The 50,533-nt window shown below is 39.7% G+C and overlaps 3 protein-coding genes across 8 annotated transcripts; 2 read left to right on the top strand and 1 right to left on the bottom strand.

Moving 5' to 3' along the window:
• The first annotated feature begins 2,154 nt into the window (after window positions 1–2,154).
• Window positions 2,155–23,089, top strand: LOC140948645 (uncharacterized). Of its 5 annotated transcripts, XM_073397909.1 has the most exons (5): window positions 6,729–6,953; window positions 9,882–10,064; window positions 14,340–14,590; window positions 15,430–15,940; window positions 16,200–23,089. In XM_073397909.1, exons 3-5 carry the CDS (start codon window positions 14,393–14,395, stop codon window positions 20,867–20,869), a joined length of 5,379 nt encoding a protein of 1,792 aa, XP_073254010.1. In that variant the 5' UTR covers window positions 6,729–6,953; window positions 9,882–10,064; window positions 14,340–14,392; the 3' UTR covers window positions 20,870–23,089. The 5 variants fall into 5 exon arrangements, with proteins under 5 accessions (XP_073254013.1, XP_073254012.1, XP_073254010.1 ...); XM_073397912.1 differs by lacking the exons at window positions 6,729–6,953; window positions 9,882–10,064 and adding an exon at window positions 2,155–2,274; XM_073397911.1 differs by lacking the exons at window positions 6,729–6,953; window positions 9,882–10,064 and adding an exon at window positions 5,655–5,749.
• Window positions 23,090–31,932: 8,843 nt separating this feature from the next.
• On the top strand, window positions 31,933–41,265 carry LOC140948648 (dystroglycan 1-like). Of its 2 annotated transcripts, none has more exons than XM_073397916.1 (4): window positions 31,933–32,062; window positions 32,483–32,805; window positions 35,478–35,991; window positions 37,287–41,265. In XM_073397916.1, the coding sequence occupies exons 2-4, from the start codon at window positions 32,629–32,631 to the stop codon at window positions 39,137–39,139; spliced, it is 2,544 nt and encodes an 847-aa protein (XP_073254017.1). In that variant the 5' UTR covers window positions 31,933–32,062; window positions 32,483–32,628; the 3' UTR covers window positions 39,140–41,265. The 2 variants fall into 2 exon arrangements, with proteins under 2 accessions (XP_073254017.1, XP_073254016.1); XM_073397915.1 differs by lacking the exon at window positions 31,933–32,062 and adding an exon at window positions 32,107–32,381.
• Window positions 41,266–45,634: 4,369 nt separating this feature from the next.
• On the bottom strand, window positions 45,635–48,340 carry LOC140948705 (uncharacterized). The gene has a single exon (XM_073397969.1). It carries the CDS (start codon window positions 48,327–48,329, stop codon window positions 45,678–45,680), a length of 2,652 nt encoding a protein of 883 aa, XP_073254070.1. The 5' UTR covers window positions 48,330–48,340; the 3' UTR covers window positions 45,635–45,677.
• Window positions 48,341–50,533: the final 2,193 nt, after the last annotated feature.

The raw sequence follows: 50,533 nt of genomic DNA, 5'->3' as shown, positions 1-50,533 counted from the left end.
CGATTAAAAGCAAGAATTTATGTTCCCTGTTGTCTACATTAGTCACAATGTGACCATAACACAGCGATCTTGGGATTAAAAGCCTATTATAAGAGCAAGTTTATTTCAACTTTAAAAGGCTTCCCTTTAGGTTACGTAAAGAAAACCATACAGTCGCGCGAAAGCTGAACCGAGGTCAAACGAGCAAACGATTGGGGAAGGGGTGCAGGAAAGAAGACAGAAAGATAAACCGCGGTTTTTATCTCTTCCCTCTTTGTTGATCTCGCTCCCTCGATCCCCCATCCTTGTCGGTTCACTGTTTACGCAGCTATATCTCCAATTTTACGAAACACATAAAGAAAAACACACCGAAAAAAGGCCTGTTATTCAGGCTATTAAAAAAGTGAAAATTTACAAAATGCTCTACCCGTAAACAGCAGGGCTTTTAGACGGGTAAGAGCAAAAACACTGTAATAAAAAGGCATCGTTGAAACACCTGCATTTATCTCTTGGCACCCAGATGGCTGCATAAATTTAACAATTTATGCCCATGATTAGGACAAGACTGAAAAATAAAGCAATTCTATATTAACACTAAATAGGTTTCTTGGGCGTATGTTCGAGCAACTCGCTCGGTGCACGATGAGGTACCAGGAAACTGATTTACATCTTGGTCTTTATTCTTCTTGGACTTCTGCTAACTATCTTTATCTTTTTACTCTTCTAACTCTTTCACTCAATCCAAGCCCCTCCAACTCTCCTCTCCAACTACAATCTTGGACAAAATAAATGGAAAACCTAGACCCCCCCCCCTCCCCCCCAAATCAAGGATGGGAAAATGGCGCGTTTTTGCCCTTCCCGCCGCTTCATCCTTGATTTGGGGGGATGGGGGTTTGCTGTTCCATTTCATTTTGTCCAAGATTGTAGTCAAATAGCCGCCGCTTTTATAATCAAACGGTCGGTCATGTTTGAGTTAACTGACCGTAGGATTAAAATCAAGGTGGACTAATGTTTTGGTATAACAGAACCTACATGGTTGTGATGGCGGCAAGAGGGTACAAACCAACGAAAAACTAAAACTCTGGTTAACAAACCCAAACAGGAACTTCAAGGAGACTAATGTACCAAGGTCAGTTCTAACATCACAAACACGACCACATAAGAAAAACCTACATCTGATAACGGCAAGCGAATAATATTCCTAAAATAGCAAAAACTCATAAATTCAAGTACAAGTAAAAACAAGGATCAAAACGGGAAAACACTTTGTTGGACAAATCACTGAAGACTAACCTTAACTCCCTTAATGAAACAAAAACGAAACTTAAAACACTGTTAAAAGATGCGACAAATCCGCCTTAAAAATAACTTTCAAAATACTTCACAACATTTTCCCCCTTAGAAAAAGCATCGTCCTCGATGCAAAAGGACGTAATACATACAGGGAGCGAACGCCATTAGTCAAGTAAGTACTAAGTTAAAATTAAAGAAGGTGTTAAATATCACAACAAGAGTATCACTCTACACAATATTAATTAAAACAATGTCAATAGTTTTCAAAATGTACAATGTGTAATCACAGTGCTTCTTGAATCTTGTGACTTGGAAACTGAAGGTAATTAAATTGTTGATAGTATTCTTGTGAAGGACTTGATTAGCGAATCGAGCCACTAGTAAAAGTTGAGAAATGACAGCATAAATCATCTTGCGGTAGCTAGCGTACAGGACGATTGCTAGTAATGCAGATTCAACTTGAAGATAGCAAAGAATTCGTACTTGGAATACAAGACTATCTTGCTTGTAAACCATTCATAATTCTTGTTATGAAACACAGCTCCAAAGGAAGCGAACTTGTCCGATGAAGACAGAATGTATTGACCAGAGACAAGTACTCAAGAGGTACAGTTCTACTTAACCGTAGCAAGGTTGGGTCAATCTCGACCAAACAGAATAGCCAATGTATGCAGAGTGTTCTAAGTGTGTTTAGACTTCTTGGAGATAAACAATCCAGTAATGCTCAGATCCATTTCAGGAGTACAAATGTGACTAAAAACCACTGACAAGCCATCAAAGAACAATTGAAGAATCTTTGACAGAGTAATTTTATATCCACCGGTCATATTTGAGTTAGCTGACTGTAGGATTAAAATCAAGGTGAACTCGGTGTGGGTAATGTTTTGATATAACAGAACCTACATGGTTGTGATGGCGGCAAGAGGGTACAAACCACTGAAAAACTAAAACTCTGGTTAACAAACGCAAACAGGAACTTCAAGGAGACTAATGTATACCAAGGTCAGTTCTAGCATCACAAACACGACTACGTATATCTAGCCGGATTTTTGATAACGTTATCGTCAAAAAGACCTTTTGCATCAAACGGTTTTTTATCGGCCAAAAACTATCTCCAAAGTAGCTATTATAAAAACTAAGAGTGCAACCATTGCTTTTTTTTCTTATCTTCCTTTCCTTCTCCTCGCTCTTTCTTTTTCTCCTTTCCTTTTCCTTCGTTACTATGACTGCAAATTTCGTAAGGTTGGTTTTCAAAAACTCGGCTAGATATAGGTATGAAATTTTCTTCATTTTTAAACTCAGGCGCCGACTCTTCTTCTTTTTCAACTTCTTTTATACTGACTTCTTGAGGTAAATTTTCACTTGAGCACTTCTCATAAATGACTTCACTTCTAAGAGAAGACATAGGTACATTTGGCGAATGAATATTTTCGTTTTCATTTGGCGATGACCCGGTGATTACACTATCAAATTTGGTCACGACCTGTGAAAGACAATAACTCAAACAAAATATTTTCATTAGGGACATTTCGAGGCTGGCTAATTTGAGAACACCCATGTTGACATGTGACGGAAACTAGAGGCTTAAGCCGCATTTTAGACTCTGGTCATGAGATAACAGGCTCACAGAGGTTAGATAAAACATGACTAAACTCTTGAACACTCTTTTCAGTAACGTCCTTGGCCGAATTTCTAGAGTTACTGAAAGCACATTTACCAGAACTAGATCCGACGGAAGAATGATTATTACTCGTAGAATTGCCAAGGGCCCGATCAACGGCAGGGCCGACAGCAAGTTTGACTGCTTGAGCGCCCATTCCCTGGTGAAAAGCATTCTGCATAATGTTCTCCGATACAGGAGTCTAAAGTTGGGTTTCGAACTTCTATAACTGCCCAATTTAGGCTTTTTACTGAAAACGCTGCCCCCATTACGGAGACGATTAAGTTTTACCCGATTGAAATTTCCGATTAACACGACGATTTCCATCATTTTGGGAAGTTTTAGTCCACACATTAAATTCGTCCCTGACAGCTTGTTGCTTTTCCACTTCTGAGGGCTTAGACACTAATTTTTCAAAATTCTCGACTTCTTGACCACTATTTGATTTACAGCTACAAGAATTTGCTACTAACTCTTTCAGTTTTGCAATGTTTAATGCAGACTCCAAATCAGGTGATGGATGCAAAATAACACGGTCACGTATCTCTGGTCTTAAACCACGTAGAAAACAATACAGCCATTCACTTTTGGGCGACTTTAAACGAGAGCAGTATGAAAGAATATCAAAAGAGTTATCCGAAACAATCTCCCCTAATTACTGACGACGCACTTATAGCTTTTGTCTCAACTGCCATTGGTTAGCTCTTGAGAAATAAGTTTTTTCAGACAATACTTCAAAAGCCAAATTTTCTGAACCTGGCAAAGTCTTAAGCCATAAGCTTGAGTGTTTTTTTAGAAAAAGGGGAAGACCAAGCGCGAGCTTTCCCAACCATTTAATAAACCGGCACGTTCACAATTGCCAAGAAATTCACGAACATCTTCTTTCTCATCGCCACAAAATAGTGGAAACTCAACAGCAGGCCTATGCATTACTTAAACTGAACGAGACTCTGCCATTATTATTTTGTTTACATATGAAACTTATTCTTCATACGGTTAAACTTAAAAAAGAGTTCTCAGTTGCTTGCACTGGCAAAGTTCCTAGCACTTACAGACTTCCAGGGGCTGATCTTGTACTCTTCGCTTGTTCTCACCACTAAACCATGCTCAGAAATATAAGAAAGTTCTCCACCAAACTAGACTCAGAACTCTCCACCAAAATAACGGGTTTTCCACCAAGATATGTCGGGGTGTGTTCGAGCAACTCGCTCGCTACACGATGAGGTACCAGGAATCTGATTTACATCTTGGTCTTTATTCTTCTTTGACTTCTGCAAACACCCTTAATCAATTTACTCCTCTAACTCTTTCCCTCAATCCAAGCTCTTCTAACTCTCCTCTCAAACTAGTCAAACAGCCGCGGCCGTTTTTTATAACCAAAGGGCCGGTCATGTTTGAGTTAGCTGACCGTAGGATTAAAATCACGGTGAACTCGGTGTGGGTAATGGTTTGGTATAACAGAACCTACACAGTTCTTATCGGCAAGAGGGTACAACTAACCACTGAAAACCTAAAACTCTGGTTAAGAAACCCAAACAGGAACTTCAAGGAGACTAATGTACCAAGGTCAGCTCTAACTTCACAAACACGACCACCTATGAAAAACTAACATCGGACAAACGCAAGCGAAGAATATTCCTAAAATGGAAATAAGTAAATAACTTTCAAACTGCTTCACAACAGTATGATGACATCTGCAAATGGTGAGCCAAAGTCAAAGCAGATGCGTGCTGTATTTAGTTGTTCAATGAACCAGCGTCGTCAGTCAAACAAACATGAACCTTTAAGTGTCTCAAAAGTGTCTCAGTTTCTAATTACACTCTGATATTTGATGCTCTTCTTTGGCATATCCTGCATTTAATCTTATCTTTTGCCTTTAGTGGTCGTGGATGTTTTCTTAATTGACCAAAACATTAAATGAATGACAGATGGCACACTGAACTGAATGCCATCTAATTTGCATTGGAACTAAAGGTGATGTTACAAGAAACGATTCGCAACGATCATCTTTAGCGCAACACAGCTTTGCAACATTGTTGCGACATTGTTTCGAATAGTTACAACATTGTTCCAACATTGCAACGCTGTGTCGCGCTAAAAATCGTCGTTGCAAATCGTCCCGTGTAACATCACCGTCAAGTAGCAAACAACCTTTATCCGCCGACCTAGCGATCCTCAACTATGCGGCTTCGTTGCCCACTCGCGCGGTGTTCTCTCGTTGTTCGCTTCGCCGTTATATGAATTGAAAAATCTCATTGAAACGTACATCTACCAAAATATGTATTCCGAATTTAAAGGTTTTATACTTTTTCAGCTTTGTAATTGTTTTCTTGTCACTTTTGCATAATGTAAGTTTTATTACGTAATTCAGGAGCCGTGGCGACAATCGATTATGACTCCTGTTTAACATGATGTAGTTTTGCTTAAACGAATAATAAATTTTCTACGTGTCTTGGATGTTGCTGATATGTTTCAATATGTCCGTCGAACGTGAGTTGTCTGTAACTTTGAAGTGTCAGTTAGTAAGCGCTGTTAGTGTTATAAAAACAGAAGTATGAACAGTAGTGAGTTAATCCCCACATATCCCATCCCGTTTCCCACCCGAATAAATCAATAATTCTTACGTCCTGCTTTGAATGCTTTGAACTAGAAAAACTTTCCGCTTTCCGCCTACCTCAAACCATCCCGCACCGGATCATTTGAGTCCGCATTCCGCAGGCAAAAAAAAAAAAGACCCAAAAAGGCTCACTCCGCATCCCGCCAACCCTAACTTCTGCTAACTTAAAATCCGAGGAAACTGACGAAAATATCCCACAAGTAAAGCACTTCAACGTTCATATTAGTATTGACTAAATATCATGCCTATTTCTTTCGCGATGTGTCGCTTTATTCTGTGAAATTCTCAGTCAACGCAATACGAGCTACAACCTGAGGGTTTGTCTGTGTAAATGGCAACGGACAAACCGGTCAAAGTCGGTCCACGGTTTGGACAAATGTTAGTCAAAATTCAGGACTGGTAAAGTTTATTCCCAAATCGTGTTTACCAGTTGCACAATTTTACCGAAAAACGGCCGCGAAAGCCTGGAACTGGTATCAAAGATGGGTTTTATTAAATCCATGGAACACAAATTTCCATTTGGAACATTTCGTCCGGAAAAACAGGGGCGCTTTCCATTTAGGAAAAAAACCCGGAAATTTCGATGGGAGCAAAAGTGGAATTTCCGATTGATAAAAAGTTGTTCCATTTGGTCGTAAGGGGCCCCGGTACGTCGCGGTGCCCGACTGTGGCCCTGGAACTGGTACAAACTACGAGAAACGTAAATGGAACACGACATTCCGTTCGGAAATTCCAACCGGGAAAACGGGCCCACCTTTTTAGATTTACCACTTTTTCTGGGAATTTTCCAGTGGGATGAACCGACCAAACGTGTTCCATTTACCGACGAACCGGAAATTCCGGAAATTTTGACTAAATGGAAAGCGCCCAGGACTACCTTTTCAGAAGTTTCGTTGCTCATGGATATTTTCCACTGGGACGACACATAAAGCTATGTGCAAATGGAAGCAACAACTCCCAACATTGTTGGGAGTTGTTGCGTCCATACCGCGTTGTGCACATAGCTTAGCGTCTGACCGGATTAAAACTTTGTTGAGTCCTTTTGCACGGGGCTATCAGCTGTGTCAGTAGTATTTCATTTACTTTTCAACCGCATTTTCCTACAACTTTTTGCAACTGGTAAACAAGCGTTCATCCATGAGCCCATCTAAAAAAAAGGCACCCAGGTGGTTAATTAGACGTTACCAATAGGAAGTTTAAAATAGCGTTGATGCAAAGTTTGCTAGTATAATCTACGTCCACAAAACGGGCGAGACCTACGACCCGAAACCGTAGCTGATTAAGAAATGCGACCCTCATATGCCATTTCGTGCCGACACAACGCGGTTACTTGACTACGTGCCAACCGGCACAGAGCGTTGTTTCACTTTTTTGATGGTCACTGAGTCACTGGCCACAAACGCGGTGAGTATCAAACCCTAACAAATGATACCTTAATCAAAGACAGGCCTAAATAATCTTGAAAACGATGGACCGTTTCTGTAAATTGTATCTCCTGACTTTATTTATAACCGGTTTAGATCGAAAACGCCAAGGTTTAAGTTGTTGACTTAACAGATCCTCGCGGTCAGGTATGGTGGCGCTTGTCATTAGAGACCTTACGTAACTATACATACATACATACTTTATTGACTTTCCCAAGGGGCTTTTCAAAGACAATACATAACTAATACATAACTAAGACGAAGACGCCAACTGGAACGTCTAAAAGACAACAGGAACTTTACTTGAAGATCCAAAGATGCGACGGCAACACGAGAACGTAGTTTAAAAAGTGAATCTACGTTCTTTCAGTCTTTACCGCGATTATTCCTACCCACTTAGCAAAAACGGCAAAGAGTTGTACAGTGTGAGATGCACGTGCAAAGTTGTTGTTTTGCTCATGTAACCTACAGTTTTCTTTTGTTCTTTTGTTCTTTTAGTTTTTCACGTTCTCGTTGTGGTCGCGTCGTTGCATCTTAAAGTCCCTAATGTTCAGTGAGCAAACAACAGCTCCGTATGTGCATTGCGCTTTTTGGTAAATTTTCCACAACTACGACGCCGCGGAAATGAGCAAATTTTACGTTGACTTGAGAACGGGGACGACAAGGCGATAAATATTACTATGACCCGACTATCTATCTCTATAGTTCCAACGTACATTCCCTACTTTTAACCAACTGGGTGACTTGGTATACGGGCGAAAGAGTGCGAAAGGAAGTAAAGTCTACTTTTTTTCTATATATATTTTTTTCAACGGCGTCGCCGTTGTCAGATCGTATGAAGGTCCCTATTCTTGTGCCACCGTAGCCTGCGAAAACATTCGTTTCTCCTAACCGTGGGTTACTGAGCGGCAAGTGGTCAACCAACGAGCTTAAGGTAGCATGCCCAGCGGCGAAGAGCGAGGAGACAGGGACGTTTTCGCAGGCTGGTGTCACGGCCGTTCACTGTAAACGAGCTGAATGTTGCCGGTTTTTTCTAAGCTGACTTCAGCTGTTACTGAGATTGATTGAGTTATCAAATCAGCTCATGTTTGAACACAAAACCGCTACGCATCCGTAAACGCCTCTGCCTACACCACCAAGAGTCCTTTATCCTTGCTCACTGAAGCGGCTTACACGCCCAACGTTTGAAGCTGCACCTTCTCAAGCTCTTCCACCCACACCAGTCACTCGACTTCTGAAATTAAACAGAAGAGGAAAATATTCGTTTCAGTTTTTGCAAGAGGTTTGTTTCCACATGCCTTGACTCCCTGACCTCCTCATATTGTTCACTTTACGACACAGAAAAACACGCTACAGAATTCTGGGACGACGCTTGGCTTTTACTTTTGAAACATTACTAGACGTAAACAACTTAATCTACACTGACAAAGCATTTCATATGAGCACTACAGAAAGTAATCATAAATTGTTCCACGACCTCTCATCTTCCCTTATTAAACTCTAAGATGAGCAACTCAGCGGATTAATTTCAAGAAAAATGTCTTTAATATACACTTTTTTATTCTCAACAAATAGCCGATACTTTACTTAGGAAGCTACATTTGAATTTATTCATGATTATTTCGTTATTAATGTTATGGCTCAGAAGCGATGTTGTGCTTTCGCTGTTCCTAACTTCCTTCCCCTTTATAACGGTGCTCAGTTTGCGTGCCAATGATTGAGGGATTAATTCTACTGTAAAAGCATTCATATTGATACATGAGCTAATCCTGTCCGAATTTAACACCACTGAATGTAGAAGAGACGCGAATCTTAACCCTTAGGTACTTGTGTTCAACCTCGGAATTTTATATTTGGAACAAATCATCAGTTTTTTTTTCTGGAGGTTGATGTGTAATCTCATTCAAGATCTGCCATTCAGCACCCTTTTAAAAAGATACAATAAAATAGGATTTTGGATTTCAAATCATGATAGCACGAAGGTCAACGAAGTCAGCTTCGAAACGTCGATTTGTTAGATAGATTTAGCCACTAACCACAATAACAGGGAGATGGACGTGACAGTTTGCTAACAATAAATTATCTGAACTTTGCCAAACTTTGGTGGAACTGAGTAAATTCTCCAAAATGACATCCCCCCTTAAATAAAAACTCGACATTTGGACCTTTGTAATATAAGAGAATACTAAGGGAGGGATAAAACAAAATGGCCCTTACTTAACTAACTCATTAGATGATTCGCGAAAAATATTGAATACAGACATGATTAAATTGTTCTTAAACAAAGGGACCATGCCAAAGCACAGGTCCTCGGATAGAGCTTCGTAAAAATTTTAAATTTTCTTGTGTTGGCCTGGTTAATTTCATTGTCTCAAAGTAGGATTTTCTTCTGGATACGACCTTGAAACACATTTTGACATCATTTCAATCAAGCCTTATTTATTATTCCCTCACTATGAATACCATTATAAATTTCTTTAATAAAAGAATTACGATAGGTTTGCAAACAGACCTTTATCTTTCTAATGTCATTTTGCGGTAATAGGGGTTATACCGCCCAATGTATTTTGCCGTTAGAACTCTACAGTTAATTGTCTTGCCTTGGGGCTATAGGAAAGTTTACACATAAGAAAGCGTCGTTTTGGCAAGAAAAATTTTATAGACAATCCAACGTTAAAAAAAGGGTAGTTGATAATACTTTTGTTTATAATAGTTGCCCAGCTGTTTCATTAATATTGTGCGTGATCATTGGAGCTGAAGACCGCAAAGTTTTTATTCGAAATCGTGCGCTATGATTGGTGGACGCTGTATCGCGATCTGAAGAATGTGTCAATCACAGTCAGTCAGTCATCAGTGAAGTACGGAAACGCGTCGCTTCTTGACAAATATACTTTTAAAGTTCTTACAGGTACATTGCATTTCTGTAAAGCTATGAAATAAGGCACCAGAGAATTTTTTCCTGGAAAGGCGACAAACGAGAAGCACTTCTATCCTCGACAGTCAGAAAGCTGTGTTGGACTTGCTGCCACTGACGAGGCGAAGTGAACAAAAAGTCAACCTTAGCTGTGTGGTCATCTCAGTCAAGCAAAGAGTGAGTGACTTTGATTTGAATATGCCAGTTCCCGCTTAAATTTGTTAAGTTGTTATTATAGAAGGACAAGGCTTTAAACTGGTAAAAACTAATTGTTAAAGTAAAACAACTTCAAAGTCTGGAATCGGCAAAAGTCAATTTTCGCAGCGAGAAGAAATCATGAAAGTATAAACACTGCACGTTGTAGCTTTCGCGGCATTTTTCCTCCGTGCGGCATATTGCTGTTTCTAAGTACAACCTGAAATACAGCAGAGTAGTTAAGCTGAACGTTTGATGTTTGAGCGCAACGCGCAAATAGCCAAAATATCAACCTTTTCGTCATTTACATCAAGCCCACTGAACTGATGAAAGCATGTCTTGTTCATGCTGCAAAGAAAACAGCACATTAATGATTTACATTTCAATGACGCGAGGTTTTCGTGACGGGAAAATTAAATATATTGAAATTCTTCTTAAAGATCCACGGTTATATTCTGGTACGGTGATATTATTCGTTGTTTTGTTTTTGAATTAGGCTAAGATTTAGGTTTTGTCTACCGAACTTAGAGATTCTTACCCGCATCACATTTTAAATTGGTCCAGTTGCCCTGTTTGCGGTAGTGATTGAAATGCAAGAAGTTGGGTTTTGATGGCTTTTGAGAATGTAAATTAACTTTCTCTACTCGAAGTTGTCCTTGTATATTGCTGGTGTTTACAATTCTACTTAATTTGATTTGCGTCGGATACGCAGATATCAAGAAAAGCTACTGAACAACACGGACCTTTACACTTTGAGCTCGATAACGAAAAAATGCGCGAAGGATTATAGAGTAAAGCTTCTTCAACGTTTGACGAATGTGTTAATAAGAAAAGTAAACCTTGCGTTTTTACAAATCGCTCTGTTTTAGTTGACATATCATCACAGATCATGACAGCCTTAAAGAATGGGCGTGATGCATAGCGACAGAACAGCTGATTTTGAAAACAGCGCATCAACCTAAAAAATTTATCAATTGAATCCGGTTGGTAAAATTTCGAGGCAAAACACGACATGATTGACTTAAGAAACAACAAAATCTCGTATTGTTATTACTATTTTGATGTGCCATTTTTTTTTTTTATCATTTGATAAGAGGATAAACAAGTTCGATGGCTAAACCCTCAATTTTTGAAACCCAATTCTCACGTTTCATGCTGAGAACACTTTCATGAAATTGACAAGATAGCGCCTGTCACGCTATCATCTTTTGGACGATTTGTCGAAGAAACGTTTTTTAATCACAGTTTCGACAGAAGTCTTCACTGTCTTGATTGAATCACCTAACTCTCATGCCGGTTTCAGGTGAACTTTTAATGATTAATAAGTGACCAGGGGCAATAAACTGTACATGCAGTAACTTCGGTGTTGACAGCACACAGTTGATTCAAGATGGCGATAATTGGTTTCTAAAGATCTCAGCACAAATGCTTGAGACGGAAGAAGTATTTTGATCAGCAAATGACACAAATTTGGTAGTAGAGAAGAGAAGAGAAGTCTTTTGTGTATCGCATCATTACCGAAACGTTCCAAACTGTAGCACGGATTTATCTTGAGATGATTAAATTACGATAGATAGCAAACGTCGCAACTTTATTTTACTTCGGCAATCATTTCCTTTGATCAGAGATTTTAAATTTGATTTAACAGGGCGAGATTTTAGGCAAGAGATCAACACACTTCAATTAGCTGAAATATTTCATTTTCAACAAGAAAGAAACTTTCGAAAGATCAATATATGGACATTTACGTTAAATATGTTGACGATGCATTAAAAATAATCTTTAAAGCGGCAATACCCTTCAAAGCTAAACTTGATCAAAACCAAGATAGAATGAGATACACCACTCTCTCTTGTCAAAACCTAACCATTTACTGACGTGTTTTATTTCGAACCTTATCAGATAAACCATTTTTGTACCAGGAAATATGACGTTTGACTTTTAAGGCATAATATATCCGCGAGATCGCTTTGCCACCCAGGTCGTCTGGTGTGATCAGTTCTGTCCGACGATGCAATACTTAAAAACGTTTTTAAAACAATCCAATTAGTGAATGGAAGAACTTATCTATTCACGGAACATTTACACTAATTTAATTACAGTCAGAAGACGTGTCCTTAAAAGTGAAATATAAATGAGAAAAAAGTTTTCCGATGTCAGAGAAGATAAAGTATGCTTCTCTCGTTGTCAATTTTATCGTGTTCGAACTGATATGAATACAGAATTCTAAAAATAATAAGTGGCGTAGCTGATTAGCCATTCAGAGTGCTGTAACACCCACTTCCTCTTTTATTTAACATGGATTGTTTGAAAGGACGCTTCTAGAACTTTCAACTGCACTATGGACATTTTTCAGACAATCCCAAGACCTGACTCTTAAGTGTTATTAATTACACGCTCAATAAAAATTGCTAAAAACATTTATACAGCCAGAAAATGTAGAAATACAATTTGTTGCATTATTTCTATGCTAGAAATGTGAATGACTTCACTGCACTGTTGTCATCGAGTTCACCGCAAATTCATTGATAAATCTAACTTTCAAAACGAATTTCTTGCTATACTCTGATGAATTTCAATGGTCACTGGTATAAAAGTGAAATTAGATTGCATAAGCATTTAAAAGAGTTGTTCAATGTTGTGTATTGTAAGCAAGGGATTACTGTCAGAACAATTAATCCATTATAATGGTCCCTCCAATGAAATGATTCAAGGATAATATTGTGTTCTAAAATAATTAGCATTGTTTCATTAAGCCCTAAGGTAATTGTCTGAAAAGGCATTGCAGTTTTTTCTTATGGGAGAAAACATGGTCAGCCAGAACACAACACAACTTACTTAAAAAAAAATGAAAAAAGCTTAATGTACATTTATCATCGCTGGCCAGAAGACTGGTAAAAAGGTCTGGTTGGACAGGGATTTTTAAAGGAGCTATGTCATGCTATTTGCTATCATTTTGAAAAGCTAAAATATGTCTTCGCATCAATAATTGAATTCTAAAAATAACGTTCCAGTTTTGTTTTTTTTAAGACTACATTTAGGTACTGAAAGTGTTTCCTGTAGTCTGTTGCTACAGATGAGAAGGATGGACTTGGACAAGGATTGAACCCTGAAAAATTTGGCCAGCTATTTCAAGTTTTTTTTAAATGCCATGCCTGCAAAAATCACCAAAAAATACTATGATCAGTGCTCCCTGATGAAATTTGCTTGCTATCTTTTTCAAAACCCTACAGGAGCATTTTGTGTGTTGGTAAAGAGGCTCTTTTGGCGGGGTTACATGTGGCCCACGTCTGAACTTGAAAACCTGGGCCCGGTTCCTCGAAAGATGGTTAAGTTTAACCCAGGATTAAGCCAAAATTTAAGCAAGGTTTTCTAGTCCAAGAACATGAAACTCGAGCTAACAAAATACTGTTGTGCCTTTACATTGAAAAGAGGGGGTATGGTTATTTTCTGGAACAACACACTATTAACTCACATATTCTCTACATTTTTCTTCACACATTTCTAGTGGTGTTTATTGAGGAGAATTTGACTTTTTAAGACTTAAATTTTATTATTTTCGAATTTTCTTTACTTTTATGACCTCATATTTGATCATCTAATACGGGTCAAGAAGACTGTAGACTTTTAACTTTTTTTAAACTCCCATGCTTGATGAAAAGTCAACAAAACAACATACTGTTTCAACTCACTACTACTGACTAAAATTAGGAGGACTGTGTTAACTGTAAGTATCATTCGTCATTTCCGGTCTCTTAAACCAAAAATGAGGTTCTACATTACTTTTTGAAAATGTAAATGTTCTCTGTTCTTGATATTAAGTGCACTCTGTGCTTATTGAGGATGTAAACTTAATCCTATAACCAGGGAGACCAGCATCTAAATTCTCAATACATTGGCACTAATTTATTTCACATAGACATTAGGATAAAGGAAACAATCATTAAAAGTATTTTTTAAAACTTAAATTTCTCAGTAATTGATTGAATGAGATATGTATGGAGAAAAGCAAGTTGTGATAAGGGCTCAACAGGGGAGCACTTATAACTATATTTAGAATCTTTTGTTTTAACTGGTGAAGCTTCCATTAATTTGGAAGCTCTGATGTATATTGTTCAAGCAATTGGTGGGCCAAAACAAAGCAGACATACACTGTAATAAAAGGGTGTACCTAGCAAGTTCAGCACTGTTTATAAAAGAGTGTAATCAGCACTCTATTTAGGGTTTAATTATATTGATCAAAGTTTTGTTTAATAGGTTCATCAATGGTTTGCCAATGATCCGTTAACTTAGTGTGAAATTTCCTGTTTATGGGAGGCAAAGAAAACTGCAAGAGTTTTGGCCACAAAATGAGCTGCAGGATGTACATTTTCCTGCTCCTGTTGACAGTAACATGCGGCAAAGAACATGACAACCATTACAGTAGACTACCAAATGCCATAGCAGTTATTGGGAGACCATTTAAATACTATTTACCATATCAGAATGGAAATGAAGGAGAATATGAGGTAACTGTACAAGCATCATCCATACAATATAATATAATATAGTCAATAATGTGCAATTTAAGAAATAAAAATATGTAGGGCGAAAAAAAAAAGAAAACTCCTGTCCAGTTGTCCAGAACAAGTAGAATTTCTTGCTAAGCGGGTAACTTTTTAAGCGTGCTTGCCCACTGGGCAAGGTCCAGGCAAAACAACTGATATCAAATAAAATCATTAATTAAGACAGGCAGGCAGGCAGGCATGGTCTCAGGCAAACAAATGTGAGAGCTGCTTGTACAATGACCAAGCTGGAATTCAAGTTTTTTTGAGCCCTGAATATTTGAGTAATGAAATACATGTAGATAACACCACATGACAATTTGGGAAAATTATAAATGATATGTGCTTGCTAAATCTCCTTAGAAATCATATTTTGTCAGTTAAATGAGCATCTGTCGAATGCATTAACCCTTCCCCAAAGGGTTATTGAAGGTATCTTGTATAATGCTTCTAGCTTTTGCGTTTGTGGACGAAACCCTGCAGTGTGACATCTCAAAGGAAACCTTATTGCTGGTACTTCACTTAGTGCGCTATATGTTTTCCACTGAATTTTGTCTTTTTTTTTTGGGTGTAAAAGTGTACTTGCATTAGCAGATAACCATGATATGCTAGAAACAATATTATTTCAAGGCATCCACTCAACAAGCTAGACTTTGGACATAATTTAGCGACATATTTTTGTTGATGGACCTACATACTAAATTATGCACACAAGGATCTTAAATAGTTATAGAAAAAATAAAGTCACTTTCTTTGAATGTAAGGCATGTAGACTTGACCTTTTTTTCCTTTTTTGCTTTCAGGCTGTAGAAAAAGGAAGATCAACTCTACCCAAATGGCTGTCCTTTGACGCTTCCAATAACCAACTAAACGGGGTACCCCTGTGGCGTGACAAAGGCAAGGTTGAAATTGAAATCCAAACAAGCAAGAAGGAAAAGTCTGTATTTTCAATTGATGTTCAAGATTTACACAGTGTGCTAAACAACCAGTCACCGTACTCAAATGAGACCAAGGTACCCTCATTCAGAGAGCCCCAGTGTTCCCATGGCATGCCAGTAGCAGTAGCGACAGTCCTGTTTGACCTTCAGATGGGGAACCTTTGTGGAAACGAGAGAATGAAACTAATGAGAAAACTGTCAGACTTTGTTGATGTTGACATGGCAGATCTACACATGTCTGTGGGCAAAGGACACAACACAGCATTTGGTCTTAAGGATGTGACAATGGTGACAGCTGGTCCTGGAGATGTGGCTGATTCAAAGCACCCTGGCATTGCAGTTTCCTGGCAGATTGGCTGTGGTACTTATGTCACAGGTGTGCATAGTGCTTCCAGTAATCAAATACACCTTTGTGCAAGGGGAATTTGATCGGTATATGGCAAGATCAAAGTTGAAACAAGATCCTACTGAGGGGCCAGCCAAAATTTAGTTAATGATCAGCACTTTCTTTTAAAAAAAAGGCAAAACTAGATTCTTGCTCTTTGAAACTTGCAGTGGCCATGAATCAACTACTGTTCTTTAAATAAAAAAGCCAAGCTGCTATATTTTAATCTTTATCTCCTTTTTTAATTAAGGATTACAAGTGGCATCTGTATTGAAGTCTAGCTCTGAGAGAGGAACATTCAAGCAGGCTCTGGAGGCACAAGTCAGTGGCTGGCACATTACCACTGGTCAACCAAAAACTCATCGTCAGAGAGAGCGCAGACAAATAAACAATCTGAATCCAACTCCAGTCATAACACAACAGTTTGGAACTATTGTAGCTACCAGAAGAATTTATGCAACCATTACTCCAACCGTCTCAGCAGCACCTCCAAGTTTAATTCCTGGTGGCGTTACAGTGACCTTGTCTTCCAGTGTGACTCCAACTGTGGCTGTCAGTAACAATAAGAAACCAACAATCTTAATTCAAATGCCCCAACTGAGTGTTTTTCTTGGTTCAAGCTTCCAATATCGCATACCACCAGACATGCTGTATGATCCAGAAGATGGTTTTACCAGAAATTTAAAACTGGAGGTTAAAACAGCTAATGGTGAGGACCTTCCAGCAACTTCCTGGATATTGTTCAGTACTTCAAAACAAGAGTTGTATGGCATGGCTCACGGCAAAGATATCATTGGATTGCATACCTTCTATCTTGTTGCTACTGACAGTCAAGGGGACACTGTAGATTTCAAATTCAATGTGCAGGTTTCAGAAGATGGCATTGCATATAATCACCAGTTTACAATTTGTTTGAAGTATGATTACAAAATGTTTATGAACAACATTGAAAATCGCCTGAAGTTAACCAAGAGTATCTCTTATTATTATGGTGTAGCTGAGACAAGCTTGCATGTGGCCTCGTACTTCTACCGCCATGGATATATTTTCTTTACATTCCAATTTCAATCTTCAGGCTCAAATGATGACTGCAACAGCACTTTCTTGAGAAATCTTAAAGATGGCTTTGGTAATAGCAAAGACCTTAATGCAGAATTCAAAGGATCCCTAGGTCGTGCCGGGTTCAATGTGATGTACGGCTTCTACAAAGGACTTGGTCCTTGCTTGACAACTACAAATGTGAATACTCCACCGCAACTCAACAGACCCATAGGCACCCTTCACATGTATTTGGGACAAGGATTCCGCTTCACCATCCCCTACAACACATTCTATGACAGTCAAGACTACTATAGTCCTGGCCTAAAGCTTCAAATGAGAACAAACAATAATGAGGCTCTACCCGCCAACTCTTGGATTCTATTTGATTCCACTCGGCACCAAATCTATGGCCAAACAAATAATATGGCTTTGGTTGGACCCCATGGGTATCGCATAGTTGCCATTAACAGTGCTGGACTAGAAACTTTTGAAAGTGTTAGATTTGAGGTACGGAGCAGTACAGTTCGTTACAATCATGAGTTTGCCATACGTCTGCGTCGAAGAGGTTCATCCCAAGCTCCTGGCGTGCTTGGTTATACTTATGAAGACTTGGCAGACAATGCTGCAATAAGAATATCTCTACTGAAGTCGATTGCTAATTATTATCAACTGGACTTAAGTCATGTGCGCATTATCAATTATGTCCAAGGTCCTTCTGTAAACTTTATGTTTGACTACATTCCATATGAGGACTCTGATAACTCAAACCTGACAAAGCTAATAAATGGCTTCTGGGACAGCAAGGAAGATGAAATGAATAGAGCCTTTGTTGCAGCCCTTAAAGAGGACAACTTTACTGTAATAACAGGGTACTACTGGGGTATGGGTCCATATCAGAGTCTCACTCCCCTAAAAGATAGTCCACCAAGTGAAAGTGATCGCATCTCTAAGAAAGTAACACGTCTGGGACAGGCACTAAAATTCCACATCCCTTTCAACACTTTCTATGATGAACAGGAATTTTATACACCTAACTTGAGGCTAAGTTTGAGAACAAAAGATGGAAGTGAACTGCCAGGTATATACTGGATCACTTTGGACTCACAGCAGTACATTTATGCTTTGCCACTACGTATGAACATTGCTGGAAATCACAGATTTAAATTGATTGCAAGAGACAGGTTGAACCAAACAGGAGAAAGCACCTTGAAAGTAACTGTTGAGAGTGATAAAAAGTCCTATAATCATGAGTTTGGAATTCACCTGGACAACTATGCTTTGCTGAAAAATAATGTTGACACGATGGTGAAATTGGTAGTAAAGATTGCTGCATATTATGACCTGGATTACACAAATGTGAGGGTACTCAGTCAGGATCAAAACATGTTTAGGTTTCAGTTTGATCACATAAGGTCATGTAATGATTCAAACCTTATTAAACTGATTAATGGATTCTGGAATGACACACAACAACAGCTGAATCAAGCATTCGTGGCAGCACTTTCACCAGATTTCCAAGTTACTAATGTGGATGGCTATTACAATCTTCTTAAACCATGCAGTGGAAACAATCGGCCACAGTTGCGTACAGATGTTCCTACCCTTACTGTAGTACAGGGAATTATGTTCAATTATCAAATTCCTGTCAACACATTTTATGACAAGGAAGATGGCTATACTCCTAACCTTAAACTTGAAATGACAACAATGGATCACCAAAAGAATCTGCCATCTTGGATTTTCCTTGACTCTAAAAAACAAAACATAATTTGTTTTGTAACTGACAGCAATGTGGTTGGTCGCCACTCGTTTTATCTCGTTGCCATAGATAAAGATGGGTTAAAAGCAAAAGATGAAATTGACATACAGGTGACCGAACACACTGTGAAATACAACCACAAGTTTTCAATCGATGTTATTGATGGAACAGCTGGTGGCGATGTGAAAGGAAAAGTAGCTTTGGTAAACAAGCTTGCAGCATATTTTGTTGTGAGTGTCAAGGACATCCACATTGGCAGCTATGGTCCAGTTTGTACATTTAGGTTGGCCTCACTCCAAGACCTTAAATGTGACGATCCCAAGCGCAAGAAGATCATCAGCAGTTTTGAAGTCAACAAAAAGTTACATGAAAATTTCATTACAGCACTTAAACCAGAATTTGAAGTGACATCTGGTAAGTACGAAGGACAAGGAGTCTGTGGGGTACCAACCCCAGCAGGAAACACTCCACCTAAAGTATACAACCATGTAGACCGGTTAAACGTTTTCCAGGGACAAGGATTACGATTTATCATTCCAAGTGATTCATTTTATGACAAAGAAGACCTTGACACTCCAAATCTTTCACTGGACTTGAGGACGACTGATGATAAAGAACTTCTAAACACATCCTGGATCCTTCTGAATTCATCACGCCAAGAGATTTATGGCCTCCCCACTGATATCAACAGAGTTGGACTGTATGAGTTTTTCTTGATCGCTTCAGATAAGCAAGGATTAAGGGCTTTTGACGGCTTTGAAGTAAGCGTTTCAGAAGACAGCAAGCCATTTAACCATAAGTTTAATATTGTCCTGGACTATGATAATGCCACCTTCATGGATAATGTGGGAATCAGAGTCATGCTGTTGGACAAGATTGCCAATTTCTTTGGTGTGAACTTTACCAGTGTGCGTGTTGTCAGTTATGCCCCAGGTGTTTTATTTTCATTCTATTTTGATTTCATTCCATATGATGACTGCCTTCATCCTTCCCTAAAAAACCTCCTTGCAAAGTTTTGGCTTGATAAGGCATTGCATAAAGCTTTCATGGCTGCACTTCTGCCACAGTTTAGAGTCCTTTCAGGATCTTATGAAAAGCTTGGACCATGTGCGGCAGTTCTTGTTGATGATCCTGGTGCCTTAATTGGAGACCGCCCTGGAGGAATATGGTGGACGTATGCAATTATACCTGCTATTGTGCTTGCTATTATCCTCCTCATCATTGGCTGTTGTTTGTTGATTATGATGGGATGTCGTCGAAAGCAGAAATTGTCAGGAGCACAGAAGACAACCTTTATTTACAAGAAGAAACCCATTGTTCTCCAGGAAGAATATGAGATCAAAGAACAACTATTGAAGCAACCAATTGTGCTGCCAAATGAGAAACCACCCATACCACCAATGTATTCACGAAGTGCTGTCCCCGGAGGTGACAAAACACCATTATTGATTGAGGAAACAAAATCGGTGCCTTATCAAGCACCAACTTTTGTGTCAAGTAGACAAATGTCAAATGGTTTTGGTGGTGGTGGTGGCGGCGTTGGTGGTGGTGGCGGTGGTGGTGGTGGCAGTGGCAGTGGCGGTGTCGGTGGCGGTGGAAATGCAGGTTTTGTGGCCAATGGAGTTGGTGGTGGTGGAGGTGTTGGTGCTAGTGGGGGTAGTGGTGCTGGTGGTGGGGGTAGCGGAGGTGCTGGTTTGAGTGCGGCTGGAGGTGGAGGTGGTGGTACTTTTGTTTTCAGCAGTGGTACTGCCAGTGGAGGTGGCAGTGGTGGAGGGAGCAGTGGCTTTGTTGGAGGTGCAGGAGCTGGTGGTGCTGGAGGTGGAGCTGCTGCAGGTGGTGGTATGGGAGCTGGCAGTGGGCTAGCTGTGGGTGGTAGGAGCAGTGATTTTGCGGGAGGAGCAGCAGGGGGTGCTGGAGCTGGTGGAGGTGGAGCAGGTGGAGGTGGTGCTGGTAGAGCTGTTGCTGGTGGTGGTGCTATTAGTTACAGTATGGCATCAGGTGGTGGCAGCTTCAAACAATCCTCCTACAGTTACAGTTACAGCAGTAGCGGTGCTTCAAGTACAAGTCGCAAGATAGCTTATTCAGGTTACCGTCTACCACCAGCCTATGTCCCACCTTAAAGAAAAATCTGATGCTTGTTTGTAGAGGCGGAAGTACAAAAGTTACCTGCTGACCAGGGGATGCTTTTAGAAACAGTGACTTGTTATGCAGCGTCTTGTTAAAGATGGAATGATCAATGTTTAAGTTGCCATAATTAACAGGCACGTACAAAAAAGTGTTAGCAGTGTGGATATCATCATCAAGAAATTACATTTCTAACTTAGGAACATGTTAAATGGACAGTTCCCTTAATTTGCTAATGAACAAAACCTACCCATCAGCTCAGGGATGAGTAAGTAGCTTTAAAATAATGGTTCAAACAACACCTGGCCACAGTAGTTAAAAAGGTGGACAGTGCTATCTGCTGGATAAATTTCTATCCAGTGGATAAGTATTAGGAAAACCAATTGCACTATCCACTGGATAGAGATTAATCAGGGCCGAGTTGTTCAAAGCTGGGTTAAGATAACCCAGGGTGAGTGTGAGATTTGAATTCAGATTTGAAAGCTTAAAAAGCATTTCAGTTTTAATTCTTTTTGTCTGCAAGTTGATGATTGGAAGCTCTAAAAACAACAGAGAAAATTATCCAAGAAAAAGCTTTTGAACATAAGAAAAAGAAACCTGGGTTAAATTTAACCCCGGGTTAAGCGCTAATTGGCCTTCAAACAACTGAGCCCTGGTGGATAGTGTTATTCACCTTTTGATCAACTAGGGCCTGATATTTTACTGGTTAGGTGGATATTTTTCAATTGCTGCTCAAATTTCTGTTGGCAAAAGTTAAGTTCAGAATGGATCTGAAGATTTATGCTGTTAAAGCAGATGTACAATAATTTATGAATTAGTTATGTTTGTGTGTGGATATTGGGACTTAAAGAGGCAATGAACAGCTGGTAAAATGAACACTATTATTTTTTCCCTCATAAAGTAAAATTTATAGGAAGCAACACAACCATAATGTGCCCTTGTCGTAAAAAATGCATTTCTTTAGCTCCTTGGCACTTTTTATTTACCAGGGTTCCAATGCCTTCAACGTGCTGAAAAAGGAGTATACCATTGTACTGCTGCTGTTGTACTCGTATTTAATATTGATGTAAAAAATCAAATGTTAGATTGTTAAAATTCGTTTGCCTTTTCAATAATTGCAAGCTATAAGAATGAATGCTCTTTCATTGGCTACTGCGTATAGGTAAGATGTATTTAAGTGTCAAATTTAGTCTTTTGAATTACATAACATTATTACCAAAACACCAATCATTAAAGGGGCAAAGTACCTTTGGAGCAGTTGTACAGTATTTAAATTTGACTTTCTCTAGAAATTAAACAGATTTTGCATAATTTCCAAAGACAAAGACAAAACAAGCGTCTTTTTTATAGACACCCAAACAGAGCTTTAGAATGCATTTCTAGAGAACAAAAAGTACTTTGGATAGCCTAAAAAGTGTTTCCAATGTATTTAGGAGGAAACCTTAGTTGGGTGCTCCTGAATTGGGTTCAAAACAGTAAAAGATAAATAAATAGAAAGCTAAATTTGTAGAAATTAATGCTGAAATTTGATGTAGTATTATGAATGTCAGCCCTCCCTGTACCGTATCATGTTATACTCTTTGACTGCTGTATTCAATGTTCAGGGGCATCCAACGTCAATTTTTGGAAAATATCTGTTCCGAAGACGATTTGAGATCTAGAATTTTCGGAACTTTTGTTATAGAATTTCTTGCTTGCCTGCTCCTCCTAGAATTTTCGAACATGTAAAAAATGGTATAATTGCCCATTTTTAATGGATTTTTCCCTAAAAAGGTCACCTAGAATTTTCAAGAGCCTTTTTTCTGGCTGAAATTTTCGAAAATGTAAGTTTTGATCCTGACCATATAATTTTTGGATCACTAGACTTTCAGCTAGGAAATCCAAACAGATGAAAACTTTTTAAGGGATAAAAATTTGACTATATCTACCGTTTAAATACTAAAGTACATTCAACAATGCTATGTTTAAGTGGTTTTGAATCATATTCTCATTCGGTGCCCCTGAATGTTATTGATGTAGACTGATGAAGCGGTGTGCCCTTCCTTTGCTGAATAATTATTAAATATTGAAATAGGGAATTAGAAAAAGAAGAATGAACTCACATGACAATACAGTTGTGGCAAAGTGGGATTTCGTTTTTGCATAGAAGGGGATGTTATTGTAAGCTTAAGTGATGTTAGGATAGAATTAAATGCTGCAGAACTTCGTTTGTGCTATGTTGACTGGGGTATGATATATTAGTAAAATGCAACTAGTGGTCTATTATCAATGCTGCATTCTCATTGGCTGAGCTACTTCTAGGCTATTTGTTATAGACCACTAGTAGCGAAAAGCGCCATGGCCTCAGAGTTGATAGCCCATTCGGACTCGAGGAATTGTTAATTTTTTATTGCACCGAAAACTTCACGATATCGAGACGCGAGTATTACGTAGTCTTCGAATTCAATATCGAACCACAGCTTAAACAACTACAAGAGACAGGGATCAGGTAAAAACAGAAGGGAAGTGAACATCAACCTTATTTATATGGCAGCGGGTCAGGGGAGTGGGAGTACACTAAAAGCGTAGGATCGAAGAAGGATTTCCAGATATGAAGAACGTTGACACTTAAGAAAACCTTGCAGTAATTACCTTCTTTCGGCGACTAGAGTTGGAGATTTTCTTTGCCTTTCAGTCATAACACTATCAAGAGCAAGCCGAACAAGTAGCATACCCGCATAGGTCTAGCATCCGCGCTTCCTGGGGTAGAAAACTATATGGTATTCAGCCATGAAGTATATACAACATATGCCAGGCCTTCCCCCTGTCCCCAGCCCCCTGATTTTCTGGCGACGTCCTGATGTCCCCCGTTATTCTTTAACATTTGATTTGGCTGAAGACCAAGCAGAAACAGAAAGGGATGCCTCTTGTTTGTAAATCGACCTTTCTATGTCCGGCGAGCCGAATTCTGTAATCGTTTGGTGCGAAATGCTCTGAACAACAATATTCCTTTTTCCCATCTTCTATCTGATTCAGGATCTGATGAAACTTTTTTGCTATTTAGGTGAGATCCGGCCGATTTTCACTTCGATTGTTTTATGTGGGTGCAGCACTTGTCTTATTTTGCCTACAAGAATCTTGTTGTTACGCCGCCATTTTGAGTATGAGGATCATTAGGCCTCGCTTCCATGCAACTTCCTGTTTTTTTCTGAATTGGTGTATTCTCAGAAGAGACTTAAACACAAAGAAAAACCAATCCAAAAAAGGGAAAATTACCAGAAAGCCTCAGAGTCATATTAGAATTTTAATATATCGAAGGTGGGCTATTTATAGTGTTTTCCTTTTTCCGGAAAATTCCGGTACTTCAATACCGTGAAGAGAAAATGCTCATTAAAGAATGTGGGCGTTCTCTCTCTATTTTTTTTTCGAACAGGAAACTGCTCCATATAATCGATGGAAGAACATTCTTGAGCAATCAAGGAGGGGAAATTGGGGAAAAGAACTGTCTGTTATATCACGCCAAGAGAGAATAATTATTGCCAATATTCTCTCTTGATCACGCCAAAAATTAAGCTCGTACAACTAGTATCCTTTTAGGGCCAGTCTTTGCCGTACCAGAAATGCAACGCCTTTAGCTGGTACTCTTGTAACTTCTTCAAAGTGTTCAGATAGTGGAGTACGGCTGTTAAAGGCAACCGTAAATATTTCAATGAACGTTCAAAGTACTTAGCTTCTGAAAAACAGGAACATTTAGCAATGTTTTCTTTGGTGCAAATACGTCAATTCAAATGATCCATATATCGTTCCCAGGGGGGGAGGGTACTCCCTTATTTGGCCTATACAGGTGTGTGCCGCTGAACAGGATATGGTTTTCAAGGTCTTGAGTCTTAAACAGGGTGTCTTTTTGGACTGAAAGCCTCTAAGAGTGTGAAGACTTGAAATGAGCGGTCTACATTTGCAATACCAATAATTTTTTTCTTAAACATCCATTTCCACGATTTTTGTGTGAAAAATTATTTAATTCTGTATGCAAAGCAAAACAAATCAGGGTGAGAAAGTAGTGTCTCCTGTCTTAAACAGGGTGGCGAAATGAGCATTGTTTGTCTTAAACTGGGTCGGGGTTAGAAAGCCTCGGCGGCACACCTCTACCCAGACCTCCCTTGAGTGCCCCCTCCCCCCGGGATCTCGTAATAGCTCCCCTTTGAGGGCTGAGAATAGTTCAGCGTCATGTCGTTTTCTGCAGAGGTCTCTCTTCGTGAGAGACCTCTGCTAGCAGGTAACATTCAAAGTTATAGTACAAGTAACAGTTTGTGAATTACCACACCTAATTAAACTACAGGCACAAGCGATTTACGGAGTGGCCAGGCTCGATAAATTACCAGCCGCTACTCAGAAAAATATGAATCCGCTCTTATATCAGAACAAGACCGGGACGAGCCGTGAGGGGTGGAAATCGCGCCTATTACTTATTAAGGTTTCAAGGGCGGATCCAGGTATTTAATGGAGGGTTGCAAGGTTATTCACGACTGTTGAAATTCTCTTACAGTTAATCTGTGTCAACCCCTCCCCATTGAACATTATTTTGAAGCACATAGATCCTGACATGGGATCCTTTCCGCAGTAACACGCACTTAGTCATCATTCATCGTCTGTTAGGTGAATTCAGGAGGAAGGTCTGGATTCCGGACCCGCACCGCCCTCTTCAGAATTATTCCGGATGCAAATTTTAGCTTAGCTTGCTAACCCAATCAGACCTACACCCTCAGGCCATAAACACCGCTCGGCAAGCGAGTTAACAACATTTGTGATAAATTGTCTAACGGATCATCACCTCAATGAGCAATGTTAAGTCGGAGCACGTTTTACCAAGCTTGCAAACCGTTACTGATCTGTAGGTCTACTCAAGTTCCGGCTGACCTCACTGGTTTCTTGATGTGGTTCCGCCTTCACATGTGTTTTTGTCGCAAATCGGTTACACTGGGCGTGAGAAATACGCGAACGTTAGCTAACGCGACATAGCAAGGTAGCCACAATATTGCTATCACTTTAGTAGACTCTAATATAATACGGAAGTTCTCTGTGCAATATGGATGAAAGGCGAGGTTTGAACGGGCCGCGGGCGTGTGAAACGAAAATAAACCCCGTCACACTGTGCCTTTGAAGACAGCATTCAATGTCAACACCCTTTGTGCAGTTGAAAGAGTTACTATAGCCATGGGCTCCTGCTATAGCTCTTAATTGGTTCTGGTATTTGGTTTTCTGATTTAGTAAGGTCTCTTCTAGGGTTCGTTAGCCTGCGTAGCTGGCGGTATTGTGTGGATGCGAGATTGAAGTTTTGGCGGCGGAGCTGTGTTCCAGAAAAAGGGAGTACGGACGAGGCGGTTGAAATACCACCGGCTCCGCCGCCAAATCTCACTCGACTACTACGAGGGTCTCAATGGGGTGGTGGCTTTTACGGTTATCGGCTAAAATTTTGGCTCTTTTACGGCTATCGGTTAATTTTTTTCAGTTACGGTTAACAAAAAGTTAAAAATTAACTTCTTTTGTTTAAAAAAGTTAAATATTAATTAACCTGTATTTTTTTGAATAAAGGTCTTCGGATCATCTCGGGATGAAATAAGCTATTCTTTTGAAAAATTTTAACATTTGATAGATTATACTTTTTATAACGTATTCCACTTCTAATATTATTTTACACTTAGAAATGTCAATAGTCAATTTAAAAATAATTTTTGTGAAAAAGCAAAAGCAGACACGCGAACGCCCAACTCAAGGCCGGGGCACGACATTCATTATAACAGAAATGGCCGTTTTCACACTAGAGAAGGATTATTCGTGTGAGACGGGTTATCCGTTTGATGATTCACGTCAGATAGGTAATACGTCTTAATTTGAAAATGGAATAGCTTTAAGTTTGAATGAACAATCCGCCTCACTTTTGAAGACGGGATTATCCTTTCCAGATAGCCTGTGTATATAGCGGCCCCCTCCACTCAGAAAAAATCGGAGAAGGGGTGTGTACTGTCGCAATTTGTAATAATCATCGCACTTTGTAATACCTGTCGCAATTTGTAATAAATCCATCGCACTTTGTAATACCTATCGCAATTTGTAATAAACCGTGTCGCAGTTTGTAATAAAAAAGGTGTCGCAATTTGTAATAATAGTCCATCGCACTTTGTAATAAACTAAGCTGTCGCAATTTGTAATAATTCCATCGCACTTTGTAATAATTTTTTGAGAGTGATTCAACTTACTTCGTCAACATTAATATAATGCCAAAATATGTATGGTACTTCATAAATAAAGATGATGACGTCTGCTAGCACGTAGCATCTCCGTAACATTTTCTTTGGTCAAACACGCATGTCTTACGCTATAAATTTTTCTGCCTTGATTAATCACGTGACCAACTAGAAACGCTTTTATGAAAGACATGAAACTTCCTGTGACATATCACCAAAAAGAGATGAATCATGTTTAAATTCAAAAATATTTAAATAACAAAAGCAACATTTAACAACAGAAAATTCATGAATAACCTGGCATTCGTCGTCCAAATCCATGTTTGCTTGCCAAGTGAAGTCTTCGGGGGTGGGGGGGGGGGGGGGGGATAATCCCATATATGGATGGGCTAGATAGGTAAGTACCGCCTGATAGGGTATGGTTTTTGAGGATCTCGAGCCTTTAATAGGGCATCATTTTTTTACGTTGTTGGCCTTGTGTCTTTGGTTTGATCCTTACATGGGGTAACTCAAGTAGTAATGGATGGTTTATTCCATCCTTTCCATTTTGTGGAAAAACAGTAATCCAGAACACGCTCGCAAGAATTACAAGGTCTTACGAGTTGTATATACGCAGGGAAGGATAATTTTTTACTATCCCCATGGTATTTGCTTTAGAGGACTCCTTATAGAAAACAATTGTTTTAAGGTGGAATGAGTACTCCTTTTGTTCCTATATGGGACCAAATCAAGTGAGAAGAATGGACCAAATGCCCTGCCGGCTCAGTGTAAGACCCCAAGTGAGTGTTATAAAAACAGATACATACGAAGGTATTGGCCAGCGATTAATTGGATTTTGTGTTTAGGTTTCTGTTGTAGTTTGACGGTTTGCCACTAGTGAGGTTTTTTTAATTATTTGCAGTAAACATTTTGAATCTTTCCAGGCCTCGTTTGATTAATTTGGCCAAAAAAGAAGCCACTATTACTTCTTTAAGATTGCGCGTTAGACAAGGACGGTGCACCACGTGTTGTGTCGACTTGTTATAAGATCTAACAAGGAACTCTCCTGGTGTCCTTATTCGAATGACGTAGGATGGATGTTACGATTTGCGGAAATTAAATGCTTTTTAATAATGGCTCGTTTGTGTCTAGTGTGTCTAGATTCTGTACTCTGACAACGCTCTGTCCAGAGGTACATATAAGGAAGTACACCCGCCGGGTAATCATTGAAAGAAAACCACCTAGTACAATAGCAAGGTTTAAGAATACAGCATTTCGTAAGTCAGATAACTAATCAACATTAATCTAAAAAAAATGTTTAGGACGGTGAATAAAGTTAAATGTTTGAATGAGCAGAGATGTTACGTGCTAGCTGACGTCATCATCTTTGTTTATGAAGCACCATGTATATTTTGGCATTATATTAATGTTGACGAAGTAAGTTTGATTACTCTCAAAAAGGTATTACAAAGTGCGATGGATTTATTACAAATTGCGACAGGTATTACAAAGTGCGATGATTATTACAAATTGCGACAGTACACACTTTCTTTTACGGTTAACTCTTTTTTTACCCTATTTACGGCTAACGGTTAAAATTTTTCAATTTTTACGGCTATCGGCTAAATTTTTGGCCGTTTTACGCCTATCGGTCAACCCCATTGAGACCCTCTACTACACAATACCGCCAGCTACGCAGGCTAACGGTTCGTCAAATAGAGGCTCAGCCACGCCTAGATTTCTCCCCAGGGGAGGGGGTACTCAAGAAAGTCTTACACGGGGAGGCTCCGCCCAGAGGACCAACCCCCGAGCCATTTATATACCATTTTTGACGGAAAAAGTACCACTTTCCTACATCTTCCATTGACAAAATGGCACCCCTTTCACATACCTAGTTTAGAACTTTGCATTCCTTATAACTGCTGCAAATAGAAGGCGCTATCAGTTTCAAACATGAATCACAAAACCACGAAATTTTCTCGACCGTTTCACACCAGGAGCCTCGGCTGTATTGTAAGTATGTCAAAGTAATACAATAATGAATAAGTCAAACAATTATTGTTTGACTCATTCATAAACCTCAAAAACCAGGAGTCCATCCTGAAAAACCTAAAGAGTTAAAAAAGACAGTGGAAATTTCTAACCTAAGAAGAACCCAAATTTACTAATTTCAACCGTCCTAAAAATTGACGAGATGTTTTAGACGATGGAAATCTTACAAAAACAACGTTAAAATGTTCCTTTCAGCTCTCCTTTGTTTCTGAGGCAGTATGCCAGAGTTTACTAAGTAATATTTTGACATCATGTCATGACCTTAAGTGCAACAACGCAATAAACTGGACTAAGTTGTTAATCAGCTTATGTTAAATTTTCCCACAACTGGCTTTAGTAGGGAAGTAAATTGAAACAAAGACCTTCTCGATTTTTCTCGGGCGATAATAGTCAATAATATTGCAACTACTTACGACTGAAATTTGAAACTATTTTTTTGGCATGATACAAAATCATGAATTATAAAAAGCCCTAACAATATCTTACAACCCGCACAAGTAAGGGTTTGTATTTCATGATAAACACTTAACAGCGCGATAAAATACAAGAGAAAGAATAGATAGTCTAGTTAGGTTTGGCAGATCAACTTTCTTAACTCAGGTCAACTTTGTAGTGGGTAGTGTGTCGAGGTTAGGACAGCTGTTATATGATCAATAATGCTAAGTTCGATGTATCCATCCCTCTAATAGAAAGATAACGAGACAGTACATAGCATTTAGTGTTCCTATTAGCGATTTGTCGTTGTGTTCTCCTCGGAGCTCAGTGGTCAGGGTGGTCCAGGATTTTGCCTACTTCAGAATTCGACGCTAATGTTTTTAAAACAGTTCTCTCGTGAAATAACTTAAGACTTTTTACACACCAAGCTTTGTCGAGTCTGGGTATATGTAGACAACTGGAACACATTCGTCAAACACTCCACACACGCAAGCAACCAGAGAACTGGAATTTTAAAAGGGCTAATTCATTACCCTTATCTATCTGATATAGAAGATAACTCTATATTTATTTATTTCTCACTTTTCAATCCAGTCCTTGTTAACCGGCAAGCTGTGTTTTAAGATAGAAGACGGTGGAATAAATAGCACCTGGTTATTACCTCATGCCAAACTTTATTGATTAGCGAGCCTAAAAAGGGATAATAACAAAAACGTGATCACAATGAAATAAGATGGGGTAATGTGCAGTTGTGACTAAAGTAATTAGCATACAAATTCAAGCTAAGGTCAATCCAAAAATAAACGAGCAATAATTAAAACAGCGATGAAAAAAGCGACTTGAGTTTTTCAGGTATTTCGAACGGTCATGAGGCGTTAGTCGGGTGACTAAAACGTTGTTAACCAAGATTTGGATATCATCATCAAAAACAAACCAAAAAACCATGCTCGAAAACGAAACAACAAATTAAACAGAAGTTTTCAAACTTGCAATGCTCCTGTCTGCATGGTAGTTAAGCAGTTGTTCGAAGTTGTACTTGTACAGGTTATCGCTAGGATTGACTCACTCCAAACTTTTATTGAGGAAACTCATATACAATTTACATTCAAAAGTGTAATTCTTTTGACAAAAACTGATCACGATCCTCTTCCCGGTGCGTGGGACCTGGGAGTTCTGCTCGGGGGTGTTCTTTTATATTGAAACCACCCATTACGTTTAAATTCGTGTATTATGTGTAAGTAACAAAATTAAATAACACTTTCCACTATAAACAAACCTTTAAACCTTTTATTTTTTTAAAGTAAGTAACACGGAAAACTGAGATAACTAGAGATTATTTTCCTTTCCGATGAATAACTGCATCAAAAAGGACAACTATTATTTGAAGAAAAAAACTTGCCAAGAAGTCCAGCATTTCGCGTCCGTTTATCTTTTTGTTAAATTTTTTTTGGATCGCGCTTTTCCGTGATGTAAACTCAAAAACTATTTTTTTGGTTGGTTTTAGTTATCAATATCAGGGTCTACGGGTTTTGAGAACTTTAAATCTCACAATTAGAGCTCTAAATACTCTGATAAATACTATCAGATATGCTCTCACCTTGTGGGTTTTTACATCCTTTATGCTTACATTTAGGTGTATTTTCCCCCTCTCTTAAGCCAGCCTGCTTTCGGTGGCTTTGCGTCACATTCTAATATTTTTCTTGTAGCCGCATGCAATTCATTTATATAAGTAAAAAAATGCCCAAACAAATAATCTCCTGGAATGGAGCTTAAAATCGCAAATTCAGCTGACAACTGTTAGATAAGAGCTGTCTGATCTGTGTTTCATTTAGCAGTACTTGCAATCTTCTGTACGTCTCCTTGTTAACAATGCCACAGGGTCAGAATTGTTAAAAAAAATAGTGCATATGTAAACAAGAAAATTCTCTTCATATAAATGTACGCTGTACACTTTTACAAACAGAGTTTGAATAGACCTAAATGTACTTTGTGTCGTGGCCCAGGGAAGCAAGGATATTTCAGTGTTGGACGTGACTTTTCAAAGCTAAATGACACCCCAGGGAATGAACACAGCAATAGTAAAAAGCGACATTTGATGTTGATACTATAGTTCTAGGCCACTTTCTCTGTTGTTTCCTTAGAAAACAAGGCTTTAAAGGGATTAATTTTCCAACTTAAAAATGAATTCCTTGTTGGTATCATACGCGAGGTTTAAAACTCTTATCACAAAGTTATAGCACCTAGAATATAGCACAGCTGTGTGACTTCAAAAAACCAAGAACAGCTTTTGATCATTCGTCATCGCTTGAGAGGCAATTTGACACCATTCAGGTGAGTGTTTTTTGCTTCGTCCGGCCATCCTAAGCTCAAAAGGTCAAACCTACAGGACCGTGAAAGAAAGTATTCCAGTGTTAAAGCCTTGAAACACTACACTCTTTCAGAGAATTAATTCACTTCTCATTGTTTGTAAACTTCGATTCGTCTCAAGCTGTTACAGAGGTAGGAAAAAACAGAAGCTTTGTTTCCAAATTGGTCTCATCAGGAAAACATTGGTGATGACTTCTAATATTTAACTTTTCATTGTCAGGCACCCCGCGGGGTTTCGACTTGGCTTGGAATTTGTCGCGGTCGTAATCAGGGCATTCTTGTGGAATTTATACCGGCGGCACACACAAAGCCCTTGCTAATAATTATAATCTCTGTAGCTAGGTGCCTTTCTAGTCTTAACGTGTAAATGTTATTTTTGAGGGGTAATCCCAGCGATTATTAAGTTCCCTCTGCCAGTGGACGTGAGTATTAAGGGAACAGAGCTGACGAGGTATAAATATAAAGATTATTGTTGAAGCAGTTTGTCATCGGCCCTTCAGAACTAGGGCGGATATTTGCTAATATTTTCTTGTTGTAAAACGTTTCCTTCAGGAGAGGAACCAGGGCTGAAGAACTGCGCTGAAATTCGTCAAATCACTGCCGCTGGCGTTGGTTAATCTCGTTAGACCATTTTATATCACGGAGAATTGGTGATACAAAGCCAGTTGTCGAAATACGGAGTGTAAAGGACCTTCGCCATGGCATTTGTAATCCGTGGAGCGTGTCTAGCGTGCTTGTTGCTCACAGTTGTAGTATTCACCGCATGCGAGAACCAACAAAGAGACGAAAGACTCCATAATTCAATAGCAGTTGTAGGAAGAATATTTGTGTATACTTTGGCAGAAGAGGGGCTAGACAAACAAGGCCAGTACGAGGTGAGTTTGTAACGACGTTTCTCTTGCGGAGGTATAAAATGAATTGAGCACAAGTTTTTGTTATCGGTACAAATAGCTTCTTAGTCACTTTCATAAGGCTTGATACTATTTTACATTGTTTTTTTATAGTATTTTGTGACGTTCTTTATGTTTTCTGATTAACACTGAAATAAATTTCTATTCTAATGATTACGCGGGTAATGTTTTCGGCGGACGTCCTTCACCGAACAATCAAACTTATAATCTCTGTTTAGCATTTGTATTGCTCATTTAGCATCTGCGTGTTTGTGAATGCAAATATTTCAAGACATTTTTAAATAAGCAAGTGAATGACGTCCCTTTATGAGAACACAGCACGCACGTTGAACTTGGCCAACGTGGTTTCCAACGTACCAAAGAATATTCCTCATCAAGGACGCATGTGATCTGTATTAAGCCCTGTCACATTTTACACTCTCGTGCGCTCTTGCGTGCGATATAATTTTTTTCTACAACATTTTTTGCCAATGCAGTTTAGCGCGAAACTTTGTAAGTATTGCCATATTTGAAAACGATTTCTGTATCACGCTCTTTGTTGTGGTTTCATGGCGGTGAAGAATTAGGGTGTTGTATGAAGAAATTAAAACCCGCTGAAGTGTCAAAGGGACAGAATGCATAAGACATACCGGTCATAGCGAAAAAAATTCTTTCAAAACCGCGCTATGTGATTCCCTGTTTATCGCTGCTATTTATCAGTTTATCTGTGATTTCTCTGGCAAGAGAAGAAAGTTGTTCTACAACCTGATTGCTAGTTGACTGAACAAATATGTTGGGTTTCGGTTTCGCAATGGACAGTTCTCGTTTGTCTGCGCATTAACATGTGACGTCTGGCGTGTTTTGCTGATATGATTTCCGGACTTCAACTCTATCTCAATATATCACCCTAACTGCTTTTGCTCCACCTCAAAAACATGTTCTAGATGATTTGTTTTTTGCTGTTTTAGTTGAATTGAAAGTTAAATAAATCTATTTACGGTATGTAAAGGATGATTTGATGTCTCGGTCATGATAACCTGCCGTTTTTCGAAACAGTTGCTGCCAAGCCAGTTTTGAACCATCACGCGATCGGCAGGCCGGGCCATGAAAATCTCGCTTACTTGACACACTCGAAAAGTGCGTACAATTTGCTTGAAGTGGCAATTGTAATTTCTATTACATTATTGTCATAAGTTATATGTACTATAAACTACTAGGTGTCTAAGACATGCCTTGTTTGGCAATCACCACCTGCTTTCCAGTGCTGTTCGTATTAGACCACAATTGACCGTTAGGGAACATAATATCGGAAAGGCGTGATTGGGCGTATGTCTCAAATCTTTTGTGTAATTTCCAAAGTTTGTCGTGCATCTTCCTATAACTTCTTTTTCAACTTTTTAAAAATGTTTGTAAAAGTGATAAATCCTATTACTGCAAGGTCTGCACTTTTTAAGAATGTCATTGTTAGTGATCGGAAATGTCATGAGACGGGAGACTGGAAAAACTACTTCATTCCTTACTTTCCGAGTTTCTCGTTCCTCTAGTTCAATTTCTTGAAAATTTCTGACTTTTCGGGTGAAAGTTAAGTAAATCTTCTATTTACTTGACCCTTTTGTAGCAACATTTTCAGGGAATCCTGACAAAATCCAGTACGTGAGGTCAGGCTTGTTTTGACTGAAAGTCCTCGGTTTTGACGGAAATGAATCTTCTAATAGGATTGAGCTATAATCGGCCCACAAAAAAACACTAAAAACCGCGAGCATGCTGACAGAGCTTTTCTAATTCTATTCATTTGTTGCTGTTGGGTGAGGTTAAATCTGTGAAGGACTGTCAATGAAAGCTTCTGAGCAATATTTTCCTCTGGTGCGGTACTAAGATAATACTGGCAACAATCTACGTCGAAGATTTCTTTTGGCCACTTGCCAGGGAGCGATCCCAAGCCATAAATGACTCTTTCAGTATGTAAATTGGGGAGATAATTGACAAATAGTAGGACTGTCAACCAGTTCATTTCCAACCGGAAGTGAATTTCCGGCATTGCTCCAACTTGGCCGCTCTTAACTTTAAAATTAGCCTATGAAAAATGGACTGATCCAAAAGTGAGAGACTGCAAATCGGATTACTGAGTGGTATCCTGTACTGTAGCGGACCTGGGTAGAACGTTTAGAAGAAGGGAGGGGTCAGACGGGGCAAAACGTGAAAGGAAGATGGAAGAGAAAGGCTGTTTTTCCCAACCTGTCTCTCCTCTTCGCTTTTTCTCCCTGCCACTGTTCATTCTGTGTAAAATTAGTTTCAACTGTACTAGCTGTAGACGAATTCTTGTAGGGCAACCATTGAACTGGCTTCTGCCACAATACTTCGGAGTGCAGAAGATCTACTTTCGCATTATTTTACACAACAAAATATTATATTTTTCTGGCCTTAGTTATCAAAAGGTTGATAGAGTTATCCACCGGATAAATCACTTTCCACAGCTAACGAAACTGATTTCCCTGACACTTATCCACTGGACAGCGATTTAAGCGGTGGATAGCGCTCTCCAACCTTTAAACAACGAGGCTTGATTGTTAATTTTTCTCTGGAGCTTACAAATTGTTCTCTCAAGGGAGTGGCTAATGAATCTATTGAATTGTTTTTCTTCTCTTAACTACTTCCAGGTGTTACAGAAAGAACAGACATCACTTCCTCAATGGCTGTCTTATGATGCAAAGAAAGCATCTTTAACTGGTGTGCCTTCATGGAGAGATAGAGGAGAACTTAACCTAGATTTTAAAGCTGAAGACGGAAGTATTAAACATTCTTTGAAAATCGATATTAAAGACTTACGAGATGGCGATCTTCAGCCTTCACCAGGCTCAAACAATACCAAGATTCGTTCTTATCCACAACCAAAATGTCCCAATGGCTTGCCTGTTGCCGCAGCGTCCATTATATTTGATTACCACTTAGGGAAACTTTCTGGACAAGCGAGAGTAGAGATCTTGAATAAAGTCAGTGATTTTGTTGATGTGGATGTGAAAAATCTTCACTTATTGGCAGGTAAAGGACACAACACGGCTTTCGGTTTCAAGGATGTAATAACTGTTACTGCGGGACCAGGAAACGTGGCAGATTCCAAGCAGCCTGGTGTGGTGGTGTCCTGGCAAATCGGCTGTGGTATTGATATACCTGGTAAGTTAAACTCCTCTTTCCAACTAGACGACTTCGAGGGATTTTTAAAGGGGCTGTGTCACGGCTAGTCTACGAGCCTTCAGGTACGGTAAAACGGGCAACCAAACATTGCAACATTGCTACAAAACGAGAGGAATAGCGATGTTGCGCGTTTTGCCACACACGATGCAAAATGATGCAAAATAAGTTTCACGTTTTTGTTGCCCGTTCTATTGTAGCTTTAGTTCGTAGAGGGAAACGCTGGAGACACGAAAATGACCACGCGCGTGCCGCCCTCATTTCTCGCGTCTCGCGGCTTCGTCGCTCGACGTTCTCGCGCGCGTGCACTCCCCTCACTAAAGCTGAAGAAAGAGAGATACTGGTCGCAGTCTCTGTCACGACTGTCTAGTTCATTGGGTTAATATTACCAGTAACGCCTGTTAATTCGCTAAGGAACTTCAAAGTTGCGTTAACGAGGAATTTACTTGTTACTGACAAAATCACGACTTCGTGCCAAGCAAACAACTTTGCCGAACCATCGTATGAAACCGTTACAGACAACAAGAATAAGAATGATCTGAAAAATACTCGAAGCAAGCTAGTCAATTATCAGCCAGGAAGTCAGCCTAAAATCAGAAAATTCTTTCAAACTGAAAACCACAATAATATTACAACCGATCCGTTTTAATCTTCAAGTTTGTCAATCCGTGAATTCTCTTGTATTGCTAGCAGTTCTCCCTTTTTGAAATTTGACAAATTTCGTGACACAGCTCCTTTAAAGTCAGATTAAAAAGAAAGTGTAACACAATTACTAGTAACCAAGTAGTTTTTATTATGGGCCACAAATAAGGACAGAAACAAACATCTAAAAATAAACATAACAATGTTAAGAATCCCAACTGGTGGGAGACAAAGCAGCTGGCTATTTACAAGTGAAAGAGAAGTTGCACTCTGGACTATCAAAATCAAATCCAGCTTGAAGTCAGGGCGGACATCGAATTCGGCGCCCCCAGACTGCAATTTCAGTGCTCAATTCGAGTTACTGGTAGCGAGTAATCGGTCAGCAAACTAGAGCGAGCAGGAAACGGTAATATCCATCTCTCCAAAATTTTAAAGAGATCTAGCAAATCATGTTTTGTTCTTCAGTTTTGTTATAATTGGTGTTAAAATGTTTAGAAGTACACCTTTCGTGCATCCTTCGCTTTTAAACTGCAAAACCAAGCCTTTATTGCGTGCATGTGGCCAGTATTCTGAAATTGAATGTTTTCTAACCTCGCGAGAAATGCTCGACTAATTACGTTACTTTCTTTCTCCAGGGGCGCGCATAGCTTCTTTTCTCAAATCAAGCGCAGAGACTGGGGCCTTCAGTCATGCGCTTGGGCTTCCTGTCACTGAATGGCACATTGCTGTGGGTCAGCCCAAAGAACCACGACATCGAGCCCGCAGACAAGCTGTACAGGGAAAATCCGCTAAGATTACACCACATTCCTCAAGGCGTAACGTAAGGGCGATTCAGCCGACTCCCACACCTACCCTAACTGCTGCCCCGCCGACATCCATCATTGCTAGTGTGACAATTACTGTTACTAGAACAAGTTCGGTCGTTCCTACCTCTACTGTGACACCAACTACAACTCCGATAGCACCAACGACTACAGAGGAGCCGACGACTACCGAACAACCGACCACAACCGAGCAACCGACCACTACCCAACAGCCGACTACTACCCCGCAACCGACCACTACCGAAAAACCGACCACCAGCGAAGAACCGACGACGGCGAAAGAGCCGCCAACGACAAGAGAACCGACGACTACCGAAAAGCCGACCACTACCGAACAACCGACTACTAAGACTTCAACCACGACACCGTTACCAAGCACAACAGAGGAAGAGAGTACAACACAAGCAGAGTCCACAACCACTGAAGTGTCAAGCACAACAGTGAAGACATCACAAGAGTCGTCTACAACTGAAGAGCTTATAGACTCTTCTACAAGACCGACACCATCGCCGGTAGCCGTGGAAACAGTTGTACCAAGCTCAACTGTTCCAAGCAACGCTTTCCCCACCTTAAAAAATTCCATCGACAGGTTGGATGTTTATCGAGGGCAAGGACTTATATTCCACATACCCCACGATACTTTTTACGACAAAGAAGATATGTTGACACCCAATCTGACTCTAGTTTTGAAAACCCTAGGCGGAACTGAGCCCCTGCCGTCTTGGATTGGCCTTGATGCGGTAAAACAAATAATTTATGCTTTTCCTGTTGACAAAGATACGGTAAAACTTTACAATTTGTTCCTTATTGCTACCGACAGTAAGGGAGCTAAAGCTGTGGACGCGATTGAGGTGAACGTGTTGGACGACACACAATCTTATAGTCACCAGTTCAAACTCACGCTGAATTACAATTTTACAAAGTTTTCTAGCGACTTGAACATCAGAATGGATCTTCTGAACAAACTTGCCGACTATTTCAACCTTAACGTGAGCAATATAAGGATAAGGGAGTTCGTCGAAGGTTCGGTGAGATTGAAGTTTCAGTTCGACACAATTCCGGAAGACGAATGCAATTTTCCTTTGCGAGAACAATTCGAAAATAATGACGGTGATGTTAGTCCCAGTCTCAAGGAAGCGCTCTCACCTGAATTCCCGGTCACATCCGGGTCATTTGAAGGCCTTGGACCGTGTGCGGGTGATTCACCCGTTGTCGTAGGTGCAGCCACTGGCAGCACGTGGAAGACTTACGTCATTATCCCTGTAGTGATCCTTGTTATTGTACTGTTGGTCATCGTTATTGCTCTTTTCCTTGTAATGCGATCGCGTCGCAAGCGAAAGCTTTCGCTTGAAGACAAGAACGTGTTTGTATTTCAGAAAAAGCCCGCTGTCCTGCAGGAAGAATACGAGGTGAAAGAGAGGCTGCTGAAGCAACCACTTGTCTTACCGAACGAGAAGCCACCTCTTGCTCCTCCCATATATCCAAGGAGTCCATCACTCAGTCACGCCAATGGTGACACCCCCCTGACCGAGAGAACAGGGTACCAGGCTCCAACCTTCACTTCTTTCAAAACACCCAGCAACCAAGCAGGCCCCGGTGGCAATACCCCTAGGAAACCAACTTACTCGGGTTATCGATTGCCTCCGGCTTACGTGCCGCCGTAAGAACGTAACACATTTATACTGTATTTAGTAGGACTTTCTGATCTGAGTCGTCAACAAGATGTTAAAGAGCAGAAAGGTACAGGACTAACAGAAGAGACGCGTAACATTTTAAAGGAAAAGACAAGCTGTAATCTCAGCAAAATTGGGATACTTAATAAGGAAATTTGCCTAATTCTTCTTCTCGAGGTTTCAACCCTTGGAAACTGATATATTTCGTATGTAAGTCTGCAAGTCTTGCAGTTGAAACCAGCACTATTGGAAGTTATGTTCTATGGGTCTTTAACGACGACAACTTAAATGACGTTCTGTTAACGTTATTTTGTTCTGAATTTCACTTTTTAACTTTTTTAATAACGGTTCTTTATAGGGACGGATCTTTTAGGACTTAGGTGAAGCCCTCTTTCCTGACTGTAATTTTTTGTGTTATTTCTATTTAATGGTCTTACAAAAATTGTTGCGGAAGTTGAGCTCTCCGCGTAATAGTCAAGGGCACGCTTTCCTGTTTTGCTTTTCCGGAAACCGCCCCAGATTTAATTTGTATAGAATATTTTCGTCAGCAACTGAATTAATGGCTAAATGTAATTACAGCTAACTTTAAACTATAGACTTTTGCCAAATAACATGACATACAAAAGATATGGACGGTATTCATGTCACGAACAAATACACATCGGTTAAAAGTATGTACATTTTGCTGAAATGCTAACTTCATATTTAGAAGGAAATCGAATACAAACCCTCAAACTCCCCATCCGATGATTTCACACAGAAGTTAGAATAATCTTGCACAGGATAATGAACAGTACCACAGGAAGGTAATGCTCTCAATTTTTTTACCTAAATTGCCGCACCTAAGAATTTCGTTGACAAACCCGAAAGTTAGAACCAGAACGGCGCTATAGGAGAGTTCTGTTGAGTCGCTTTTATTTAAATGGTTACACTGACTTAAGAATTTCCTTGACTTATTCAAAAGCTTTAACCACCGTTCACAGCGCGTTGAACGGCACAGCGGTAAAACTTTACTTACTAAAGGTGAATTCAAGTGATCTTCTTCCGGAATAAGAATACGCAAAAGTTTTGTTACAAATATCTTGTGCTGTAATTTTTGGACAACTTAGACGCTACGTCGCAATACAATAAACGCCAAAATAAGTGATTTCTATTTATTTAATTATCTAATTATTTCTTTTTCTAACAAGTGATTATCGATATAATCTTGTTCCGGAATACGATCAATCAAACACGCCCTAAATCTTTTGAGTGGTCGAAAAATTTATCCTTAGAACTGAACAATGGGAATAAAATCGAAAAAGCAATCGTGGGAGTGAAAGGGTTGAAGATAAGTGGGCTTCTTAGTAATCAAAAGATTTAATGTAAATTCATAATATTTTCTTGAGTCACGAATGTACATCCAGGTTCGTTTAGGCCTTCAGGGCAGACTGCCATGTTTAGTACCTCTAAGAAATGCAAGGTATTTCGATCAGCTGCAGCGAATTGTTTATCGCTAAGTCGAAAATAGATTTTTTGGGCCAAAAAGTTTTACATTTCTACACTTGTACCGCAGGAAACCATTAAATTAAAAGCTGGCGCGCTTAGTTCTCTGAAGAACTCACTCGACAGCTTCCTATCCAGTGAGAGGGCATTTTTTGTGGGTTCATTGAAGGTTTATAGTTAATTCTACCTGAAATTTTAGCCAACAGAATTTTAATTCCCGTGGAAAGATGCCTCACTGGTGTGCATTTAAGGGCAGTATCACCGAAATTTAATACAAAGTAGACTGCAATTTGAAAAACTGTATTGGAAAATTTTCTTTTGCTCCCAACTGAAGAATTGAATAGATGTGTTTCTTCTTTTTTCAATGGCCATTTTGTAAATAGGCGAAAGTACCGTTATAATTGTAGGCTAGTTCGCAAAAAAAACTTTGGAGAACGTTTGTGATACTGCCCTTTAATATGACTGCAAATGCGTTGTATATCATAATACGGATAGAGTATCCCAAGTGAAGTGTAATTGTTTGCAAGGAAAGCTTATACGTAATCAGATATATATATTTTACCGGCTTTTATACCTCCATTTCATTAGTCCATAAGAAGCTTTTGAAAGATTAAACTGATACTTTTAACTAATCTAATTTGTTTCATAATGGTTGACTTTACTATAAAAAGCTGGGTCATTATCCTTGTAAACAATCCGCCTTCCCTGTCATTTTCAAGTTTTAGAAAACGTATGACAGGGAAATGGAAGATCGACAGGTTTTATTGGGTTCCCACAAACTCATCAGACTAAATCACGCGAAAACTTTTCACAAGACCACGGGAAGTTATTGCTCGGCAGGTGATCATCAATTTAAGTAATCCCATTTGACAAGGGTGTGGCACTTAAAAGGATTGTTGATCGTATCATGGGGTACAGTACCTTATAATGCGTATTTGAAATGCACGCAAGTGCGGCATCTCTGTTACTCGGTTAATGTGGTTACTACTTCGTCCCCTGTAATGGAATCCAAGACAGGTTTGGATTCTGGATTCCACGCAGTGGATTCCGGATTTCAGGTACTGGATTCCAGTCTTTGTCAGTGGAAACTGGATTCTGGAATGTTCCAATCGTTAAAGGGGTTCCGGATTTCTTGAGGGGTATTCCGGACTCCAAAGCCCACGATTCCGGATTCCACAAGCAAAATTTTCCCGGGGCCAGAATTCCACGAGCAAAATCCGTATTCCCTGACTAGTTGGGGCGGGAGTTAACTCGATTGATTACCGTTAGACTTGGCCTATTTTCACTTTGGTTGTGTAGGGGTAACACCTTTACTGGTAACCCAGAACGCACAACAATGACACGAATGAGATACCGTACACTGCCGCTCTTAAGCACCCCACCGCCACCAACTCGTAAGGCCTGCAGTTCTAGGCCCATCTACCTGTAAACAACGAAATACATCCGTTGTATTGAAATGAATTCGATTTATTATGACATTTTTGAAGCTTCATTAAAAACCAGCAAATACAAAACGTTAAGAGCCGCGGCTCCTGAAAACGTATATTGATCAGCACTGCTTAAGCTTTTTCGAAGCGCTTTTTCTATTCTTTCATAAACCCCCTCGGATATAAGCCCCCTCCCGGATATAGGCTCTCCTAAAACCCCTTACAAAGATGCATAAGCGGGCAGGGTTTATGAGAGGCAGTTTACGGTAATTGAAAGAAATACAATAAGTAAGGATCTCAACTGGATGCCGGGGAGGCGTGGCCGAGTTGTTGAGCTCGGGCCTGCCGAGAACAAATCCAGCGCCGGAGCAGACAGGGCGAGATGTTAACTCGGGACCTTCGGATTCTGCGGCAAGTTAGGCGGGCTCTAACCGCTCGGTTACGCTGCCTTCGAAATATATAGATGCACTCTAAATCAGAAAGATCTGTTTTAGCCCTAAGAATAGGGCCGTTTCAATCGGTGAGTAAAATACATTCCTATTTTTGAGTCTAATTTGGCTCCCTTCAATCAAGGCCAATATAGGGCTGATTTAGTCCAAGGGCTGAAATGGGCCCTACCGTGGGCTGGAATAGCCTTTTGATTGAGCTTTTTTTGCGTAAATTGTGCTCAAATGGCTCCAGGAGGGGCTGAATCAGACTTTGGTCTGCAGGGCTGAATTGACAATTTGGGGCTGAAACAGATCTTTTTAATTTTCAGTGTGGTGTCAGTAACAGTACACGCGTCGCAGCATGAAAGGAAACGATGACAATCTGTGTATGCAGTCAAACAAAATATTATCCAGGGTCATGTATACTAATTCTTTTTTAAGGACAAATGGTTTTGATTTCATTTAATTGCCTGATTTTTTTGGCGTTTTTAAGTCCCATATTCCCAACACCTTTCTCTGAGAAATCATTGGTCACGAAAGTACGTTTTGACCGCTGATCATGGTACAATACACATAACTGTTACCTTGGCAAGGAATCCGAAGCCGTAATAGAGAGGAGAAGTGTGACGTCACGTTTCCATGGTAGCAAAATTTCTGGAACTCAACAATCTTTTTGACAGACACGGCCGTTAGCATTGACGAACGATTAGCCTGCGTAGCAAGCGTTTCCTCGCGTGTTCGTCGAGAAAGTTGCACGGACGAGAGCAAAAAGACCACCTTTTTTTGGCTCCCGCTCTAACTTTCGAAGAACAACTCGATTGGAAACGCTTGCTTCGCAGGCTAACGAACGATGGAAGAAAAGTTTGGACATCGTTTTGTTACTTGAGTGCAATGATACATGTCACTTTTTAGCCTGCGTAGCAAGCGTTTCCGTTTGGTTTCGGAGCAAAGAAATACCTAGCCTGTTCCAGGCGTTCAGATAGTGGGGAGCGGTGCGAAGTAAAAAGGAGCGCGAAAAAATAAAAGCGAGAGAGGAGGAGAGGTGAGAGAGGGTTCCCGCACCTCTCTCCCCAGTCCCCCTCTACTTTTCATCGCTTTCTTTACTCTGCACCGCTCTCCACTATCTGAACGCTTGGAACAGGCTAAGAAATACCGAGGAAGGGGACTGTCGGTTTTGACCGCGCGAGAAATGAAAAGAGAGGCAAAAAGTGAAAGAGGGGGGAGGGGGAGGGGAAGGAAGGAAACCTTTCTTCCCCACCCCTCCCCGCTCTTTTACTTGCGCCACTTTTCTCGCGGTCTTTGACTCTCGTTCCTCGTTCTTTTCTCCTAAACCGCACAGAAACGCTTGCTACGCAGGCTAGTCACTTTTTGTCGTTTTTTTCTTCTGCCATATTTGCAGGACCACGGTATGTTGAGATCCAGAAATCTTGCTACCATGGCAAAGTGACGAAACGACTTCTCCTATTTTAAAAGCTTAGTCCTTATTTATCATCGTTGGCATTACTGTTTGGTTTTGAAAATTCAGCCGAGATGATTTAAAAATAAAAGCACACTCAACCGGGTGTAACTGCACTGAACTGAAATCATGATGTCCTTATTCAAGCATTACAAGCTGTAATTTCATTTAAACAAATACTTCACAACCAGGAAAAAAGGACCCCCTTCTTCATTAATTTCACAGTTTAATTTTTAGCTTTTACAGAGAAATATTTAAGCAGCTATCAGCAATATTAAGAAATGAACCATACTAAGAAAGAAGAAAAAATTCCTAGGTTGCGAATAAAACTAAGTCACATTTTCAAATATATCTCAATAACGATCATAGCAGGATTAATAATGAGAACAACTAGACTAAAAAAAGTTTAGACATCCTATTTTAAGATTATTGGCGTCAAACAGCTTTGCAGACAATATTCAAACTGTCCTTGTTTGTACTACAGTTAGATATAGCAATATTAATTAGCGTTATTGTATGTTACAAAAACATAATAAACATTGTTTAAAACCGCAGGATTCTGATACAATTACACTAGCTCGTGGGCTCATCGTACGTGCAACAACCAGGACGCGTGTTTGACATCCTTTGACTGGCCAACTCTTAAACAAACGCCCTCTCTCAAAAAGAACGTTGATAAATAGATTTACTAGCGCGGATCCTTGTCTAGACTGCTTTGCTCTATCATAGAGTTTGCTAAGCTTACGCCTCAAAACGTCAGCTTTTGAATCTCCGAAAAAAAAAAACCCACACATTTGCATAGGGGAGGGGTAGGTGGGCAGTTTCCCAGAAACCTAGAAGACAAAGAAGGATCCGCTGATACGTTTGTGGGAAACTTCCCACCTACCCTACCCCTCCCCTCAGCCAATTTTTTTTTTGGAGATTCAAAACCTGACGTTTTGAGGCGTAAGCCTGCAAACCCTGAGAGAGCAAATCAGTCTAGACAAGGGTCTGCGCTAGTACATGTATTAAAGTTTGCCTTTACCCAATTTTAAAACTGGAAAACACGTCCCAAACAAAAGACAGCTCACTTTTCGCTCCTCACCGACACAACACCGCAAATTCGTAACGAATTACCCTGGTTTATATCCTTCGAACGGGACATAGTGTATCTACATTTTTTTGCTTCAAGGAAAGAAATATCCTATTAAGAGCTTCTTATTGCATGTTATTGCCTGTACTTATAATTGTAATGATCACTTTTTACAAAAGGAAATTGTTCGTTTCTATTATCGTTTTACCTCCTAAAAAAGAAACTTGCAAATTCCGCTTTTAATCTCCCAAGAATACTAAGAGAACATGCATTTAAAGGGGCCTTGATCTGCAGTTCGCCACTAAAAAACGTTAACTGACTAAAAGACAAAAATACGGTAAAGATTGGAAGTCTTTGCTTCCGTTTGTTCACATATTATCCTCAAGCATGGTGCAATCACTGTGATCACTTTTCCAAAAAGTATCCGAGCAACTTTAATGTTTATAGCTTGCAAATTTGCGGTCCTTGTGATGATAAACGGTTTTACAGAAACAAGTTTTTAAATCAGGGTCCGCTTTAAATCCGGCAAGCCAATAAGAATCTTGCTCACACTGGTTTTCAATCGCTTTCTTAAAGAAAGAGTGCCCCATGACAGGTGCCCACCATTTGTGGCTGTACGATCCTGAAAAATCTCATTCAAAATATTTATTATCTCTTTATACTACGTGACAGGGTTGTCGCTGTTTTGAAAACCAGAAAACCACTTCGATACACTACTATCAGGCTCAAGTATGCTGCTAACACCCGTCTTGATCATACCGACCAAAGAGCTTTTCCTTTCGGGTAGCTGTTGTTTCTGCTGTGTCTTTTCTAGTACTTCTTCTTCTTCTTGGTCACTATCACCAAGTGTAAAAACAACAGGAGGTTTTTCTCCCGAGAGTGAAGATTTTACATTGGAAAGAAGCGAGTTTCCCTGTTGATTTTTCTTCTGTGGTATTGTGCCATTGGTCTTCCTCACCCCACGCCTCAAATCAGGGACCGAATTTGCTATGGTCGCTAAAAAGCTGCTCTTCATATCTGAGGACTGCTTCCAGCCTGTGTTCCCGCCAAATTCGTCATCGTCCCAGAAGTCAAGCGTTGATTGGCTAGAAACGCTGCTGTTTCCTTGTACATTGTACGATGATTTGCTTCGCGTGGGGACACGCTTGGGACCATTGCTGTACTGATGCGGGTTAATATAATCGTGATATCTGACTTCATTAAGACCTTCCCTTGCCTTACTGATCGAGTTGTGATTCCAGATAGGAACCGGCTTAGTAAGACTAGGCCTATTGTCTGTCGAAGCGAGATCATAATCAGTGTCAAAAATGGATTTTTCTTGCTCAGTTGCAAGACTGGTCTCGCTCGAGGTTTCAAATAATGATGGTGGATATTCATCAAAATCGTCCTCCCTGGAAGACGGTCTGGTAGCACGGTTATTACTTTCAAGAGAATCTTTATTAGTGTGTTGGTATTTCGCAGTTGAAACATCATAACAAACAGGGAAATTGTACTGCGCAAGTTCATACTCAGAAGTGTTACCCGAAGTGCTGCTAAGTCGACGATTAAAATTACGAACAAAACCTATTTCCGAACGGCCGTCTTTCATAAAATCATAGCTTTGTTTAGCGTTTGAATCGTAATATCGCTGTTCGCCGTCGTAACCTGGTCGGGCTTCATCGTATCCTTGTCGTGAATCTTCGTAGCCATGTCGTACTTCACAGTAATCTCCTTGTGTATGACCGGCGTAACCTTCCCAAGCGCTACTGTGGACATGCTGTTTGGATTTCGCATCATCGCATTCCCTAGGATTGTAGTAAGAATAGCTTTCTTCATAAGAATCCTCATAAGAATCTTCTTCTACTTCCCATCCAGTCTTCGCGTCCATCTTTTCATTTTCCGTGCCGATTGAAATATTCAACATGGATTTTCCAAAATCCCGAAGTTTGCTGGAAAGAGAAGGCGTCGCTGATTCACCTGAAGATGGGCCCGCAGTCACATCGGGCCCGTTCGTTGTCAAAGAAACGTTAAGCATTGACTTGCCCAGTCCCTTCAGTCTCGATGACAAGCTCGGCCCAGAATTAGTCGATTGATGGGTCGGTTGATGATGCTGCGAGGTGGTATCCTCTTGGATGTTCAACATAGACTTTACACCTTTCAGCCTGGCGGAAATGTTTTCAGCAATGTCAGACAAGTTCATGTCTAGCACGGCATCGAACATTGAAGTCTCACATTCATCAGTGTTCCTGTAAGTGTAATATGTGGGAATCTCTAAAGACTCTTCATCATCATCATCATCATCGTCCCACATGGCACGGACGTCAAATTTCGCCCTTTCTTCATTGGATGCAAATTTAAACGGATTTTTCTTATTTTTTCCTGCGTTTGTCGCCCTTGCTTCCTGCTTGGGTCGACTTAGATGTGCGTTGGGCACGATCAAATGCCCACCTCCCAGGCTTCCATTCGCAATTTTTGCTTTCCCGTTGTGGATCTTCTCTTCATCTCCAACATTTTCTTCTCTAGAGTTATTTGAGGGTGACAGCATCGAAGGATAACGATTGTTGAAATGAACAGTATGCGATGTGCACTCCGTCCCGTCCTCATTTCTTCTTCGCAGCGTTCGAGGCAGCCTTTCCTCCTGCGCTGGACGTTTATTTCTACGTATGTGTCTCTTTACTAAAATTGAAATAGTCACTGGAATTCCTACAACTGCAAAAATAATAGCAAGAGGCGCGAAATGTTTTAGAATACCCCAAGAAAAAGAGCTGTCTTCTGGTTCCAACAAGTTTTTGTCACAAGCGCCAAAAAACCTAAACTGAACGCTCTCTATCGGAAATTTTCCGGTCAGCGCTTTTTGAAATGCTTCTTGGATCTTTGAGTTTTTATCGACCAAACGTGATCTAAGTTCCCTGTATGTTTCTTTATGGCAAGGATAGTAACCAATATTAACAAATACAACTGTCAATTCCTTGGTGTCTTTGTTAAAATCTTTGATCCAGACGGAGTTAGGTTCTTGGTTGAAGCAGTAATCTGCCAATTTCCTAACAAAGTCAATCCTCAAATCCACCCTTGTCATGAACCGATGGTAATTAAACTCAATTCCTGTCTTTAAGATCACTTCGTGGCTGTACTTGTCTGTAAAGTTACGAGCATCTTTGAATCCATTTTCCCCCACCAAGAGCTTTAATGTAATCTCGTGTAGTAATGCCTCGGTGGAATTCTTGACCTTGATATTGTAATCAAAATTGTGTGCATTTCCTTTCAATGGAAAACCATACACCTCAATTTTTTCAGGTCTGTCGTCAAACTTCATCCAATTGTTGTTTATGTCCATTTCAAACTGAAGCTCGTTTTGATCACCTTTAATAACGTCTTCAAAGTATTCAAGAAAAGAAATCCAGAATGCTTGTCCAACGTAAACCCGCTCTACACGCGTTAAAGGAGGATCCTGCGTAGAATTTATAGACACAAGCGAAAAAAATACTTTGAGAACTGTTAGTGCTTTTGACATTGGAGAACAATCTTCTGTTCTTCATGGGCGCTAATGTTTATCCGCGAACTGAACCTCTGCTTTACGTTTTTGATCCTTGAGGCGCAACGATGAACGATACACCTAGAATGAAAGGAACAATACATAGTTACTGACGTAACTGGTCAGTGATAACTGTATGTTTCGTGACACGAATAAAAAACTAGAGCACGGGAGGGAATGGAAACTACTACACAAAAAAATCAAGAAACCAAGTATCTTGTTCTGGATCAAGCACTGACAGGCTTAATATATTAGGTATTTTTCTGAGGGTTAGCCCTGGCAGAGGGACAATCAATATGAATCGATCATGCATGTCAGACATCATACCTTAATCGTTTCTTCACAAAATCTTTATTGCGGCCGCCAAAATATTGTAGCGGCTCAGTAAATATCGTGTAAATGATGAAAATAAAAATCAGTGCTGAAGAATCGCATAGTGGCCCTACTGGGTTGAAGTAAATTGAATCTTTATTGGTAACTTGGCAAAAAACGGCAATTCTTTGGCTCTTCTGCATTTTGTTTGTGGCAGTTTTTCAACTCATCAAAAGACTCTAAACTACATTGTAGCTACAAAACAATCTTTTCGCCACTATTAAAAGTTGCAAGAGTGTATAGAGGTTTTGTTTCATTCTAATCTTTGGTTGTAAATTGACCTTGATATTCCAGCTGAGAGATCAAGGCACTGTATTGGCCTTGCTAACTTATTTAGACCCTTGACAATTTCGAGCTTTAAGCTGAAATATTTGCGTCGGAATATCAGTTCAAAGAAAAGTTTTTGTCAAGAGGACTTATTTCGCATTGACGTCGTCAAAGCAGGTTGCTATTTCTCGATGAACAAATGAAACATTTTTAGCCCAATCAGAGGGCTGCCTTTCCGCTTCGAATTCGGCTCGGGAAAGAAAAGCTAGGTTATCTTGCAGAATATGCTTTGTAACAAAGAGTGACTATCCTTTGCAGATTTTAACAAGGGACAATCCTTAAAATAAACTTTAGAAAAGTCTGTCAACCTAATAAAAAAGAATATCTATAAAGAGGTCGGTGTGTTGATTAATTTGCGGGAATAATTCAGTTTTTGGAGATTTAGATGGCAGCTCAGTGTACTTGATAACTGCACTTACATGTAAGAGTCGGTTATTCAAGTTTTTTTCTTTGTGCTCTTGCTTTGATCTTCTACTCTGATTCTATTGAAAACAGAACTCAAGTGCCAATCGTAGAACTTGTAAAAAACATACATAGAAAATCGACATCATGATCATTATTTACGTAATCACCTCCTTCTTAAATATAATCATTTACAACAGTCGTCGAGCCGGTTTAAATCTGTGATTTTTCTCATAAGCGATATATTTTGTTTCGTTGCTCTAGAGAATTAAATGCTATCTAAAACTGTCAAGTTCTTGGTATTACAAATCCTTCAAGCTCTGAAAAATAAACTTTATTATGCTAACGATTCAACATAGTTTAAATTTTAATTGAAAAGAATCTTCTACAGTTTAAAATACAATTCGTGAAGACAGATGTTTTACTTGTCACCTTAGAAGTAGATGATAAAGTAAATGCACTCTACACATCTTGTATAGCTTTTTCTGTTTTTGATGCATAGTTTAACATTTCTTTTAAGCTTTTATTCCTTAATTGAAGCACCCGGCTCATAAAAACTTGGAGAGCGTCATCATCTGCAACCAGCAATGCTGTTCTTTCGATTCAATGCGCTTAGCAAGAACATGACCAAAACGAGTTGTGCCGTTTGCAAAAATGTTAGGGTACTAGTTGTGGGATCAGGTTTTTAGGGAAGGAAACTCTTGAGAATTATTTAAGAAAGTAAAAGCTACAATATTTTTCTTAATGAAACCACCTGCCTGTCTTGTTATCATTGCGGAAAACTTCTAAGATTTTTTTTTACCTTTATGAAAGATGAATGTTGTAACGGTCTTGTCTATTGAAGACTCGTGCCGGCCATAGACTCTCCCAGCCACCAACGAAAAAACTGTAGCAATTTTTCCTCG

This window comes from Porites lutea, chromosome 9, assembly GCF_958299795.1.
Source record: "Porites lutea chromosome 9, jaPorLute2.1, whole genome shotgun sequence".
Taxonomy (NCBI): domain Eukaryota; kingdom Metazoa; phylum Cnidaria; class Anthozoa; order Scleractinia; family Poritidae; genus Porites; species Porites lutea.
The sequence above is the reverse complement of the archived record's forward strand: the minus strand, read 5'-3'. Positions and strand labels throughout refer to the sequence as shown.

Coding starts and splice junctions, on each gene's coding strand:
- LOC140948645 (XM_073397912.1), top strand. CDS start 14,393: ATGGGAGGCAAAGAAAACTGCAAGAGTTTTGGCCACAAAATGAGCTGC. Junction 14,591..15,429: donor GAAATGAAGGAGAATATGAG/GTAACTGTACAA, acceptor TTTTGCTTTCAG/GCTGTAGAAAAAGGAAGATC. Junction 15,941..16,199: donor CTGTGGTACTTATGTCACAG/GTGTGCATAGTG, acceptor TTTTTAATTAAG/GATTACAAGTGGCATCTGTA.
- LOC140948648 (XM_073397916.1), top strand. CDS start 32,629: ATGGCATTTGTAATCCGTGGAGCGTGTCTAGCGTGCTTGTTGCTCACA. Junction 32,806..35,477: donor ACAAACAAGGCCAGTACGAG/GTGAGTTTGTAA, acceptor AACTACTTCCAG/GTGTTACAGAAAGAACAGAC. Junction 35,992..37,286: donor CTGTGGTATTGATATACCTG/GTAAGTTAAACT, acceptor TTCTTTCTCCAG/GGGCGCGCATAGCTTCTTTT.
- LOC140948705 (XM_073397969.1), bottom strand. CDS start 48,329: ATGGACATAAACAACAATTGGATGAAGTTTGACGACAGACCTGAAAAA.